The sequence below is a fragment of the Lampetra planeri genome, chromosome 44 (assembly GCF_965212315.1).
Source record: "Lampetra planeri chromosome 44, kcLamPlan1.2.h2, whole genome shotgun sequence".
Lineage (NCBI taxonomy): Eukaryota > Metazoa > Chordata > Hyperoartia > Petromyzontiformes > Petromyzontidae > Lampetra > Lampetra planeri.
The window spans coordinates 3,930,719-4,001,356 of record NC_136150.1 but is presented as its reverse complement, the minus strand read 5'-3'; the positions used below and the strand labels follow the sequence as shown (position 1 = coordinate 4,001,356).

General features: G+C 52.3%; 3 protein-coding genes across 5 annotated transcripts; 2 read left to right on the top strand and 1 right to left on the bottom strand.

Moving 5' to 3' along the window:
• Positions 1–15,668: 15,668 nt before the first annotated feature.
• On the top strand, positions 15,669–21,873 carry PDE12 (phosphodiesterase 12). The gene is made up of 5 exons (XM_078614446.1): positions 15,669–16,530; positions 17,505–17,848; positions 19,278–19,477; positions 19,712–19,790; positions 20,094–21,873. Exons 1-5 carry the CDS (start codon positions 15,743–15,745, stop codon positions 20,651–20,653), a joined length of 1,971 nt encoding a protein of 656 aa, XP_078470572.1. The 5' UTR covers positions 15,669–15,742; the 3' UTR covers positions 20,654–21,873.
• A 1,705-nt stretch (positions 21,874–23,578) lies between these two features.
• On the bottom strand, positions 23,579–41,399 carry ARF4 (ARF GTPase 4). Its single transcript, XM_078614454.1, has 6 exons — positions 41,153–41,399; positions 32,768–32,848; positions 29,105–29,214; positions 28,003–28,074; positions 25,551–25,676; positions 23,579–25,226 (listed from the first exon to the last, which is right to left on the bottom strand). The coding sequence occupies exons 1-6, from the start codon at positions 41,217–41,219 to the stop codon at positions 25,140–25,142; spliced, it is 543 nt and encodes a 180-aa protein (XP_078470580.1). The 5' UTR covers positions 41,220–41,399; the 3' UTR covers positions 23,579–25,139.
• Positions 39,163–58,873, top strand: TMEM116 (transmembrane protein 116). 3 transcript variants are annotated; one of them, XM_078614451.1, is made up of 14 exons: positions 39,163–39,780; positions 46,047–46,090; positions 47,502–47,622; positions 48,249–48,292; positions 50,019–50,082; positions 50,658–50,798; positions 51,705–51,803; positions 52,290–52,345; positions 53,423–53,548; positions 54,461–54,500; positions 54,675–54,755; positions 55,438–55,600; positions 56,660–56,733; positions 56,870–58,873. In XM_078614451.1, exons 3-14 carry the CDS (start codon positions 47,584–47,586, stop codon positions 57,017–57,019), a joined length of 1,077 nt encoding a protein of 358 aa, XP_078470577.1. In that variant the 5' UTR covers positions 39,163–39,780; positions 46,047–46,090; positions 47,502–47,583; the 3' UTR covers positions 57,020–58,873. The 3 variants fall into 3 exon arrangements, with proteins under 3 accessions (XP_078470577.1, XP_078470578.1, XP_078470576.1); XM_078614450.1 differs by lacking the exon at positions 47,502–47,622 and having other exon boundaries at positions 39,168–39,780; XM_078614452.1 differs by lacking the exons at positions 46,047–46,090; positions 47,502–47,622 and having other exon boundaries at positions 39,165–39,780.
• Positions 58,874–70,638: the final 11,765 nt, after the last annotated feature.

Here is a 70,638-nt window from a genome sequence, read left to right as displayed (position 1 = left end):
GCGCCGGTGATGTCGGGACGGCCCCGGAGATGGACGGCAGGGAGGCGGTGCCGCGCCCCGCGGGGCTGTGGCGGCCCACGGTCGCGCAGTCGCGCACCGCCCGCTCGGCCGACTGGCGATTGCCCGGCATGGATTACCACAGCTCCTGGCTGCCTCAGTCACCGGACACCACCACGACCACCACCACGACCACCACGACCACCACGGCCTCGACAACAACAACCACCACCGCCGCCGCCACGACCGCGACGCTCAAATATTGGGGCTCCACGCAACCGCCGCGGCGGTGGGCCGACGGCTCCAAGGTCGACGGGGGTCGCGGCCGGGTCACCGCCTTCAGAGCAGAGGTCAACCGGAGCGCAGGGCCCGGACGCCGGAAATGTCACCGCCGCTGTAGCCGAGGGGTCGGCTGCTCCGGGACGAGGTGAGGGTGCGTGCGTGCGGACATACGCAGTGATCGCCGGTGATCGTCGGTGATTGCCGGCGGCGGGGGCTAGGCAGAGCGCGAGGCATGCTGAGTGTTTAATTTATTGGACGCCGTCTATTTGAGTCCAGGTGGAGTTTTAATTTATTGGTGCCAACCGAGGGCTCGAGAAACCCCCCCCCCCCTCTCCCGGGAGGCAAAATCGCCTTCGCCGTCCGCGCGGGTCGCCGCAATGCAGCCACCCTGCCGATGGTGGCGGCTCGCGGTCGCAGGGCGAATGACAGAGGTGGTGGTGATGGTTCTGGAGGTGGTGGAGGTGATTGTCGTGGAGGTGGTGGAGGTGGTGGAGGTGATCGTGGTGGTGGTTCTGGAGGTGGTGGAGGTGGTGGTGGAGGTGATCGTGGTGGAGGTGGTGGAGGTGGAGGTGGTGGAGGTGGTGGAGGTGGTGGTCGTGGAGGTGGTCGTGGTGGTGGTGGTGGTGGAGGTGGTGGAGGTGGTGGAGGTGGTCGTGGTGGAGGTGGTGGAGGTGATCGTGGTGGAGGTGGTGGAGGTGATCGTGGTGGAGGTGGTGGAGGTGATCGTGGTGGAGGTGGTGGAGGTGGTCGTGGTGGTGGAGGTGGTGGAGGTGATCGTGGTGGAGGTGGTGGAGGTGGTGGAGGTGGTGGAGGTGGTCGTGGTGGAGGTGGTGGAGGTGGTCGTGGTGGAGGTGGTGGAGGTGATCGTGGTGGAGGTGGTGGAGGTGGTCGTGGTGGTGGAGGTGGTGGAGGTGATCGTGGTGGAGGTGGTGGAGGTGGTGGAGGTGATCGTGGTGGAGGTGGTGGAGGTGGTGGTGGAGGTGGTCGTGGAGGCCGTTGGTCGGCACAGCTGTGGCCCTGTTCATGGCGAGCAGCGTAGTGACCTCGCGGGAGTCATGACACCCGGTCTCATCCGCCGCTGACAAACGTTCTGGGGCCTCCCGTAGGTCGACTCGGCCTTAAGTGAGTACCGAACGTGGTGGACAGCGGCACTGGGCGTGGTGCTGGCCACCCATCACCCACCTCGTGTGCCGTGCCGCCCTTCACAGGTGCTGCTCGATAACGGCACTTGCCCCAACAAGCTGTGGAGGCTACGTGGGGGATCTGAATGTGTACTTGATCTCATGATGACGATGGCACGAACGGAATTAACACAATTTGGCAACAACACGAAAATGTCCAAAAAAAATGGTCAATCGCTTGCGCTTTTTTCTCCGAACGACAAGGCAAATTAAATCACCATCGGACGTCTCGCTGCACGGCTGGCGAGAGTCGGTGCTGACGAAGCAGGGAGGGCGTGGGGGGGTGCAGGAGGGGTGGGGTGGAGGCGGTCACAGCAAGGTCAGCGAGGTTCATTATCACATCGATTGGGCAGGGGAGATGGCCGAGCGAGGAGACGGCGCTGTTCAGCGAGCACCTATGAAGACCGGCATGGCACACGAGGGGGTGGGTGGCCAGCACCACGCCCGGCCGCCTTTGTCTCCCCAGTCGCGACGATTTTACAAACTGCACCAGCTACTCATTTGAGGCTGAGTCGACCTAGGGGAGGCCTAGGACCGGTTCAGATATAATCGTCACCGGTGTTTGCCCTGAGCAGGAATCGAACTCGGGTCGCCGGGTTTGCAGCGCAGTGCGCTAACCGCCACACGACACACATAACCGCATATATATACACACACACACACGCACGTACGTATATAAAAGTGACCGTGTACACGTGGCCAAGATGCACCGGGGGTCCACATGTGAGTAGATTGGAGGTTGGAGCCGGGGTGGAGGCTTGGGATCGTGATCTGCGGTTGTTTGACAACAACGACGACGACGCCAAACTGTCAGAGGGCATTGAATGCTCGCACGCACAATCACACCGCCCCAGGGCTGTTTGTCTGACAATGCGCGAGCGTCGCCCATCACTCGTGCCACAACGCATCGCCCGAACTGGCTTGCAATCCGATTATTTACGCTGGGCAGTGTTGGTCTGTGGCTATGCTGCTGCTGCTGCACGTGGCAAGGGTTGGTGGATCACCGCGGTTACAGCAAAGGGGACTAATCGCCATCTGTTTACATCTGTACGGGGATGGAGTGTTGCCCCCTCGTGCAAGGCGTGGGTTTTCTCCGGGTGCTCCGGTTTCTTCCCACGTATATAAATACCCGCATTTTAAAATAATTATCTTGCACGGTATACATACCCTCCACCCCCCCCCCCGCCCCCCTCTTGTCCCAACGTGGTCAAGGATCAACTCAAGCTTCCTCCCGATGTCTCTCTCTCCCCGTCTCTCCCGATTCTTGCTGGTGCCACAGGCAGAGCAGCAGGCACCGGTCGCCCCTCCACCGAACCCCACCTCCACCACGAGGAGTCCCCGAGCACGGCGCTCGGCCGTCGGGGGCCGCTCATCCCGGACGAGCGCCCCTCCGACGACACCGACGACGACGACGCGGTGGCGCAACCTCCCGCCAGCGCCGACCCGGGTTCCCGGCGCCGGGCGCACCGCCGGCACGGCTTGCTGGGCGCCGCCTGGGCCGTGCACGTGTACGGCTGCGGCGCTCTTTTCCTCCTGCTGGCGCTGGCCTCCGCCGCCGTGGCCGTGGTGGCCGGCATGGGCCGGCCCGCCGAAACCGCCGCCGCCGCCGCTGTCGCCGCCACCGGCGGCCGAGAGGAGCCGCCGCCGGACTGCGCTTCGCCGCTCTTTGCATCCAAGTCGGCGGCGCCGACCTCGGCGCTCGCCGGAGGGTGGCTGCTGTGCGCCGCGGGGACGGCGCGGGCCCTGCTGCTGCTGCTCGCCGGCGCCTACAACGCGGACGGGGGGCTGGGCGCCGGCGCCGCCCGCCTGCTCTACGACGTGCCCTTCCCGTGCCTCACCGCCGCCCACGCCGCCGCCCTGGCCTCGCTGGCCAAGGCGGCCGAGCCGCGGCTGCCGGCCGCCCGCGAGCGCCGGCTGCTGGCGGCGCTGGCGGCCGCGGTGGCGCTGCATTTCCTGCTGGCGCTTGGCGGGAGCCTGGCGGCGGGGTTGGCGGGCCCTGGCTCGCCCGCCTCCCTGGCCGCCCCCTCGGTGGCACTCGTCTACTTCTGCGCGTTCGGGGCGGCGCTGCTGGCGCTCGCCGTCGTCGGCACGTGCGGCGGCACCGACCCCGCCGTCTTGGCCGAGAAGGGCCACCTCGTCTTCTCGCCTGCGTCCACGCCGGCCGCCACCCCCTCGCCGTCGTCGTCGTCCGCAAGGTCACGGGCGGCCGTGGCCGCCGGCGCTCTGGTGGCGGCGTGCGGCGTGGCGCAGGCGAGCGGAGTGGCTCTGGGTTTTGTCAGCGACTTCGAGGTCGAGTCTCCCGCGGGCCGTGCGCCAGCGTGGTGGTCATTCCACTTCTGCGCCCGCGTCCTGGAGCTCGCCGCTTGCCTCGCGCTCTGCCTCACCGCCGCCGCCGCCGTGCCCTTTCGCCGGCGCAAGCCTCACGCTGGTGCTGATGATGTCGAGGAGCTGCGGCGGCGGCAGCCGGTGCCGGCGGGGCTGGTGGTGCCGCTGGCTCGATGCGATGAGGCCCTGGAGTCCGGCAAAGGTGACGGCGGTTGCTGGGGGAAACTATCGCGGCTCCTGTGTGGTCTCGGCGCCGGCGACAGCATCGACGTTGCCACCGTCATCGCCGGCGCCAGTGGCGGCAGCGGCGACGGGCGACACGAGCCACAGACCGGAACCGGCGCCGGACGGACGGACGTGGGCCGGCCCCGCGGGACCCCAGATGGCCTCGAGTCGGGCGTCACGGCGCCGTTCGCGTCGTCTTGCACCGCCACCGACGCTGGTGACGACGACAATGGCGCCGATGGCGGGAAAAGATCGAAGAGGAGGGGCGACAGCGACCCAGGAGTGGACGACAGCGACGATAGCAGCTACGACGAAGACGACGAGGTGTGCGACGGCAGCGGGCGCGGGAAGGCCGCTGGCGGGCGCCGGCGCCGGAACCGCAAGCGCTCCGGCAGCGGCCACTCGCTGGGCTCTTCGCTGCTGCTGCTCCACCCGTTCACGATGTCCGACCTGGACCTGCGGCCGCCGTCGCCCATCGAGCTGTGGCGCAGCATCGATGACGCACTGCTGGAGCGCGCCGTCATCACCGAGAGCCTCTTTCGCCGCTCGCACAGCGCCGGCAACCTGTCGACGATGGGCGACGCGGAGGGGACGGCCGCCGGAGCCTCCGTCGGCGGCCCCGAGAGGCCCGGCCGCCTGCAGCGGCTGTTCCGCGGGTCGGCGCTCAGCCTGCGCAAGAGCTCCAGCCGCCTGGCGATGGCGTCGTCCAGCTTCGGCAGCAGCGTGAGCCGGGCCCCGAGTCTGGTGATGCAGTCGCCACTCGGTAGCACCGGCGTCGGCGGGTGGTCCAGGAGGGACGCGTCCTTCGCGTCGCTCATGAGCCTCGGTTTGGGGTGGTCGAAGTGCAGGCCCAGGGATTTGGCGCCGGTCCCGGTGGCGGGGGAGAGGGCTCTCGACCTCGGCTCAAAGCATGCGGTCCGCGACGGCGACGCCGATGACGCCGCGAGCGTCGGGCGCAGGGCACCGTCGGTGAACATCAACCAGGAGTTCAACCACATCTGCAAGCAGATCAACCACCTGAGTATGAGCAGCGACGCCATCGACGTGTAGACGCCGCCGCGCCGTGGCCTGCCCATGCTCCGTCCGCTGCTGGTTTTGACGGCCACGTGCTCGGCCCGTGAAAAGCGTCGGAATTTGCTACGAATTAAATTGAGGGCGTTCACGTCATCTTCGTCGTCATCGACGCCATCATCGGCCACGATTCATCCTCCGCTGGACTGGATGAAGTTGGCCTCCCCCAAGGCGACCGCCATCTCCGGCGACCTGGCGAGGGATCACTCCGCGTGGTTCCTTGCGCTCGGGCCGATCACCTCCGATCGTTCCGATTTCGCCACTCCCATCGTTGCTCCGTCTCCGCGGTGGGCCCAAATCCCCTCGAGTGCATCCCCCCTCCTCTGACTGCTTCTGCGTCTCCAGCCTCTCTCGCCGGAGGTCGACAAGAGATCTCACAAAAGTGACGACGCATCCACGTCTAATAATCCCTCCTCCTCCTCCTTGCAGCGTGTCCTGACAGTATTTATTCGTATGTACGGTGCAGCCAGTTGGCCTCTCTCCTGTCAGTCACGGGGGTTGTTTGACCATACTTCACCGCTTATGACCGGTGTCGAGGAGGGGAGGAGGAGGCCCAGAAGACGGAGCAGCGCGCTAACCGCTGCGCCGCCGTTCTAGAGCTCCCTCTCCTGGAGGCCCCTTCCGACAGCAAGGGGCATGGGTGGGACATTGCGGGGCTGTGCCTGTACCTTGTTATAATGTGTAATTTAAACATGAACTTATAAAGTTTAACTGTCAAATGATTTCATCCACCCCTCTCCCAAGTCAGTAGTGACCTCCTGACACAACGTTGTTAATTTAAGACTTGAAGTCATCCTACTGTATATTGCAATAAACAGCGATATCATTTCAACTGTACAGTGTACAAGTATTTTAAAGGAAAAATAGTAACGAGAATAACAATGTAAGCAGCATGTGAAGCAATGAGCACTGAATTTACGGCCTCTCCTAGATGAGGCCCTGAGCCATAGGCCCCAAATCATGTTTCACGGGTGCCGAGGGTGGCGATTGCTCCCAGTTATTTCCTTGAAGCGTTTTACCTCTCGACCACGGACGTGTGCGCGACAGCAAGGTCTCCGTGGTGGCTTTGCGCGCGGGAAGGACTACCACGGAGACCTCGTCGTTACATGCATTCCACGGGACGCTTTGATGTGGAATATTGAGACACAGTGACGATTTTCTTTCTCCCGCACCTCCGATTGGCACGGTGGGCATAACGAGGACGTGGGTCCATACAGCCCCTTTGTGGGGAAGTCAATGGATAGAATCATCACCCCAGTTTTTTTGCTGGAAGATACGGGGTGGGACTAGTAATCCGGAGGGTGCGCGGCGATGACTGCGAGCGTTGGGCTCGACGCGTGACGGCTCGAGTCAACACTCGGCCGAGAGACCGACTCTGATGAAGTCCGCAGACTCGGACTCTGCAGATGAACGTCGCCGGGTCGGGCCGGACGGGGCTGGGCTTGGACTTGGCCAGGGTCTCGAATTTTAACTCGTGCTCGGGGATGAATCTGATGCCGACAAGTTTGGCGGTCATGGCTTTGTCACCCACGACCCCCCCCCCCTGGCCCCCCGCCGTCCTATCCACCGCACGACCCGTGCACCCCTACATGGTTCCGACACCCGTGCTAACACGTCCGGCCACAACAGCCGCTCCCCACCGCCCCCTCCCTCCAACCCCGTCCAGTCGGAGGGGGGACCATGTCAGAAATTATTGGGCCACAGGTCGGAAGTGGAGGTTGCCAAAATGCCCCAGGCTCCGGTTTCCGACGGTTTCCAACGGACGACGCGGCTTCTGAGCGCCAGCGCGTTGGACGCTCGTTGCGGAGGTTCGCGGTTCGAGCCGAGCGGCCGCCCTGGTTAACGCTGCGGCGTACGAATTAACGACAGGTACCGTCGTGCGGCTGTCCGCTACACTAGTCAGCGGAGAGGCTAAAGAGCCCTTGGAATCGAGTCGGGGCTCTCCACACCAAAGCCGCGTCGTCCTTCCTCCGGTGAAAACCGCTGGCAGGCTGATCGTGCCCGTCCGTGAAACACAAGCAGCGCCCCTTCCTTTGTGACAGCCTCGTGCTGGGGGGAATGGCGAGAATCACCGCGTGGTGCTCGTGGTTTTTATGTGAAGAGTGGGGGAGGTCAAAGTTCACGGGTGTGCACCTTCTGCAACGTGACGCGGGAGAAGAATAAGTACAAAAAAGAATTGTAAAATTACACTTTAGCAATGTTTTGTTTGTTATTGCTTAAGTCAACGCTCTATTACCGCGTCTGGTAAAGTCTGCCGGCTCGTGTGAGTGGTCATGCAATGTCAATGTTTGTGAACAAAATAACAAAAATACAAAAAATATCTTTCAATAAAAATTACATTGTAAATCATCTCATCATCATGATCAGCAGCAGCCATGTTCAGTGCACTGCTGGCTGACGGCCTCCCCAAGAGGCAGTGATCGCAGGGCTGCGCCTGCACCGATACTACAGGTGCTCCCTCCGAATATCTCCGCCCGGGATGTCAGTGCCCCACGTGCTTGCCTGCCCTCCCCTCGCCTCCCTCCTGTTGACCGTGTAAATAATGTTTGACGCAAATTCATTAAATGCGCTATTGTAAAAAAATCGGTTGTAAAGTAGAATTGTGTTCCATCCAGATAGCTGTGTGCGTGCGTGTACGCGTGTTGCTATCTTTGTGCAAATAACGTTCTCGTTTACAGCGGAGGTCATCTTGTCCGACAAGGTGGCGAAGGAACAAATGCTCCGATGTTGGCGCACGGTCAAGTTCAACGGCCACCGCGCGAGCTTCCGATGGCCGAGACGGGCGTCAATCGGAGCGCGTCTGGCATTAGAGAAGACCTAGGGCCAGATGGGGGTGGTGCAGGATCCTGGCGGAGTGTACAACGGATTGGCGGCGATGAGCTGGTGGTGTTGGAAATGGTGGCATCAAACTAAACTTAACAATATTTTTTATTTTACCAGGTAAGGCCCACTGAGCCACATAGCTCTGTTTCAGAAGCGACCTGGCCACAAGGTATGAGTCCAATTAAGTGGCTCATGTGGAAATCTATAGCAGCCAAATACTCTAAACGCGTGTTTCTAAATGTGGAGGAAAGCCCGGAGGATCCGGAGAAAAATCCATGCGACCAGGGGGAGAAAGAGAGACAGGCAAACTCCAAATATACAGCAGGTGGCAGAGTCGGGATCGAAACCACGACCTCCTGCAGACCAGGCGAGGTAGTTAACATCTCGTCACCATCTGCGTGATGTTAATGGTGTTGACCACGATGGCGGATTGATCTTGAAGATTTGGGAGAGAGAAAAAAACGACTTCGAAGAAAGGTCACGCTCGGCATTGTTGAAAAGGAAATGTTGGACGTTTCTAATCTCGTCCGTTTCAACAGCCACTTCCACGGCGTCACCGTGGACTTCGATCAAATCCACGATCGCCGTGACCTCCGTCACCTCCAGGGTCAAAATCGTCGCCTTGGTGATGAAGTTATTCTGGATCGTCCCTCGAGTGCGAAGTTTATCGTCTCGAGGGAGCTGCCACTTCGTCCGTCATGTCCACCATCGTCATCATCATAAGGCATCAATCCACTGCTGGATGATGGCCTCCCACGCCGTGTCGGTAATGAGGGTTGTTTGACCATACTTCACCACGCTGGTCAGTGTGGGTTGGGTGAAGGTGGGATGGATGCCCAAGACAATTTTACAATGTCTTAGATGAATTTGCTTCCTTATAAAATGTTAGAAGTCATCCAGGCTACAAAGACCCCCCGTATAGCCTTTAACAGACGTGTTATTATGGCCAGCATGGCACACGAGGGGGTTGGTGGCTAACACCACGCCCAACCGTCTTTGTCTCCCCAGTGGTGACGTTTACACTGGGCACAAAGTACTCATTCAAGGCTGAGTCACCCCAGCGGAGGACTGGTTCTAATATTTCGCCACTGGTGTTGGTCGTCAGCAGGAATCGAACTCGGGTCCATGGGGTTCATGGGATAGTGCAGCGCCACCGCTCCCCACTGACATTTTAGACCACAAAGACAAAAATCCCCTGAGTAGCCTCACAGAGGCTGTTGGGGCAAGTGCTGTTAGCGAGCAGCACCTATGAAGGCCGGCACGGTACACGAGGGGGTGGGGTGGCCAACACCACGCCCGACCGCCTTTGTCTCCCCAGTAGCGATGTTTACGCACCGCACCAGGTGCTCGTTTTGAGGCCGAGTCGACCGAGGGAAAGGCCCAGGACCGGTTCAGATAATCGTCACTGGGTGTTGGTGGCCGTGAGCGGGAATCGAACTCGGGTCCCCACGGGGTTCCTAGCGCAGCTCAACACGCTAACCACCCTGCGCCCCACCGGTCCCCACCGAGAATGCCAGACCACAAGCACACAAACACACGTGCACGCGCGCATTGAACCTGACACCATCAGAGGGCCTTTGGTGGGGTGGTCAGTCCCCCCCATGCACCGCAGGGCCCCAGATCTGGCAGCACCGCCTCGCATTCCCGTGCGTGCGGCCCCCTCCGAGGCACGAAACGTGCGCGCTTCCGTGCGGTGCGACGACGCGAAATTGACACCGCCGCTCTTCGCAAAATGTTTGTGCCGGATGCCGCCGATAAATCATTTTTGCCGCATGGATTTCAGGTTGCACGTTGGCAAGCGGCGCGCGGGCAAGCAACGAGACACCGTTGTGAGCCAGCCAAACGCTCGTGGCGAACGACGAATAAGTCAATAGCCGCTGCGTTCTTCTAAATCTACATTCCTCCGACTAACCATCACCATCACCACCACTCCTCCACAGCGTGTCTACTGTTGGATGAGGGCCTCCCCTACACCGCTGGGGATTTGTTGGGCCACGTTGCACCACGCTGGTCTGGGTGGGTAGGTGAAGGGATATGGGTAGAAGGTAAGGGCTTGTGGAGAGAGCAGCCCAGTGATGGATCCGGGAGGGTGGGAGCGGTTCCCCCCCCCAGGCCCTCCCCCCAGGCCCTCCCTCACCGATGTTGACCTCGTCTTGGAAGCAAACTAGTGTAGTCGAGCTCATACGGCAGTGTGTCAATCGCTGCGCCACCGCTCCATGTGTATTCATCACGTTCGTAAAGTGAGATATGTAAAATGCTGGCGAGATGTTAACTACCTCGCCTGGTATACAGGAGGTCGTGGGTCTCTCTCTCCCCGGGTTTTTCCTTCCACATTTAGAATCAACGTGCGTTTAGATTAGGTATTTGATTGCTATACATTTCAACGAAGCCGCTTTGTTGAGCGATCATTTGTGGCCAGCTCGCTTCTGAAAAAGAGCTACTTAGCTCGGTGGGCCTCACCTGGTAAAATAAAAATATATACTTTTATAATAGGTTTCTCCCCTTTTTTCTGGCAACAAGGGGAAAACCCTATTATCACGCCTTTTGGCGTCCTCTGATCTAATACCGTTTTGAGACTAGGCTCAAAAGAAAGCTGTCTCTGGTGTGGACCAATCAGTTTCAAAGACAATGCATATATTATCAGAGTGTTTTTAGTTTGCATTCTGACCAACTGGTTTTGTGGTTAATGCAGACATGATTCCTTGTAAAAGGTTTCAGTTTGTTGTTTTAACATCTTAACACAACTGTTTTGTTGCCAGAAAAAAGGAGAAAACCTATTCTCAACCGATTATCATATTTTAGTCCTGGCAAAGGAGGTCCCATGATGAAATACAACTTTAGTTTAAAATGTGTGGTGGCACGGCTTCATGAGTTTCGGTGGCATCCCTCTCACCCGGCATCCGCGTCCCATTGCCAGACCCGGCCAGGGCTGCTGTCTGTGTGTGTGTGTGCAGTGTCGTAGAGGCGAGGTTCGGGGTTTTTTTTCTTTCTCCAGCTGAGCTCTGGCCAGCCCTGCCCCGGACATTAAACGGCCGTGTTATAGTTGCCAATGGCCTCTCCGTTACACGCGGCCTGGGATTAAGATGCCACGCGTTGTGTGAATCTGCTGGACCCTCCCACACCACCCCACCCCTCCCCCACCGCTTCCACGTGAGCCAGAAAGGTCCCTTGGAAGGAATTCAAAATCATATTTATTTATATTGCAGGAGGAATCCGATGAGCTATCAAGCTCCTGTTCACAGATGTCCAGTCGGGGCGGGTAAGAACGTTTACAACAACAAACAACACAAACACACGAGAGGAGTGCAAAGCAGAGGTGTGGACTCGAGTCATGTGACTTGGACTCGAGTCAGACTCGAGTCATGAATTTGATGACTTGCGACTCGACTTGGACTTGCATAACAATGACTTTGTCCCACCTCTGGTGCAAAGTATAGGAAGGGTAAACACATCACTTCAATGATAAACAAATAAAACTAAATCGTTTGTTGATCCTAACAAGTAAAGCCCAGAGGTATAAACTTATTTTTCAGAAGAGACCTTGGTCACGGCTTATAATGTGGGCATTTATAGCAGCAAAAGTAATACAAATAATCTCAATGCATGTTTCTACATGTTCTTCAGTTTCATTTATTAGGTATAACCCTGTGAGCCATGCGGCTCTTGACTCGGGTGCAACCGCAACAAAACAAAAACATGAACAAGAAACGTCTTAAAGTGACTACGCGCAACAGAAAAATCCTGGAAAAAACAGCAAAGTCTTCCAGAAAAAAGCACCGTATTTCAACGCTGTGTGAAAAAAATCCCAGTGGGATGCAAGTCAAACAATAACAACCATAAGACAATGTTGATTAAAGTTATCCGGCAAACTCTGTACTGCAAAAAACAAACATGAATAAACCAAAACGTTTTCAAAATCACCAAAATAAAGCTCGAAAAACAATGTAACAGTGATCATAGGAACTGTGATTCAAATTTAACAATACACGATATACAGAACATGTACGACCAAACTTTGCAGCCATAGCTGGCTACATGAGTCACTCCATAACGGCTGGAGTATCAGTAGCACAATCACATATTTTCAATACACCTTTCACCGGTAGATCCCCATAACACGAATCTTGCGAATCTCCCTTCCCGCTAGGGTAGAGGAGGCACCGTACCCTGTCTCGCCAGGAGAAGCCGCTACAGCAATTGGGGACTAATCTCCAATCTGTTAAACACGTAGTATGCTTTCGCGACCGATATCATTCATAATCGAGGTTTTTTGGGTTAAATCGCGTAAATATGTGTCTTATTCTTTGGTTCTTTCGTAGATAGAAAAATAATCATTAAAATAAAGTGAATTAAAAAAACCCCACTAATGTAGACTGTAGCCTGGTTCTTAATCGGAGTGAGTGTACTGGCAGTCTATAATGTAGACTGTAGCAATGGTTATTAAGCTGGGTGAGTGTACTGGCAGTCTATAATGTAGACTGTAGCCTGATTCTTAACCTCGATGAGTGTACTGACAGTCTATAATGTAGACTGTAGCAATGGTTATTAAGCTTGGTGAGTATACTGGCAGTCTATAATGTAGACTGTAGCCTGATTCTTAACCTCGGTGAATGTACTGGCAGTCTATAATGTAGACTGTAGCCTGGTTATTAAGTTGGGTGAGTGTACTGGCAGTCTATAATGGAGACTTTACCGAAAGAACCAAGAAGATGAATCCCTGCAGTCACGAAAGCTTTAAATCGAAATGTAGCCTGGTTATTAAGCTGAGTGAGTGTACTGGCAGTCTATAATATAGACTGTAGCCTGATTCTTAACCTCGGTGAATGTACTGGCAGTCTATAATGTAGACTGTAGCCTGGTTATTAAGTTGGGTGAGTGTACTGGCAGTCTATAATGGAGACTGTAGCCTGGTTATTAAGCTGGTGAGCGTATTGGCAGTCTATGATGTAAACTTCAGAAATGGTTATTAAACTGAGTGAGCGTACTGGCAGTCTATAATGTAGACTGTAGCCTGGTTCGAAACCTGAATAAAATAAAATAAAAATCTAACCCAATTAAACCTCAATTATGAATCTCCAATCTGCTCACTCTGCATCAGTGGCAGCTCGTGACATATCGACGAGGTGCGGCTGTTGTGAGTGACCTCTGTAAATCTGGTGTTCAAATTAAGAACAAACACTCGTCATCGTATTGGCCTTCCCGTGAAAGTGATATAACTATCTTAGCTACCAACGGGAGACATTTGTAAACAATACGAAACGAAACAACAAAGCACTCAAATGCTTCTTGGTTCTTTCGGTAAAGTCACGTAGAAGGGAAATAATAAAATAATAAAAATAAAACATAATAAAATAATTCTCACGACGTTTCGGCCACAACGCAAGCAGCCGTCCTCAGGTGAAGAATGAAACACCACCAAGCTTGGAGCGTATATTTAAGCTGCGTAGGAGATGGGCGGGGGGTTTCAAAGTCATATTATGCTCAAATGCTGTCCCCATGACCCCTCAAGTCCACACTACACAACCCCTTGAACACTGCCAAAAGCGAAGAGGCGTGTAGAGTGTAGACCGTGACTTGCTGTATTTTTTGGTTCTTTCGGTAAAGCCACGTAACTTTACTGAAAGAACCAAAGAGTATGGATCCTTGCAGTCACGAAAACTTCAAATCTAGAATTGCTGTATTTTCAGTGTCACCTCGCGTCGTGTCGTCATTGCAGCCGCGGGCGCCCTTTTCACCGCCCTGAATGGGTCTCAAACGGCGTGGCTACAACGCTTGAAGCTGCTCATCGCAATGAACGAAGAAGAGGAAATCTGACCCTTTTATCTGGCAACAAAACTGACACCTTTTTTACAAGGAGTCATGTTTGCATAGACCACAATACCTGCAGTCGTAATGCAAACAAAAAACATAACTCTGATAATGTATGCACTGTCCTTGAAGTTGATTGGTCCACACCCGAGACAGCTTTCCTTAGAGCCTAGTCTCACATGGGTTGGACCAGATGACGCCAAAAGGCGCACTGCAGGTATTGTGGTCTATGCAAACATGACTCCTTGTAAAAAAAGGTGTCAGTTTTGTTGCCAGATAAAAGGGCAAAAAAACAATTATCATATTTTCTACTGGCAAATGAGGTTCCAATGGTGTAAGAGGAAATCTCTCACTCGGACGCCTTCACAGCCGCCCCGAGACCTCCCCGAGGCACAAATCAGACTGCGGCGTCGCGGCGGTTTCTAATACGAACAACTTAAAATCACTGGCGGAGCCAGTGGGGGTGGGGGGTGGCACGTGCCTCCCCAATGATCCGATCGAAATCCCTCATTTCGATCGGATCATTTGGGTATATTAGTAATAAATTCGGCATTTTGTGACCCACCACTGCCACTGTGTAGCATATTATTACGTGCTTGGGACTCTATGAGATGATAGGACAATAGTCTGAGTCTATAATTGGCAATAAGTAACGGCAAAGCAGTTATAAGTGACTCACACAATTGTGCGCAGTTGCGTATACAACAGTACACGATCACGCAACGCAGTTCCAATTCGACCCTCGATCGATGGCTGCGCCATCGCCGCACACGCGTCCATTAAAAAGCAAAGGACAAGTCGTTACTTACTAACAACTCCTTAATTACTAACAACTCCTTACTCACTAACAATAACCTTACTTACTAACAACTCCTCTATCATTTTTCATTGCAGGAGGGGTTGCCCCCCCACTGCCTGAAAATCCTGGCTCCGCCATTGCTTAAAATGGTATCTTCATTAGGCAATTCGCGTTGAAAGAAAAATAATAATTATATATTAAAACAAAACGTAAACACAACAAAACTATTTACAGAAACGTTTTTTTTTATTAGAAACACATTCCTGCGGAGGGAGCTGGAAGGAACGTTGGGTTGCTCGGTCAATGGCCAGGGTCAACGGCGGCGTGGTGTATTCCGCAAATATGCCCGACTGTGAGGGCGGGCACAAGCCGGCGTGAGTAGGTTAAACGTTGAGTTTTATAAGGGCACCACGGGGTGACCAGCCCCACCCCCCAGCCAGCCCCACCCCTCCTACCCCCCACCCAGCCCCTCCCCACCCTCCCCTCCCCACCCAGTCCCTCCCCAGCCAGCCAGCCCCACCCCCCACCCCCCACCCAGCCCCACCCTCCCCACCCAGCCCCTCACCACCCAGCCCCACCATCCCCACCCACACTATAACATTATACTATAGAACTACTATACACTACACTAAATATACTACACTACACACTACACTATGCACTACTATACATGACACTACTATACACTACACTATAACATTACACTATACAACTACTATACACTACACTATAATGCATTACACTATACAACTACTATACACTACACTACTATACACTACACTATACACTACACTACTATACACTACGTCACTAAAATACCGCTGACAGATCTTTGCAATTACGTCGTCGGAAAAACCGATTCAGGAATCGACGGCGTCGGTGATAATAAAATAGGAACCGATCCGATTCCCCGATACAATACGGTATTCCGATGGATGAATCGAATCATTGCAATTCTCTTCTCGATTTCATCACCTCCGTCGTTGGAATCGATTCTAATAAAAACAAGAAAAACGGAATCGTTCCAACCTCTGATTCATGTAAATTATTTAAATAACAAACGCCTCAGAGGCATCTCTAATATTGATCCTCCACACGCGTCACCACACCAATCCATCCGCTAAGCGCCCTCGGGGCGTTTGTGATTCTCACTGCATTTCGTGTATACCGGTACGTGGCACACATCGTCGGAAAACCCGATTCAGGAATCAGCACTCGGGGTAAGGCCTCAATGCTGCCCCGGCTCCGCGTTCTGAGCTCTCCGCTCCGTCTCCTCTCTGGCGGGCCCCCGCTCCCGCCTCGCTCCATCAGCGGCGGCAGAGCAGCAGCAGCAGCAGCGACGGCGACGTCATCGGCCACCATGGACCGCGTGCGCGTGCGACGCGTGGACGGCGAGGACACCATGACCGTCGCCTTTCCCTGGGGGGACGAGGGAGACAAAGGCGGCCGGCGCCAGCGCCAGTTGCAGCGGTCGCAAGCGGAGGCGCTGAGCGGGGCGCTGGCTCGGATAGCCGGCGGGGACAAGAAGGACAAGAAGGCGGCGCAGGCCTTGGCCAAGAAGCGGAAGGGCAAGAAGATCGATGAGACGACGGGAGAAGAGGGGCAACAGCAGGGGCAGCAGCAGCAGCTCGAGGCGAGGCTCCTCTACCAAGGCAACCCCGTGGACCCGGCCACCCCGAACGTGGCAGCGTGGAGAGACGGCGCCGTGCTGGAGATCGGCGGTCGCCGCTTCGCCGTGGACGTGAACGTGCCCGCCGTCACCTCGCTCTCGCTGTCCGCCGCCATCATGGCGGGATTCCCCGTCTTCCCCAGGATCGAGGTGGAGTTCGGGAACGCCCGCGCCGCCGAGCTGCGATGGTCGTTGGAGGACGCCGGCGAGGGGGAGAAGGATGGAGGCGAGGCGGCGGTGGCGGAGGAGGGAGGGCTGGAGGTGGTGTGCCGGGACGCGGTGTTCACGCCTCACGCGGGGCACGTGGGCAAGAGACTGCGGCTGCGATGCGTCCCCAAGGATGGAGAGAGGTGAGGAGGTTGAGTGTTGGCGAGAGGGGGGGGGGGGTTGAGTGTGGTGTGTAGGCTTGAAGTTCGCTTTAGAGCGGTGTGTTCTTCATTGCAAAGCCCGCGGCCTCTGGTGGCCTTTAGTGTGGCCCCTGGTGGCCTTAAGTGCGGCCCCTGGTGGCCTTCAGTGTGGCCCCTGGTGGCCTTCAGTGTGGCCCCTGGTGGCCTTTAGTGTGGCCCCTGGTGGCCTTCAGTGTGGCCCCTGGTGGCCTTCAGTGTGGCCCCTGGTGGCCTTAAGTGCGGCCACTGGTGGCCTTCAGTGCGGCCCATGGTGGCCTTCAGTGCGGCCCCCGGTGGCCTTCAGTGCGGCCCCTGGTGGCCTTCAATGCGGCCCCTGGTGGCCTTCAGTGTGGCCCCCGGTGGCCTTCAGTGCGGCCCCTGGTGGCCTTCAGTGCGGCCCCTGGTGGCCTTCAGTGCGGCCCCCGGTGGCCTTAAGTGCGGCCCCTGACAATACACAAGTGAAAACACCCCCCATCATCATCATCGCGATGTCAAACCCCAAATGGTTTCAAATGGTGTGGCGGCCCTCACACTGATGATGTCTCATCGGCGAAAGTGGCCCCCCTCTGGGAATGAGTGTTAAGGTTTCGGTGGGGGCTGATTTAGCGGTCAGGGTTGGGGTTATGGTTGGATGTTAATAAATAACTTGGGGTGAGCGGTGTGGGTTGAGGATTAGGATGTGGGCTCGTGGTTCGAGATTAGGGGTCAGGGGTTACGGTATGGGATAGAGTAGGAGTTGGTGCGCACCGCTCTCCCATCATTCACTGCCTCCCTCCCACCCTCTCAATGACTGCCGTGACAAACAAGTATTGGGGAGGCCTTGCAGTGGATCGATCGTGGCCGACGTTTGGCCATTTCTGATGACGATAGCTGACCAGCCGCGGCTCTTCACAAGATCCCAATCGATACCCCCCTCCCCCTCCTGGTCATCTGCTCAGGTGCGGGGACCCCGTGGAGGTGACCTCGCCGAACCTCGTCGGGGCCGGGCCGGGCCCGTGCCTCTGCGACGCGCGTCACGCCTACACGAGGCTCCGCGCAGGCCGCGGCCGCCTGCGCGCCGTCTCCTACAACGTGCTCGCCGACGTGTACGCGCAGACGGAGGTGGCGCGCACGGCGCTCTTCCCCTACTGCCCCGCGTACGCGCTCGGCCTCGACTACCGCCAGAACCTCCTGCGCAAGGAGCTGGCCGCCTACAACGCCGACGTCGTCTGCCTCCAGGAGGTGGACAAGAACGTGTTCGCGGAAGGGCTTAGGCCCGTCATGGAGGCGCTCGGCATGGAGGGTGGGTTGGCCGCGTGGACGTCGCAGTGGCGCTGCGGATGGCCCCCGACACCGGGACGCGGGGGGGTGGTGACGCGTTCGCCGGTTGTCGCTGAGGTTCGCGGTTCGAATCTGGCGTGCCACCCCCCCGGGTTAATGCCGCGGTGCGGTGGTGGTGGTCGTAACTTCCCACACGCCGCCCGTTTCGCCGTGGACGTTAAAAGATCCCGTTGGCCTCATCCATCAGAATTGTAGAAAAATACCCGCGATTTCCCGGACTCCGTCGGGATCGCGCACGCAGGAGCAGACATCGCTCGCTATTGGCAGCAGACTAATTCCCACTCGCAGGCCTCGGTGCCGAAATCACGTTGTGCCATACGGGGACAGCTGCCACTGAGGGGTGTGAGGCGCTTTGTGTTCGTGAGGCATTTAAGCACCAAATAAATAATATTTATTATTTATTATTATAATTCACAATTTAGGGGGGGGGGAGCTGGAGATGTCAGGTAATGCAGTTGGTGTAGTTACCTGATTATAATTCTGTGACCCCTGACCCTTGACTCATCTGCACCTCCGATTAACGCGGCTGTTTCGTGCGGCGCGGAAGAAGTTCAACATACACACGTACATCTTAATCTATGATGATCCCGACTCTGACGTCCACCCTAATCCTAGTCCCTAACCCCTGACGTCCGGCCGGTTGGCTCAGCCGGCGAGTGAGGGGCTCGCAGTTGGACGGTCACGAGTTCAAATCCTGGTTGTGGAGTTGACTCGTCCCATCATGCCTCCGGGGTGAATAAAATAAGAATCACTTTGTGGGAGAGTCAACGGTGGTTGTCCTATGAAGAGACCCACCCTCTCGTCATAAAAATGTGGAATTTCCACCACTGACCCGGGGCTGTAAATAGGAGATAAGCACCACCTCAATGCTCATTTGAGAAAAAAATCACTTTGTTTTTTATCCTAAATAACAATAGTATTCTATAGCCTTTTGTCAATCCACTGCTGGATGAATGTCTCATCAAGTCAATAGCTGCTGCATTTAATACAAATCTACATGACTCCTACCATCACTACTAATACTACTACACAGCCATAGCTTTATCTACTGTTGGATGAGGGCCTCCGTACACTTCTGAAAAATAAGTGAATACCTCAGCGGGCTTTGCCTGGTAGGATCGGGATGGTTTGTTTACCTTGTACTGTGGACGACTGTCATATTTTTTATAGTTTGTTGTCGTAACGTTCTTACCTGCCCCTCCTGGAAATCTGTGAAAAAGAGTTTTATAGCTCATCGGATTCCCCCAGTGTCAATATTCTGTTTTTGATACTGGACCACACTGGTCAGTGCAGGTCGGTGGAGGGAGAGGCACCCTCACCTGGTTAAAGAAAATACTCTTCGAACTGGAAATCAGACGATGACGGGTGCTACTACTTTGACTGACCGCTAGGAATGTACCGCATGAAGGAGCGTCAGAAGGAGGGGCTTGCCACCTTCTTCCGAAGCGACCGCTTCCGCCTTGTGTCGCGGCACGACGTGACGCTGGCCGTCGCGCTGCAGGGCGACCCTGCGCACGGGGAGCTGCGTCAAGCCCTCCAGAAGAACCCGCGGCTCTTCCGCGTGCTCACGCGACTCGCCACCGAGCTACAGGTACCAGCACCACGGGCCCGTGGGGTGGCGGGGAGTGATATGGGTTTGGTGAGAGGATTTGGTTATGTGGGGGTTGAGGGTCTGGTCACCTGATTTTTTTTGTGGGTGTTGGATATGTTGTGTTGTTGTGGTGGTGTGGGGACACCGAGGTTTGGTGATACCAGGGTGTGGTGATACCACGGTGTGGAGGCACCGAGGTGTGCGCCTGTGCTGATCTGTGGACGTCCCCCGCAGGTGTCTGTTCTGCAGTCGCTGGAGGACGAGCGCAGGAGGTTGATAGTGGCCAACACTCACCTCTATTGGCACCCCAAAGGTGAGGCCCCTTACGCACACCGCACACGGCGTGCGTGGTGAAGCCTGGGGAGCTTTGGTGAATTGATTCGTCTGGTTATGAATGTTATTGTTAATAACATTGTTATTGCTGACAACGTCCATTGCCCTCCTTCCCTCGTGTAAAATATAAACAATCCCCACTGGAGGACATTTTTTTACAGCGAGAGGCAGCATCTGCAGTGGCTGCAGGGGGTCAGGTGATCCTCGTACGTACCACATGTGCCATCGAAACACCCCAAAGGTGAGGCCCCTTACACTGTGTGTGCGCGCGTGTGCGTTGCAGGCTCCCACGTGCGTCTCATCCAAGGCGCAGTCGCCCTGCGCCACCTGGAGCTGCTGGTGTCCTCGCTGGCGCTGCCCGCCCCCGCCGCACCGCCGCCGCTCCTCTTCTGCGGAGACTTCAACAGCTTCCCATCGTCGGGCCTTGTCCAGCTGCTGACCACCGGCCACGTCGGCGCCAGCCACCCGGACTGGAGCGCCAGCACGGTGCCGGCCGAAGACGACGATGTTGACGGGGCGGAGGAGACGGAAGCCGGTGCTGCTTCTTCAAACGAGAGCGACGGCGGCGACGACGGCGGGATTTGCGGGCGGGCGCCGGTCGCCCTGGATCTCCGGCACGAGCTGGCGCTGTACAGCGCGTCCGGCGAGCCGGAGTTCACCAACTTCGTGGCCGGGTTCCGCGGCTGCATCGACTACGTACTGGCGTCGCGCGCGGCGCTCGCGACGGAGGCGGTGGTGCCGCTGCCGGGCCTGGACGAGGTGCAGACGCACACGGCGCTGCCCAGCGTGGCGCACCCGTCCGACCACCTCGCGCTCGTATGCGACCTGCGCTTCTGCGATTGAGGCTTTGGTGATGCCGGCTCCGATTGATAGCGCTTTTGTGACTGTTAGTGGTGTCTCCAGCCATGGCACTGGTGTTGGCTGCGGTGGTTTCGGCGACGGAAGTGGATGGAGCCGGCGGTGGTGAAGCCAGCGGTGGCAGCAGTTGAAGCCAGCGGTGGCAGCAGTTGCGGTGGCATGGGTGGTGGTGTAGCCGGCAGTCGCAGCGGCGGTGGTGAAGCCGGCGGTGGCAGCGGCAGTGGCAGCGGCGGTGGTGAAGCTGGCGGTGGCAGCGGCGGTGAGGCTGGCGGTGAAGCTGGCGGTGGTGGTGAAGCTGGTGGTGGTGGAGCCGGTGGTGGCGACAAAGGAGCTGGTGGTGGAACTTGTGGTGGCGACAATGGAGGCAGGGATGGAGCTGGTGGTAGTGGCGGTGGAGCCGGTGATGGAACTGGTGGAGCTGGTGTTGAACCTGGTGACAGCGACCATGAAGAGCCGGGGATGGAGCTGGTGGTGGAACTGGTGGCAGTGACAATGGAGCAGACGGCGGCGCTATCATTGGTATCACTGCTGCCATCACTCGCGTCAATGGTGCTCACAATGGCACAGCCGGTGCTATCTCTCCCGCGACTCGTCCTATGACTCAAGATGCTGGCACACTCGCAGTGGCATTCCCACTCGCACTGTGAGTGACCTTCCTGCCATCGTCATCTCCACCACCGGCGTTATTGGTCCCCTTGTTGTCAATAGAACCCGAGTCATTAGCACTATCAGTGAACTTCTTGCCGTCATCACTCGCACCACTGTGACTTTGGTCACGCGATTGCTCACACCAGGTACCCTTTCAGTAACCTTCCTGCCATCATGACTCACACCGGTGGCATTGTCACTGACCTCCATAACGCTATCGCTCGTACTACTGTTGATATTAATGACCTTTTTGCTAGCATCACTCCCATTACTCGCGCTTTCGGTAACCTTGGTGTCACTATCAATGACATCCCCATCAGTCTTCATCGGTGACGCCATCGTTGGTGCCTTCACTTGGGCCATCGCTGACGCTCTTGTTGGCCCCGTCGCTGGCGCCAGGAATGGTGGCGCCAGACAACACTGTAGTGTTTGCACGTCTCTAACAGCTAACCTAGCGGACCGTGCGAAACGCGTTGTTCAGAATCGTGTTGAGCCACCTCGCCAGATCGTGGAGGGCGGCATGTGCAGGACTAATAAATCCCGTCACATGGCCTGGAGACGCGACGTCTGTGCGCGTATGTGTGCACGTGTGTGTTTGCATGGAGCGTAAGTGCAGCGGTTGCCCGCAGCGCTACTTACCCAGCGACCCGAGTTCGATTCCCGCTCAAGGCCAACACCAGTGACGACGATCTGGTCCTCCCCTGGGCCTTAAACGAGTGCCTGGTGCGGTGTGTAAACATCGCCACTGAGGAGGCAAAGGTGGCCCAGGCATGGTGCTGCCCACCCACCCCCTCGTGTGCTGTGCCGGCCTTCATAGGTGTTCGCTAACAGCCCTTGCCCCAACATTCTGGTTCAGGCTATGCGGGTGATCTTGGGCTTTGTTGTGTGCGTGTCCGTCTCTTCATTCGGAGTTTCACTCGCTTAGTTTTCATCCACGCGGAGCGGCGGTGCAGTGGTTAGAGCACTGTTCTGAACCCGGCGACCTGCGATTCGATTTCTGGCTACGATTGACATCAGTGGCGAGTGATATCTCAACCGATGCGAGGGGCTTTCTCCTTATACCAAAGACGGCACTGGCCAGCGTGGTGAAGTATGGTCACACAACCGCTGTACTACTGCGGTAGACTTTTCACGGCTTGTGCTGTACAGCACTCTTCAAGAACTGCAAGAAACTCCCCGGAACTTCGGAGCGGAACGTCTGGCACCGCGCCGAACGACGTTACCCTCCAACACGAGAACTCGTCCGGAGGTGCTGCACAGCCCCTGCGACCAAACCGCACGGAGAGGCTCTCGGTCCAGCAGTGGATCGACAAGAGGGGGGCCAACGCGCTCGACGGCGCGGGCCCACGGCCTGTGCAGGGAGGGCCTGGCGAGGTGCACAGGATCGTTCGAAGTAGTAGTGGCACCATCAATGGCTTGTTGACCACGACTGCTCTATTATTATTATGACTCCCGGAACAAGGGAGTTGCCTACTCGGGAGTGTACGGCAGCACGTTGTGCGAGTTTTTATTTTATAAAATAGACAACCGAACAAATCGACGGCAGGGGGAGGCCACGGGGATATGAAGACGACGACTGCTTCAGTGGCAATGAAATCACAATTCTGCAGATTAAGTGGGGGGGGGGGGTGGGGGGACAGTGTGGGGGGGAGAAATCAGGAAACTGAGAGCGGAGCTGGCGGTCAGCATGGTTGCCAAACCGGCGAAGGTTTCCGTGTCGATTCGGTTGATTTCCTGGAGCCGACGCTCTGGTGGTGGCACTTGGTGGGGCAGGGGGAGATCTTGTTGGACTCAACGACCACGTGGTGATTTCCGTAAAATGAAATGTTCATTTGGTTCCCCTCCCCCCCCCCCCCCGGGGCTTATTTTCAGCCCCGGAGGTTTTTCTGGACCCGGTACACCACATCCAGTATTGCTCTCGCAAAGGCAGCAACCACAATTCGTCACGCGCCACCAACTCCCAGCCAAGCCTTATAACGATTCCTCCCGATATTGAGACGAACCCAAAAGAGATATCGGGTGGCGACAACCCTTTGTTTACTTGGTTCTCCCAGCAAACCAAAACAAATGTTTGTTTTCTTCCTGGTAAAATTACACCGCCCCCCCGTCCTCCCGCCGCTGACCGGGTTAGGGGGGGCCTGGAGTTGCCAAACCGAGGTTCGTCAGTCAGGTCCAAGATTAGGATACCAGGCGGACAAGTGCCAGCCTCAGCCGGCAAGCAAGTAGAGCCCGCAGTTTCACGAGTCGTCGTGGAAAGTCGTCTTGAAATTAATGTTTTATTTGAAACTGCATGGAGGTTAAACTTACATGCAAAGAGAGATTACTTCATCACAAAGAACCGAAAAGGACGTTGAGAAGGGGGGGGGGCGGGGAGGAAGAATACAAATGCTTGTAAGGGGGGGGGGGGGTAACCAATATCGGTGCCTCTACACCAGCTCACACCGACCAGCGCGGTGAAGATTGGTCAAACGACCCCCGTGGAAGAGGCCCTCGTCACCCAGCAGCAGGGGGGTCGGCGGTCCGTGTGGCTACTTCGCTTCCTCCAGGGCAACGAGCTATCTATTCTGCATGTGGGAAGCCGGGGGTGGGGGGTGGTGGCAATGCTACCGTATTCTCTATTACAAGACGCTCTGGGAAGTAACACACAGACCCAGATAATACAACGCAGCAGCACCACCACCCCAGCTCTTGCTTTAAAACAGCGAAAATGAGCGTGCCCTCATAATCCAGCGAATGCCGTAATTCACAGACAACGGAACGAGCAGACCCCACCACGTTCACCTCCGGCTGCGACACGCCACCCACGGCGGGCACAGCGACGGCGCCAAACATTGGTCGCTACCGATCCGAAGGCAGCGGTTTATAGACCACAAATCCGGCACCGCCTTCCCCCCGACGATGTTCAGAACTGCCGCAAAGGACGGGCTGGTGGGCGCGACACATTGTATAAATACGGTAACGGTCCTCTCCGGGCGAAAGCAATGCAAGGTTTTTGTAGTTTTCCTGTGTTTTCTGACAATGGCGAAGTGGCACCTCAGAGGATCGTGCGACAGTTCGTCGGCCGCCCCGCCAAGTCGGGGCTCGAGAAATTTCCGAGGGAGCAGCGCTCGAGGAGTGGCGTCACACGTTCCCCCCCCCGCCCCCCTTCGAGCCGCGACCCGGAGTTTTCCATCGCAGTCCGTTCAATCGGCAGAACCTCGAATGCACCCACCCTGTGCGTAGATTCTGTTGTGAACGTTGGAGGACTGCACGTGTTGGTTATAGCGCACGCGCAGTGCACGTGCTCACGTTGCTGTCCTCTACTGTGGACCACATCTCTCCTGCTGGAGCTCGAGGGTATCCGCTCCGTTCACACGGGGGGGGGGGGGGGGGGGGGTTGCGCTGCTCTTAGATTCTGTGAGCACGTTACACCCACCGATAGCACAATAGGGGAAGTAAAGAACGATATATATAATTAGTTACGAAAGGAAAATGTCCATCGCCGCCTGTACTTACGTCCAGTGCAACAGCGCAGAGAGCACACGCCCTGCGCTCGCACTCGACGCCAACGCAAGCGCCACCCATCGCTCAGCGGGCCGCCCCCCCCCCCCCTGCTCCCACTAACACGCCTGCCCGCCCAACGACCACGACAGGAAAAATCTCGCGCAACTAAATCCGACGGTGACCGCGTCCCGATTGCGGGGCGGTCTCGGGGGGGGGGGGGGGGGAGTACGTACATTTATTTGCCTCTTAAATTAAGATGAGAGAAAGAGAGAGAGCAAGCAAGTCGAGGGGATGCGCCGTAAGACGTGCTGGCTTGTCGTGCCGTGCGGCAGTGGCGGTGCTAATGCTTGGAGAGCTCGTTGGAGAGCCAGTCGAGTCCTTCGTAGAGGCCGCTGCCCTGCGTGGCGCACGTCGCCTGCACGTACCACTGGTAGGAACAAGGTGGGGAGTTGGGGGGGGGGGGGGAGTGGCGCTCGTGAACAGAGCCACATGACGGCAATAACAAGAACGATGGCACTGTTGGTGATGAGCGATGGTGACGACGGCGACGATGAAGGTGGTGATGACGGTGATGGCGACGATGAAGGTGGTGATGACGGTGATGGTGGCTACGGCGGTAATGATGATGGTGGTGACAAAGACGGTGGCAACGGCGGTGGCGATGGTGGTGACGATGAAGATGGTGATGATGGTGATGTTGATGGTGGTGACAAAGGTGGTGACTGTGATGGTGACGACGATGGTTCCTCACAGTGCGGTTGCGCAGTCCCTGCAGGCCCAGCTTCTCGGTGAGGTCGCTGATGGTCATGGCATTGGGGAGATCCTGCTTGTTCGCAAACACCAGCAGCACCGCACTCCTCAGCTCATCCTCTTGCAGCTGTGGGTGCGTGGAGGAGAAATGAGATGGAGAACAAGGGGAGACGCGAGAGGGGTTCTCAAGTGATTTCTGCGGCCAATGCAAGCGCTACCATTCACCACTGTGTTAAAATAACAGAGAATCTCATTCTGCCTAGAACGTCAGGCACATTGACCAGCATTCACTTAAGCAAGCCGGACTCTGCGTCCAAGGCATACCCCACACACCACACCGTATCCCGCACACCACACCGTATACCGCATACCACACCGTATACCGCACACCACACCGTACCCCGCACACCACACCGTACCCCGCACACACCGTATACCGCACACCACACCGTATCCCGCACACCGTATACCGCACCCCGCAACTCTACGCGTATCGTGCAGCGCACACTCGTCGTTATTTAGATTTGCTGGGGTTTTCTCAACGTTGCATCGTCACCCGGACGTCAGTCTGCGTGTGAATGTCTCGACTTGGCGGGGGTGGGGAGGGGGGAATTTTTCCCCCATGGGACTCCATGCGTGTAACCGAGTTTGCGTTGACGCTGTCGAAACACCAGTTCAGCACGGATGTGCGCATCCGCTCTCCCGAGTCAAACACGACATCTCGTCTCTCTTACATTCAACTAACGATCCCTCATCCTTCATCGCTCTGCTCCCGTCAACCGGACTCGATCCACTGTCAAGAACAATCCACTGCTGGATGAAGGCCAGGCCCCAAGCCGTCACCGCCTCTCACGACCCGTGATGTTATCATCCATCCAAAGCACCTGCTCGCCATGCGAGCAGCCGATCTCCTACTTCATAACAATGACATTTATTATTATTCCGGAAGACATGGTGATGGGCTTGGGGTAGAAGCCTTCATCCAGCTGATGATTATGATGAAGATGAGTCCATTCACAAAACGGTGCTCGTGCTAAACGCAGGACAGACTCGGCGCGTTGCGTTGTCACTCTTGTTTTGTGTGACAAGGACAGGGCGCTAGGGTCACTCGTAAGCCAGGAAGACTTCTCGCTCAAATGAGCATCGGGGTATTGGTGCCCATCCACCCGTTTACGGCCCTGCAGAGCCAGTGATGCAAATTCAACATTACAAACGCGCAATTCACTATTCAACTCCCGATAATCTACTCCTGGCAGCTGTGCGGCAACAGCAGCAGCGATTGCTTTATCCTTCCTCTCCCTGACTCGAGGCACCGTGTGAACACAAATCCCGGCTTCTAAGTCTAATAAATAGCGCCACCGGGTGCCAGAGTTGACAGTGAAGAGCGCAGAGCCTCCCATTGTGGGAGCACAAAGCGGATGGCAGCCGATGCGCGGGCGGCGAGTCTGGAAATACGGCGTCAGCTTCTATGCACGCGGGCGACCCCCGCCTATCGTTAACATCTCGCCGCGGTAGCGAGATGTTAACTACCTCTCCTGGTATGCAGGAGGTCGTAGATTCGCCTGTATATTTGGAGTTTGCATGTCGCGGTAGTGAGATGTTAACTACCTCTCCTGGTATGCAGGAGGTCGTGGATTCGCCTGTATATTTAGAGTTTGCATGTTCTCCCCGTGGTGGCATGGATTTTTCCTTCGGAGTATATGGCTGCTAGAAATGTCCACATGATAAGCCACTTAGAGTTATCTTATGTGGCCAGGTCACTTCTGAAAAAGAGCTATATGGCTCGAATAGAAAGTTGAGTTTAGTATCGACCAGCCGCGCCCACCTACAAACGGGCCGCTTGAGCCTCGGAGGCTGACCAGGATTCAGCCTGCGTGGTCCTTGGGATGGGAGGCTGTTTGAGAAGCCGCCCCCCCGCCTCTGGCTGCCTCTCAACATCGATCCGTTGCCGGCCCCGTGCCAACCAGCGCCAACGGCAAGTGCGGTCACAACGTCGGGCTAGCCGTGGCGGCGGTGGCGGTAGCAGAGACGGCACAACAATGGCAGTAAATCAACAGCCGCGTCACCGCGGCCGCCGCCACCACCGCCAGTCGACCGTGCGATTGGATTCGGTTTAGCCTGGGCAGCTTAGAACGCAACGCAAACAAGGTCCCCCGTGCTCCATTGCGCACACGCTTCAATGATAAGTCTCGTCGGCCAAGGCCGTGACGTAACCACGAGATGACGTCATCGCACGCGACGTCACCTGGGGAAGAAAAGCCACGCGTCATGCACAGATTCCACAACGAATTCTGACGTGCGCTTGTTTGATGGGCGACGTTAACGTGTGGCGTTCCAATCGGCTCGACGACACGATGTCATCACGCGCGACAATGGAAGGCGTGCGTGCGGCCGTTCTTCCCTGCCGGATTCCAGGTTTTGTCAGCGGAAGGGAATAACGGGGGCCCCCTCACCATTTTCTGCAGCTCCTCGGCGGCCTCCTGCGTCCTCTCGCGATCGTTGCTGTCAACAACGAATATCAGGCCCTGTGCAGGCGCGCACACGCAACACGCGCAGAGGTTAGCGTGCCGTGTTCGATTCCCGGCAAACGAGCCACACCGCCGGGAAGGCGGCGATATCCGAGCGCAAACTCCCAAATAACTCGGCGCTAAAATGAACCGCGGTCTGTCTCTGCCGCCACCGCTGCTCCCAATTTATAGATTAACCCGAGTACAGCTAATGGATTTTATCTCCATCTGTACTTCATCCATACAGGGATGGAGCATTTCCCCCTCTGGCATGCGTGGATTTTCTCCGGGGTACTACCACGCGTATAGACCACTCGTTACCGAAGGAAAACAACCCAATGTAGGCCCACAGAGTTTGAGTAAATTTTGGCAGCCGGTGCCGACATTTGCGCTGGTCGGTGATTTCCCGCCACCTCTGAATCACCCCTCTCGCTCTCTCTCTTAACAGTGAACGCAATCTTGCGCGTGATACAACCGCCAAATTATTTATTACATTATTATAACACCACACTGTGGTGATAATTGAAGTCAGCCAACTGAGGAATGGATTTTTTTTGCAGCATTTGAATGCGGTTTGGCTAATATCGGTTACATTGTGCGATGCTTGAGCTGTGCGAGGAATCTGGAGAATCTGGAGGAAACCCATGCAGAACAGGGAGAGAACATACAAACTGCACTCTCTCACTGCAGAACAGACGGAGAACATACAAACTCCACTCACTTACACACTCAGACTGCAGAACAGGGGGGAGAGCATACTACCTTCACACACATTTACAAAGATAAAGATCCCCCTTATAGCCTTAACATACTTTTTGGGGCAACTGCTCTTAGCGAGCACCTATGAAGGCGAGCACAGCACTCGAGGGGGTGGGTGGCCAGCACCACGCCTGGCCGCCTTTGTCTCTCCAGTGACGATATTCACACACCGCACCAGGTACTTATTTGAAGCTGAGTCGACCCAGAGGAGGCCCAGAACTGGTTCAGATAATCGTCACTGGTGTTGGCCATGAGCAGGAATCGGACTCGGGTCGCCGTGCCTGCTGACCTGCGTGTTCTGGAAGTAGTGCCTCCACAGGGGCCGGATCTTGTCCTGCCCTCCGACGTCCCACACAGTGAAGCAGATGTTCTTGTACTCCACCGTCTCCACGTTGAAGCCTGCGCCGCCGGGGGACACGGCGTTCGCGTGGTGAGGGCAGGAGGGCAGGGGACCGACTCGGATGATTTTACAGGCGGTGGCGGCGTCTGCTTATAATTATATATTTTTTTGTTTTTCTTTTAACCAGGTAAGGCACACTGAGCTAGAAACTCTTTTTCAGAAGCAGCCTGGCCACAAATGATAGCTCACCGAAGTGGCTTATCACGTGGAAATGTAGTAGCAGCCAAATACGCTAAAACGCACGTGGATTCTAAATGTGGAGAGAAAAACCAGAGGATCCGGAGAAAAATCCACACGACACGCAAACTCCAAATATACAGGCGTCTGGTTCGAGATGAAACCCACGACCTGTATACTAGGCGAGATAGTAAACATCTCACCACTCCACCTGGTACGGAGGTTCCATTAATCTTGCCACCTGTACTGAACGCGCCGAGATGTTAACCAGATGTTAACAATAATTACGATTTACGTTTGTAAATTGGCTCATTTCATCCATAGATCCCAATGCGCCTACCGTGTATGGAAAGCAGGAAATTAACAGAACCTGCAAGTCAAACGGTCAGAACTAGGGGGGTGTTAAGGCCAGTTTAAAGAAGTGAGCTTTCAAGACGGACTGAAATAGTTCTAACGACTCTGATTTTCTTGTTACCAAGAGCTGGCAGTTCAAATCCTGGTTGGCTCAGCCCATCCCATCATCCCTCCCTCCGGGGTCGATGAATTGAGTAGCCACTTTGCGGGGGGAAGTCAACAGCAGTTCTTCAATGGATATACCTGGCCCCGCCATAGGAATGGGGAATTTCCACCACTGGCTCTGCAGGACTGTACAACACAGGAGATGAGCGCCGACGCCTTGGTGCTAATTGGAACAGGAAGTCGTTTTGACTTGTTGATGAGAGAGACCAGACCAGGTGAGATTTCCCTCACCGCAGCTCACGCAGATGCCCCAAGAGAAGTGCGCGGAGGAAAAAGGTCGACGTAAGAAATGCTCCTCGTACCTAATAGTCCACGGACCAGGGCAGAAATCGGTCCCAACTAATGTAGCAAATCTCTCGCCCAGTGGTTCTTAACCTTGACTGCAGCCTGCACCCCATTTGGTTCTGAGAAAGGGCATCTCGCACCCCAGGTTAAGAACCACTGCTCTAGCCGTCCCGATTTAGTTACACCGCCAGTTCAGCGTGAATTGTTTCATAACCCCACTCATTCAAGTGGGTTAGCGCATCGGAACCGCAAAGGTGAAATTGCCACCTCAGGTGGTACCGACGAGTGTGAGATCGGGGCTCTGGTTACGCAGGAAACTCTAGGAATCCTGTGCACGACTCCCCTACTCCCAACACTTTCATCGCCTCAACCGCTCTTCGCAGCTGAGCGTGGTGGAGCAGTTCTTTATTATAATTTCATTATTCGTGTTTAAAAACTTTGCAGGAGGGTCCTGCCAAATTTTCACAGTCGTTGGGGGGGCGATGTTCCTGCTGCTGCATGTGATCCCAAATGAGTAATTGGCACGTGACTTTTCAGCATTGGGATGTTCAGCCAATCAATACCAGCTATGGGAAGAGACTAGAGAACCTGGATGAAACCTCTGTAGTAGAGGGGGTAGAACGCACAAACGCCTTGAGTAGGAAATCGAACCCAGGCCCCTCTTGCTGTGAGACGCGAGCGTCACCACTGCATCGCCACCGCCGTGCCGCCCTACGCCTACGCGTCAAGATGCAAGAAACTCGACCGTTCAGGAAGTACCGCCGCCTTCTGGCTCTCAGTTAAGAATCTTCACGGTGCAGCCGATACGCGGTGGCGATGGCGGTGACGTGCGTTCACGCGCCGGGTGAGGAATTGTGTTTTTTACGTGCTTGACTAAACGTCGATCACGCGGCGGTCGGGGACGCCTACGCGGATATCTCCCCACGACGAGGGGGCCAGCACAAGGCAGCACAGCAAGCAGGTAGCCGACTCACAACCTGTTCCACCCGTTCTCGCACTCACACGAATGTACATTCTTCCCAGCAGTGCTCCAGTTGCCATTAAGGAATTTGCCAAAACGTCCCAATGTACCGAGGACCCTCCTAAATGAGAATTAAGATTCAGTAAGGTTATTTATTTTAATTCTGTAAAAATATATATATCCTTAGGTTTTTTCGATAAAGTCACGTAGGTAAAATTTTTTTAATTGAAATTAATAAAAGTAAAATAAAAATACAAATCACGACGTTTCGATTTTAAATGTTTTACCTACGTGACTTTACCGAAAAAAACCTAAGAATATGAATCCTTGCAGTCACGAAAGCTTCAAATCTAGAATATATATATCATTGTCGTTTGTGAGCTGCTACGAGGTCCACAACTGATCACGTGACCCTGAACCACTTTGCGGTTGGGAGGCAGGTTGCCGTCGGGCCAAGTAAACCACAACATGTGGGCCGCACATGGGACCCTTCGCTCGTCGCTATTCCAAGTCGAACGGTTCCCAGGCGCCACACGCGGCAAGAAGGACCACGTAGATGGGAGGTTCTCACGGCTCTGCTGCACCGTCGCCGCATGGGAGACGCCGCTCGCTCTCGCAGAGAGAGGGCGAATCGAGAGGTGTGAGGAGGAACCGCAGACCAGCGGGAGACGCCGATGCCACGCGGTGAGCTGGCGCCGACAATTGCCCAAATTCTGCGGTCCTCTATATATTAAGGTGTTATCGGCCGATTAATGAGCGTTCACATGTGAGAGGAAAACTGGAGCACCCCGAGAAAGCCCACGTGTATGAGCGAGCGGGAAACACTCTATCCCATACACACAACACGACGCTCACGAGGAAGGCAGCACCGCAACATCTGTGCAATCCACCAACCCTTGCCGCCTCCACAGTGCTGGATTACAGGCCACATGCGTAGCCACCACCGCCGGGCTGGGAGCCTAATTCAGTTCCGGATAAAATCAGCACCATGCAGCTGTAAATGCAGTGAGGTGGCACCTCCCAGGTTTGAGCACTGGCGATGAGTGTCTCTGAGATGAAGTGGCTGATGGACAGGGTTTGTCACTGAGATGGCATCGCTGGGAATCTGGGTTTGATTACCAAACCCCGATTACGGAAGTAATCGGCACCTGGATTCCGGTGCTGAAGCTCCCAGCACTTGGGAGCGAAACGTCAGACGCCGTGCCTCACGACACGCGCTCCAACCCGACATCACGCCGGAGCGCGCTGCGCTGAAAGGAACTGGACAAACATCTCAACGCAGGACCCTCCTGTAACAAGTCTTGAGGACTCGGTAGCGCTTTGTTGTTCGTGGTGCTGCCTTGTCAACAGATGGCGATGCTGCAAAAATCCCGCGTCTATGCTACCTGCCTTCACAAAGCCATCTTGCCCAACGCGGTGAAGTATGGTCAAATACCCTCCTTGGAAAGGCAGAGCAGTGGCCGTACTTCTATGCCACTGGCATGTCCACACACTCTGCCTGCCGTCACCAAGCCGCACTGGCTTGCCAGCGTGGTGAAGTATGGTCAAACCTAGGAGAAGCGAAGAGGCTGCGGAGTGGGGGGTGGGGGAGCGGGGTGTTGCGTGCGTACCGATGGTGGGGATGGTGGTCACGATCTCTCCCAGCTTCAGCTTGTACAGGATCGTCGTCTTTCCGGCAGCGTCAAGGCCAACTGTGAGAAACGACACACGGGACACGCACGGACTTCACAACGGCCCTCCCAACGTGCCGACGCGCAACGCGATGATGACGTATGAATGCACGGGAAAGGGGAGACGAGGTCACGAGCGAGATAATGTCGTGGGACGATGTCACGCATAACACCCTTTTCAGACCGGTCCTTTTCGCGCGAGTTCAATCGCAAAGTTTTGGGCAACCCTCCGATCAGTTTGGCCATTTTCCTATTGAGCAAAAAATAATAGCAACGCATCGTTTATACTAAAATGTAGTTTATATTGGATCATATTTATGAGAATGTTTGCACTCTCGCCTGATTTGGCTGCAACGCAGAGTTTACCGTCTGTCTGTCTGTAACTCATTAACTCTGTGAACCTTCTTTGGATCCGCACAAAGCATGGCAGATGCGGACACCTAATGTGCAAGTGGAGAATAAAAGACTCTCTCCTCTGGTGGACGACCGTGGCTACAATCACCAAACCGGGGACGGGACAGGTCAGCAATTCAAAATCATAAGTTTATTTTCCGAGGAAAGCCCACTGAGCTAAGAAGCTCTTTTTCAAGGGCAACTCGGCCGGCAAGACAACATCAAAGCACTCCACAATTTATTCCCGAATCTCAGACAAAAGCGACCGAGTGGCGATATCACTTCCAACTGAATCTCGAACAGTTGCTTCTTTATTTGGCAGTACGGAAGAGGGCAATAGTTGTAAAAGCGTTAAAAACAGTGGCAGAAAAGCCACACCGCCATCTGAACAACAACCACGGCCGCAGTGGCAGCGGCGGTGGTGGCTGTAAAGATCCCCGGGGCGATCTCGCATCAAACAGCACCCGTCACCCGCGCGCCCGTCACCCACGCATCCTCCATGGAATTGAGTAAATCTTTTATCTTCATGTTTTTTATATTTTATTATAAAGACCACCACGACCGCAGCGGTGCCTCGCGCCAGTGACGTGTCTCGCGGTGGCCCGTTGGTTTAGCCGCGCCGGTCGGCAATTCCCTGCGTATCACCGGAGCGACCTTTACGGGTGGGGACGCCGGTGTCAAATCGCCACCGCCGCTGCCATCGCCGCGTTTGAACAATAGCACCGCAGCGAAATCGGTGGTAGCCCTGACGATTACCCCCAACCTTAACCCTGTCTGTAGCCTTTGCTGCCAGGGTATGTCGTGCTCATGAACTACAAGTGGCGAAAAGGATTTATGTTCATTAAGTTGTGAACTGCTGTAGCATCTCCAATCATCACCACAATGCTTCAATCCCTCCGCTGGCTCACAATCCAGTATTGGAACAACTTCAAGATCACACACTCACCGCCTTCTAGATCCTCCATTGACTCGCCCCTGCCTAGCTCTCCCGTCTCACCTCACTCTACTCCCCTCCACACACACTCTTCTCACTTTCTCCTCTCATCTCACTCTAGTCTTCTCCATGCACTCTCCTACCTTTCTCCTCTCATCTCACTATACTCCTCTTCATGCACTCTGCTGATGGATAGCAAATACACAACTGGGTAAAGAGCTCAAGTGAGAACCAATCAACAAAAGGGAACTGCACCTTCCTACTGAGGATAGCCTCCTGATTTTTAGATTCGTTAAAAATTTTTTTTGAAAATCTCATGCCGAGAATTTATTTTGGAGTATCTGCAGTTTTTTTTGGTTTCAGATTTATCTCCAAAACCGTGGAGCATACAACACTACCACACGTTTAGTGCATAAATAAACTTATGTGAAAATCCAATAAGGTCCGACATTGTCCTTGAAAATCCAAAACTCATCCATGCTTTGTACATAGTCAGAGGATCCTGCCAGAGAGCCCCAAGACGTTGCAACAACAACAAAAAGTAAAAAAAGACCAAGATGTTGATTTAAATCGACTAATTGTTTCGCGCTTACGGAGGAGCCTGGTGGAACCGCGGGCGCCGCCGCGACCTCGTTAGAGCGATGCGCACGGAGCAACGCGGAGGAGCCGGGCTCGGCCACGCAGAAGGAGAATTGCATTTGACGGCGGCTTCATCCGTCACCTCGTGTCGCGCGTTTCCTGACATCGCTCGAGGGGCGGGCAATCGGACAAAGTTTGCGATATTGCCCTGTTCGCTGGCGAATCATCAGATGTGACATATTGGTCGGTAACTTGCCTCAGATTAGCGGCAGAGTTCACGCCCAATCGGGCAACGACCCTCAAGAGAGAATGAGGCGATTAAATACAGTATCGCAAATAACACCGGGGCCTACAACACTCCGGTCACATGCATAAACACTCATTCATCGGTTGATAACAACTTAATATATAAAGCACCGCAGAGCTTGGAGAGTGGGGAGATTGGCACCGGCTCACACTGCCTGGCTGTTGCTGCTTTTCCGCTTGTTTAGCGGTTCCTCCTCGCACCTCTGAGTCGTTCTCTCTCTGTGCGAGCGAGCTTGTACTGTGCGGCGCTCTGTTACATGTTGATAATATTATTATGTGACCCTGGGTAAGCCTCTGGCCCCACGTACCCAGTATAAGCCAGTTACCCTGTGTTACCTGGCTACCCTGCCAAGCCACGGCTAAACTGAGCCCTGGAGCAATGGACACTGTTTGAAATCTGCCAGCTGACGTTTTCCAATTGGGATGAATATCACGTGTTCACACTCGCTGCGTGTGTTTGTGTATACACGGATTTTGGGTTTAAAACAATCATCAGCCGCGGTCAATCCACTGCTCGGTGAAGACTTCCCCAATCCACCGCCATCTCCCATGATCCTGCGATGCCACAATCCACCTAGCACCCGTGTACAAATCGATTCAATCGCTCCATCTCCCTGGTGGACGAGCTATAATCAGCGTGTTTTTGTTGTGAATAAATTGCCATTATACACACTTATTGGACCATGGTCTGACTCTTCAAAAGATACAAATTTTTAATCACAGGTAAACGAGTCCATGCCACGTGTATCCTGCTCTGTGGTATGAAATATTAAACCGCAGTGACAGTTGTGGTGCCCATTAAGCCGAAGGCAGCTGTAATTGCGTCTGAACAAAGTGCAGTGCTGTAAAGTAATTTGCTACGGTTATTGACATAACCCCGGGGAGACTCTGACAGGCAGAAGTGTGACAGATTCCACACCGCGACCCGAGCTCCAACCTCTAACCCTGACAGGCTGTGATACACTTCTATGAGTCTATGGTAAGGTAATTAGTTTCCTGCAAGATGCCGAGAGGTTATGAAAGTCTGCTATACAAAGCTACAAGTGCTATGTAAGACGGTCTGTTATGAGGGGATGCTACGCTATGAGGTTGCTATATAATTCTAAGAGAGGTTATGAGTCCGCTGTGAGAAGCTATAAGTCTAAGCAACGGTCTGCTGCAAGACTCCGACATGCTATGTGTAACACATTGAGTGATGCGAGATTTTATGTTTTGTGTGTTATGCGAGGCTATGAGTGTTGTGTAAGGTTACGAGGCTTCTATGGAATTATGTGAAACTCTGCTGCAATTCTGTGAGTCTGCTCTGTGAGACTGTTAGTCTGTTATGAGAGTCTGCTATCTAAGCCCGTGCTTACATAGATAGCAGAGACTGAATTTCCTCTGAGCACGACGCATGGGTGCGAATGCTGGGCACTGCGAAGGAGAGAGGAGGAAGAGAGATGTTGCACGGAGCCGGAATGAGAATTTGGATGTGGTCCTTGGGGAAAAAAACAGACGCAGAGAGAATTATAAACGCGAAGATTGGGGAAAATTATGAAGTTGGCAGCGATCGGACGACGAGATGAGAAGAGGTGTGAGCGAGGTGGTGGGGGGCACATCCTGATGAGGATGACAGGATTCTGAGGATGTGCGACGGAAAGTTCTGCAGACGGGACGTGCAGGGCAAGAGACCGAGGGATGAACCCAAGATGAGACGGAGAGACAAGGCCAAGAAGGATATGGACGAGCATCTTGGTGGCGAGATGTTAACTACCTCGCCTGGTATACAGGAGGTCATGGGTTCGATCCGGACCCTGATGCCTGCTGCTGTATATTTGTAGTTAGCATATTCTCCCTGTGGTCGCGTAGCTTTTTATCCAGATCCTTCGTTTTTTCCCTCCACATTTAGAAACGTGCGTTTTAAAGTATTTAGCTGCTAGAAATGTCCACATTTCCACGTGATGGGCCACTTCGTTGAGCTATCATTTGTGGCCAGGTCGCTTCTGAAAAAGAGCTGTATAGCTCTGGTGGGCCCTACCTGGTAAAAAAAAAATTGTTTAGTTAAGGCAAGAAGACGCCGTCAACGGGACAGTCGAAGAATTTACTCTAAGTAGAGTTTCACACTTCCTGTCGGCAGGGGGATGGTGTAGGATGGGGGGGGGGGTTAAAAGAAGGTGGTGGTGGTGGGGGTCTCCACTCCCTGCATCGCGTGGGGGTCCAAGAGGGCACCACACACACAAAGACGCGACCACACCCCTCGTGAGTGGCTCGGTAGTTGTCGACCCTGAACGGAAGGGCTTTCAGATACAACTGGGAAGGGTGCAAAGCCATTAACTACTGCTGCCCACTGCTGTGTTTTACTGCTGTCGACAACTGCCTACTGCTGCCGCCTCCTGCTGCTGCCCTCCCGAGGTGGGACTGCCTGGTAATTTCATCACGTGGGTGGGATTTTCAGTGTGGGGTAAATAATAATATTTACTGTTGCGCAAGTTTAGAAAAGGTTTCTAATCAACAAAATCATTTACGGTCCACCGCTGGATGAAGGCATTCCCCTCCCCACCGCTGTAGGAGATTGGTGAGGCAGGGGGGGGGTGTTTAAACAGAATTAACTATCACGCTGGGGCAGTGTAGGTTGAAGAGCGTGCGTAATTTTATTGGGGGGAGGGGGAAATCTGCGCAGCTGATTGATGACTGCGTTTGCTATTTTGCTGTTGATTTTGGGTTTGTTTCTTTTTATTAAACCACGATTTCTGAGTACGGTCCGTATAGAGCCCCGAAAACGCCAAGCGGCCAGCAAAAAACAGCAGCAATGAAAGTGTGATAGATAAGCGTTATATGCGTTTCTTAAATTGAGCATGGTTGTGTGAGAATGGGGAGAAAAGAGACGATTACAATGATGATGATGGGAGGAAAGAATTCCAGATCGGAGCGGTGCGATGGAAGAAGCAGAGCGAAGTGAAGTGACCTGCAGTATGGCAAGTGGGTGGGTGATTGTGTAGTGAGTGGGTCGGTGGGTAGGCAGGTGAGTGTTGTTGTGACCTGCAGTGTGGTGAGTGGGTGAGTGATTGTGTGGGCAGGTGAGTGTTGTTGTGACCTGCAGTGTGGTGAGTGGGTAGGTGATTGTGTGGTGAGTGGGTGGGTGATGGTGTGGGCAGGTGAGTGTTGTTGTGACCTGCAGTGTGGTGAGTGGGTAGGTGACTGTGTAGTGAGTGGGTAGGTGGGTAGGCAGGTGAGTGTTGTTGTGACCTGCAGTGTGGTGAGTGGGTAGGTGATTGTGTGGCTGAGTGAGTAGGCGAGTGAGTGGTGAGTAGGTGAGTGAGTGGTGAGTGGGTGAGTGAGTGGTGAGTGGGTGGGTGAGTGAATGGTGAGTGGGTGATTGTGTGGCTGAGTGAGTAGGTGAGTGAGTGTTGTTGTGACCTGCAGTGTGGTGAGTGGGTAGGCGATTGTGTGGTGAGTGGGTGGGTGATTGTGTGGCTGAGTGAGTAGGTGAGTGAGTGTTGTTGTGGGTGGGTAAACACGGGAGATCAGGTCTTGTTTAATCGAGTGAATGTTTATACAGTCGATTGGACCAAACAAGAAGAATATCTTTAGTGTAGCATTCTATCTCACCTATGCAAAGACAAGGGCACATTGCTATGTGTTCATTACGAATGTACTGTACAGTATTTTTGTTCTATTCTCCGAATAAACTCTGTTTAATCGAGTCACAATTGTTCACGATAGAGAGAAATTACTAAAGAGTTCTCAGCATATTGTTAAAGTATCTCAACTAATAACAGGGCAGCAAGTAGGTGTGTTCGGTTTAATTATATATGTTGCTTAAGTAAACGTTGAGTTAAACAAATCTGTAATAAGCAAACGCACATCTGCAATTCGGATTATGTTTTAAATGCCAGTACCGTAGCTTCAAACGTCATTCCACTTGCTCGCCAGATGATAATTACAACATCCTGTTTTAGCATTTCGTACAATTGGTCCGAATGAGAGATCTCATTTACGTGTGGGGGTTGTAATTTAATATATCTCCTAATTGGAAAGGCAAGTGGCCCACCAATCAAGCCAGGTCGGGTTCAATCGAACCAATTGATCACAAACTCTCCCTTTTCCCAACCACATGGTTAGGGAGCGGTGGTGTAGTGGTTAGCGCTACGCTGCGCTACGAACCCGGCGAACCGAGTTCGATTCCCGCTTACGGCCAACGCCGGTGACGATTTGAACCGGACCTGGGCCTCCCCTAGGTCGACTCAGCCTGAAATGAGTACCTGGTGCGGTGTGTAAACACCGCCACTGGGGAGACAAAGGCGGCCGGGCGTGGTGATGACGTGCTTCCGTTCCGGCCTTAATAGGTGCTCGCTAACATCGCTTGCCCCTACAGTCTGTTAGGAATCTCCTTCCAACGCGATTAATCAATAGTTCATATGGAACATTCGTCGTGAATTGTAGCGGCCTCGAGCGGCTGCATACCAATTAAATACGACGCGCACAGATCGATACCAATAGATTGCTTGACGAATAACGATGAAGACGCACGTGGTCGTTTACGTTCGAAATCGATTAGGGCGGGGAAACGTGGTGGCTGCCACCGCTTGCTGCTGCTGCTGTCAATTAGCATCTGCTTAATTAAGTAACGGCATCGTGTTAACTGTGGGGACCGGCATCTCGTTCGGGTGCCGGGACTCCAGAGGAGGGGGTCCACCAGGACTTTTGGAGGCGGTGGTAATTCAAGTTCCACTCGAGACCTCGCCCGCCTCTTGGAGTCACGGTGAGAGGCTGTGGATCTGCTGGAAGATGCTATGGGAGGTTGTGTGTATGAAGAGTGTGTTATGAGGCTGTGGATCTCCTGTAAGATGCTATGGGAGGTTGTGTGTTGTGAGGCTGTGGATCTGCTGGAAGATGCTATGGGAGGTTGTGTGTATGAAGAGTGTGTTATGAGGCTGTGGGTCTGTTGGAAGATGCTATGGGAGGTTGTGTGTATCAAGAGTGTGTTATGAGGCTGTGGATCTGCTGGAAGATGCTATGGGGGGCTGTTATGAGAGGATGTGAATGCTGGAAGATACTGTGGGAGGTTGTGTGTATGAAGAGTTTGTTATAGGAGGCTGTGGGTCTGCTGGAAGATGCTATGAGAGGTTGTGTGTATCAAGAGTGTGTTATGAGGCTGTGGATCTGCTGGAAGATGCTATGGGAGGTTGTGTGTATGAAGAGTTTGCTATGAGAGGCTGTGGGTCTGCTGTAAGATACTATGGGAGGTTGTGATTATGAAAAGTATTATGAGAGGCTGTAAGATGCTATGGGAGGCTGTGTGTAAAGAATGGTATGAGAGGCTGTAAGTAGGTTGTGTACATCAAGAGTGTGGTATGAGATGCTGTAAGCTGCTATGGGAGGTTGTGTATATCAAGAGTGTGTTATGCGAGACTGTGTACCACGCGTCTGCTACGATTCTGCGTGGAGATTGAAAAGTTCAGTGCTATCTCCCCGACTATGAATGCAAAGTCCGGCATGCGAGTGCTATGGATATGTCGAGGTGAGGTCTACCATTAGATGCCATGTGTCTGCTTTGAGAGGATACGAGTCGAGGAGGCTGAGGTTGCTTTGATGTAGTTTGGTAGAATGAGGCTTCTACGGGACCGTCAGCTATGAGACGACTGACAGGATGAGGGGCTGCTGTGAGAGGTCTCGCCGAGGCGAGGTGTACGGGGAACTTTGAGCGTGCGAGGATGCTCTGTTCATGATAGGCTGAGGTCTATGAAAGGCCCATGAGTACAATTACAGCCTGGGAGTTCGAGTATGTCGGTGAGGTGTGTGGGTGAGCTAGGTGAGGTGTGTGGTGTGGGTGGGGTGTGTGAGGTGTGGTGTGGGTGAGGTGTGTGCGAGCTGTATGTGAGTGAGCTATAGGCGAGCTGTGGGTGAGGTGTGTGAGGTGTGCGAGCTATAGGCGAGGTGTGTGTGTGTGTGAGCTACGGGTGAGCTGTGTGTGAGTGAGCTACAGGCGAGCTTGTATGCGAGCTGTGTGTGAGTGAGGTGTGTGTGTGTGCGTGTGAGCTGTGTGTAGGAGCTGTGTGTGAGTGCGCTATGGTTGAGGTGTTGTGAGCTGTGTGCGAGTGAGGCCCCCGGGGCTCGCCGCCGCCGCCACTCACCCATCAGGATCCGCATCTGCTTCTTGCCGAGCAGCCTCGTGAAGAGCGAGGAGATCGTCAGCCCCATGGCGTCACCTGTCAGCGTGCGCCTTCTTATTAACGGGGTGGTCGCGAGTTGTGTTTTTAGTTTGGGGTTTTGTCTTAATCGTAAAAAAAAACAAATTTTTATATCAAAAAGTGTCGCGATTTGACGCAAATCTTCACTCGAGTGGCGGCGAGGGGCGGGGGGACGGGGGCGCTGGGATGGAGGGGTGGCGGGTGGGGGTGTGGGGAACGGATTCGCCATCGCGATTGGCTACGGCGCCGTCACGTGCCTCCCGCGTGAACCAATGGGAGGAGGGCGGACGCGGGAACGTGCGACGTGGAGCTTCGGGGGTCTATGCGGGATGGGGGGGGGCGTCGGGGAAGGGGTGGGGGGGAGGAGTGGGGGGTGGTGGGGGAGGAGTGGGGGGTGGGGGGAGGGGTCGTAGGAGGGGCGTGACGTCATCAGGGAGGCATGCGAATTGGCGGCCATGTTACATAGGGGGACTGGCAAGAGTCATTGCCCAAAACGTCGTTTTCATAGTTATTTTAAGGCCACAAGGTTATTGACGAATGGTAAGTTGTTGTTTTAGGTGGGGAAGGCCTCTCCGTATGTTATGGGAGAGCATCGGTCACATACCTGCCAACCCCTTATCAGTGTGGCCTACCTTGGTACAGACGAATTCAGACCTTATTGGTCACCCCAGGTGCCCCTTTTCAATTAAATTTCAACGTTCATCCTACAAGTTCAAGTTTCATTTATTGGGTATAGCCCTGTGAGCCATGCGGCTTTTGAGTCTGGTGCAACCGCAACAAACAAAATATGAACACAGAACATCTTAAAGCGGCGACGCGCAACAGAAACATCCTGGATAAACCAGCAAAGTCCCATCCCAAGGGAGAAACACAAACAAATAGACAAAAACATGTTTTTGCCCGTACTGAAACGGCTGTACGTGGCATGGACCTGGAAACTCTTATTTTCCTGGTACAAGAATACGGTTTAAACCGTATGGCTTGACGCGGTCTCAGTTTGGGTTGCTTGGCCACAATCCGTTAATCTTCCACTCGTGGTGTATGAGATGTCGAGCATTGGTCTCGTGAGGTTCTAGCGATGCGGTTTGGTTTTGGTAGTGGCGGTGTGAGGTCGGTGAGCGGATGGACGTAATAAAGTGGATGCAACTGAGCTATTAGCTTCTTTTTCAGAATATTCCTGGCACTTTTAGTAAAAACTACTTTTAAGAATCTCCAAGTGGCTTACGTGGAAATTTCTAACAGCCAAATAATCTAAACGCAGCTCGTCCACTGTGGAGACGGATCGGTGAAACACGCTCGTGTGTAAAGAGACGCTAGGCAGATCTATTGTAATCCCATGGGCCATGAGAGTTTGACGACCGTTTGGGAATTTGACCTTCATCAGTGGTAGATTGATCATGGCCGATTGATGATGTTTGTGATTTTGTTTAATGTTGGAATTTCAATATTAGCTCCATCCCAACGTAGGGCTGAATACAACACTGTTCACTGAATAAATTTTGAGGGGGGAGACCAAAGGTGGGATGGATGGAATTGCGTGACCAGCGGAGGTCAAGTATGGTCAAACGGCCCCCAGTGACGCTTGCGAAGGAGGCCCTCTTCTGGCAGTGGATTGATAATGGGGCAAAAAGTTATGACATTTTTTTCTTGGGTTAATATTTAACACTTGTACCTCACCTCGAAGTGAATGAACACACAGGGATGCTAGTTTTTGTAATTCGTCATGTTTATCACAGTGGTTGAGCAGCAATACTGTAAACACAACAACAGTAACACACGCCAATGATTTGCTGAGATGGTGACATTGCGTTTTCGAGTGAAAGCCAGTTGGTAAGGGTTTACTGGAATTGGACGAGTCTTCTATTCGTGCCTATGGTGGCAGCAATGTTCCCGGAGCTAGATGACAATGTCTAGGGTCTGCTGGCCACATTTGAGGGGCTCCTCCAGGAGAGAGAGCGTTTGTGGAGTTTTTCTGTTCGTCCTCTTCCGTTTTAAAGGCGCGTTATGTAATACAATGGTTTACAATGCGGTCCATAGTTCGTATTGCACGGCCACAATCGTCCCAGCAGACGCCATAGGAATGACAACACACGTTGGCTTTCGCGATCAATATCATCCATAATAGAGGTTTGTTGCGTTGGATCGTGTAAATAAAAAAGCACACCTGTTAGTGCTGTACTAGTGACGAATTGCCATGTTCTGTTTACGTGACAACCCTTACTAGTTGGCTGTGTCGGGTGGTGGCGGCTTTTAACCACACCTATATTTACGCGATCTAACCCAAAAAACCTCTACTATGGAGTAATTATGAAGGTGCTCGGAGGGATGGATGATGGACGAAGACGCAGCAGCCAAGGAATGGAACACGTCCGAGGCAGACGTCCGCTGAGGCGATGAAGCGATTGATGAGATCTGTTTAGCATGGGGTGGACTGACATTGTAGGATCGTGAGAGGCAGTGGCGACAAGGGGAGGAAGGTTTCTTACAGCAGTGAATTGACTATAGCTGATGATGATGATGGTGGTGTCGAGCAATGAGTCCAGTTGATGATTACACTGGTCAACACTTTTCTGGCATAAGGTATTCCAACGGTTTTAAGGTAATTTTGGGGTGCTGATTTCAAATCTGGCATCGGTTTTTGTCTATCACATCAGGTTTTTGAGATATCAAATATTGCATTTTCAATAAAAACTGCAGAAGAAACATATTAAATAAATGTGGATATCTACATAAAATGACATTATAAACACACTATCCTAAAAATACAGCACCATATTTTAACACTAAAGCAGTCACTGACTCGCAACAACTTGCAATCATAAGTGACAGAGTTAATTTCTGGTAAACAATGGAAATGGGGTATGCCGATAGCATAAAAATGAGATGTGATAGAGCAAATCTGAGATCAGATTTCGAATCGGCGCCCTGAAATTAGTCTAAAACAGCTGCAAAATCCAGGCCAGAAAAAAATGGTTTTTTTGTTGACCAGTGTTATACAAAACTGACTGAAGTCATTTCGTGAACAAAAATTGTAATCAACTTCTGTTGTCATTTCCTGTCCCCGAAAGCTGGAAACCCCCTTGTTGACATGCTCGGCGTGCCGTCGCCGTAGTCGATTCCCCCCTCCCCCACCTATCACCTCCCGTCCAGCGGCACATGCGGTGGAAGTGACTGCGGCATAATGGTCAGCAACACACGGGACCTGCAATCTCAGAGGGCGTAGGTTCGCGTCTATCTCCCGGCGTGGCGGTTATCCCCATCGGTCGAGAGAAACGGAACTGACGACCGGAAGAGTTGTTGATGACTGAGATGCGCTGATGGCAAGGCCGTAGCCATGTAGTCAACATTGGGGGGGGGGGGGGGCAAATCGTCCAGGGTGTTTGGGGGTCCCAACCCAGAAAAATATCTAAATTTGAAAACTCATTTCCTGCCTAAAATATTTAAAAAAATGTACTAACACATGGGATGGACTTTTTTTTACAATGTCGAACAGTATTGTATTCATTGCTCTCTTTTTACTTTTTTACCATTTCTTGTTTCATTGTATGTAATGGCAGAGATTAGGGATGAATAAAGTACAACCATAACCACAATCGTATAAACAGAAATCTATGCATCGATTTATATGAAGACAAGTCCAGATATTGTGGCCAAGGTTTATCAAATTTTTTTTTACATAGCATAGCAATTTTTTTTTTATAGCAATATATGGGTGGGTAATTTTGACCATATTTGAATATGGGGGGGGGGGGGGACACATATTATAACTAGCTTTACTACCCGGCTTCGCCCGGGCGTTGGATTCACCACGCCCGGCCGCCTTTGTCCCCCCCAATGGCGATGTTCACACACCACACCAGTTCCTAGTTTGAGGCTGAGTCGACCTAGGGGAGGCCCAGGACCGGTTGAAATAATCGTCACCGGTGGTGGCCGTGAGCGGGAATCAAACTCGGGTCGCCGGGTTCCGAGCGCAGCGCGCTAACCACTACACAACGCGTTACGCTTCCACGTGCGCGGGTCGCGTGACAGATTTGACGTCACAGCTCGCTTGCTGTGCAAAAAATCTCTGCATTATTGAGCTCCCCCACCCCCCCTCCCCCCCCAAAAAAACCCCAAAGTGTATTTTCATAATTTTTGCATGGTGTACAGTCTGGAAAGTACCCACATGGAAAATTTAAAGTTTTTTGGCATGTCGGGAAGTACGCTAAACATTTTGAACAGACACACATATTCACAACTTTGCCTTTTTATATATATGGAGATTATAATAAAAATAATTACGGCCTTGGCTGATGGTGATCTATTTGCCCAAGGTGTCTCTGCTCAGATGATCTGAGCAGGGATGAGGTCACCTATCCCCCCCTTCCCCCTTGTAAAAGGGGTGAACATTAACAGACGGATCTGGTCATGTGAAGGGACCCCCCCTCCCCCAGCACAGGCGTGTGAGGTGTCACCTGCCCACCACAACGCACCTGCATCACCTCTTATCTTGGAACCTCCGCACGGCTAACCGTGCCGCGGTCGTTTGTGCACGTTGTTTCGAGTGCGTGTCGATTACAATTACTTCGTTACGTACCTTTTTTTGCCTTGTGCTGTAGTGGTTGGAATTCTGCCGCAAGTTGTTGAGCTTGCGGATGGGGGTTTAGGACCAATTTAGGCGGCGGTGTTACGGTACCGTCCGCGAAAACGTTTTGGCGAAGACTTGCGGTTTTACCGGATCGAGTTGTTGGGGTCTCCACAACGACAAAGGGACGGCCGCTGAAATCAACCTGTGCTGTGTACTAATTGGGGTTTTTTTGTTTCTTTCTTTTTTTTCTCCTGCGTGTCGCGTGGCCAGCCATGTCGGTCGTTGGTGATGCCACTCCGCTGGAAACCTTCGAGGTGAGTGAGGGCCGTCCATAGTGGGGCGAGGGCCTCGGCAAAATCTCAACATGTGGGGCCCCCCCTGCCCCCTGACCCCTTATAAGCGCGGGGCCTGGGGCAATCGCCCCGATTCGCCGTATCCCAATGATGGCTCTTGCCACTGCTTCTCGAAGCTGTTTACCAATCTAAAACAGATTTAATTCCCTGTGTCAATTTAAAAAGAATACACGCGTTTCATGGATAATGCTACAATTGCGATTTCCCCGCAAAACTTTTTTTAAAAAGCTTTTATGTTAATCCTCCACGTTCCCCGTTAAAATAGAGACAAATATTTTATTGATTTGTCGGACAAAAATAACCTCCGAGTGGCAACCAAGGGAGTATACCTACTGAGGAGATGGAGCGATTTATAAATCTCCTTGCGTGCCAATCGTTGCATCACGCGGGATTGTACGAGATGGCTATGGCTTGGGTGGGGGGGGGGGAGAGACTTTTATCCATCAGTGGATTGGCCATGGCCTAACCGTGTCTTATGACACTTTGTAAAAGAGGGTCCTGCTAAGTTTTCCCAGGTAGAGGGGTGTCTGGGTGGGGGGGGGGGGTTGCTGCTGCGTGTATAATCCTAATTGAGTAACTTGCGGTGTAATTTGGAAAATTATTAACAGTGATGCTAGTACACAACGGGCCTACTCTTGCGAAATGATGTCACGGGATCTTTAACGTCCACCGATTTGAAGCAGACCGCGTGGTAATGGTGTTACTTGTTAATACACACACCGCAGTGCTAACCAGGGTGGCCGCTGGGATTCAAACCGCGAACCTCTGCTACCAGCATCGATCACGTTATCGGTTACATAAATGCTCGGCTTTGAACATTTGTGAAAAAAAATCTGTTTTTTAAAGTAAATATAAAACATCTGTTTGACAAGTGTGCGTGCATCTTAGCCCATGGGTCACCAGTTCAACAAACCCCTGGCTAGCAGTGGATAGACCATGGCTGATAGTGGTGATGGTGATGTTAAATTTGTTTATTGTGCAGTTAGACCTCGCTAAGCAAGGGGGGTTTCCAGCTGCCATCTCCACCACGGGTGTGGTGCTAAACACAGTTAATCATTTAGAGATCTTTTAGTTTACTCAACTTCTGTTTTTAGTTTTGGTGAATTCCCACGGAATTTAGGAACAATCCCCACAGCCACACCATCACCGTAAATGTTTTCACTCTTGTTTAAACCTCCTCCAGTCATTCTCCACTACCGGTACAATTTGAGAGATTTTAGTTCGGTGGGCTACTGCTGAAGTCGTGTCCACGGGACTCGCTCGCCCGGACTTGCACGACGGCCACACCGTGTACGCACAAACAATACTTATCAACCACCTCGCACATTCTTTCTCACCCACCACCACCAATCGCCACCCGATCGAAAAAAAGAAGTCGTGAGGTGTAAGCCAGACTCCTTTGTGGAGCCATCCATCACGTGACGAGCGGCACAGACATCGTGACCTTACCCAGCATGCGACATTGCACTTCGTCCGAGTACACGTGTTTCAAGGTACGTAGAATGTGAACATGTAATGGGGCCAATTTTGTTTTTCTCTCGATCCGCTGCTGGATGACGGCCTTCCCCACGCCAGGCCGGACGTCGTGCCGGGTGGGGTTATCTGACCATACTTCACTGCGATGGTTGCTACGGGTTGACGGGGAAGTTCTTGGGGGGGAGGGGGGTGGAGGCTCTAGACCAGTTCCGATTCTTGTATGTCACTTGACGTGACCCGTGACTGGGAATCTAATTCCCAAGGGCTTCTTTCCCCACGTCATATTGGCGGGAAGGTATAGACGTGGGAGCGTACAAGTACTGTCGAGTCCAACAATGGATTTTACTGCACTGCCCTTTGCTGTGCCCAAACATAGACCCACTGGACTACGGGACATGGTCTCAAAGGCTTTATCAGGGATATTTGTTTTTGATGCTGATTATTACAACTAAGATGGTAACGATGCAGGCGAGTGATGGTGTAACAATACTGGTGATTGTAAAAATGCCGTTGGTGATCATGATCATGGTGGTGGTAATGATAATGCTGATGAGCACTACTTCACAAAACCCCGGCAGGCCCACAGTGACCCCATCCTCGCTGTCGAGTTGACCGTCCCCACGTTTGTTGTTTTATTCCCCAGATGCTCTTCCTCTTCGTCCTCTACATCCTGGGCAGCTCGCTCAGGTGAGCCACGGGCACACGCACGCGTGCACACGGCATGGCACTCTGGCCTGGATTTTGGGGAAGAAATTCCATCCACCATGCAGATGAGGCCACGAAAACAAACCCACACGCTTCTAGGTGCTATCGGTGGAATATTACCGTCACCGGATCATGAGAGGCGGCGGTTTGGGGGGGAAAGCCTTCATCCAACAGTGGATTGAGCACTGCTGATAACGATGATGATGATGACCATGAGCGTTTTTAATTTCTGAATAGAGGATGGTGCTCTTATCCGATCTGGTGTCCAAAACACGTGGGTTGCTAATTATTTCTGTTGCGGTGAGCGGTGTAACCACAAGAGATGAAATACAATTACAATTCCTTATAAGGGAAACAAATACCAATGAATAACAATTGAATGATTACCAATCTATACAATTACAATACCCCCCCCCCCCTTTGCCTCGAATCACTGCACCAGATTGAATTAAATGATGACGTCACCCTGCTGCTGCTCTATTTAAGACCGGAAGCAACAGGAGAGCTTCACCATTCTTGCCCGATGAGGATGATTGTAATTACCAGCGAAACGTCATACTACTCAAATTTTAAAATGCTGTTGATTCTCTCTTCAACACACCGGTGGGCTAAAGAAGTGAATTATTTTGTCCTTTGAAAAACATTACACATTTTTTACTGTTTGGCTGTGTTGGGTGGTGTAGGGTTACGACACATTTATAAATAACGCGATTTGACCCAAAAACCTATATTATTAAGAGAATACCGGTATGCCGCACCATATCAACAAGTGCAGAGCAATAGAGGCGACACGTTCACCTTGAAAAAGCTGAGAATAACGAAGGGATTTGTCGCGGTGGTCAATTGGTCAGCAGCAGTAACACGTGACTGGAGTTGTCGCCAGTTTGATTCCATCTCCCGGCGTGGCGGTCGGAACAACAATGGGGTTAGTTTCAATCGGTGCATTCATTCCTAAAGTGCCACTGGAATTTGTTCCTGGTTCCTGACTTTCAGAACCGTTAACCGGTTCCCAGTGAATTTTTCGATTTAAAGCTTTCGTGACTGCAGGGATTCATCTTCAGCGTCAGACGCTGTCTTTCCGACAGCCCTGTTCTTCACCTGAGGACGGCTGCTTGCGTTGTGGCCGAAACGTCGTGAGAATTGTATTTTATTATGTTTAATTTTTATTATTTTATTATTTCCCTTCTACGTGACTTTACCGAAAGAACCAAGAAGATGGTTACCAGTGGTTACCAGTTTAACAATCCTCCAAATTAAATCCCTAAATCTGACGAGTAAGCCAGCATCATAACAAAATAGTAGTGCAGGCCAGAAAACCGTGCGTTTTTAACGGCAACGCACGGACGTGTCGACAGCACTCGGCCCATGCGCATAATGCACAAGCCATCGGCAGTTCCTGAATAACTGAAATGTGGTCCTCTTGTCCATGCTCAACGTCAAAATACATCTTAAGTAAACGTGAACAAGAGCAGCAGCAGAGACCGAGACGAACAACTGTAGACTGGTTTGCCCTTGTTAGGGCTCATCAGTGAAGTCTAGCCACCAGTACTCACTGCTGCAGTCTGCCTCTGCCGTAGCAACCTGAACTCAAGGTTCCAAGGTGTCGGATCACAGGGCTACATTGCCACCATGGTTGTTACGATGGCCACGACTTTGTGGTGACGCGCTTCTTGTCTCTTGTGTCTCCGCTCTCCCCCGCGCTCGTCAGTGTGATTGGCTGCCTGTCCGTCATCATCTTCTCCGTCTACCGCGGCATCGTCGCGGACAAAGAGGTGAGCTCCTCTGACCCCACCCTCCCTTCATTCCTCTGAGATCCTCACTTGGTGCGTTCATCCACCCAACGTCATTAACCCATTCCCGTTCCGATGACGTACGTGTACGTCAATTTTTTTATTTCCTATTCCATTCCGATGACGTGCATGTACGTCATCGGAACGGCATGTGCCACAGTTTGGTGCCAGATATCATAGTGCGGTCGTGTCGCTACAGTTCCCTGCGGTGAATTCGTACAATTTTTTTTTTTTTTTACAATGAAGCTATGCTTCTTAATAAAATGCTGAACCGCTTGTGCGTTCCAAAATTCAGCGGTGAACGAGAGGCCCACCCTGCAACTTGCAGTCGTCTCGGAACAGAAAAGGGTTAATAAGCAGTCCCCATATCCCTCCACCTTTTGTTCGGCATTCCCACCTGCATCCTTAATTCGGTTATCCCACCCACGTCCCTATCCACCCTTCCGACCCACGCATCCGAATTTGCTTTGTTCATCATCCACCCCATGTGTTCGTCAACCCCCACACTGGTCCACATTCCCCCCCCCCGCCCGCCTCTGTGTGCTGGCCGACCCCAGGTGCGGGTGCTGCTACAGCTGATGTTTGCCGACCTGGTGGCGTCGGCGCTGCTGCTCTACTCGGCGACCGTGCCGCTGCTGCCCGAGGAGCTCTACGTGTGGGTCTACGAGTACTGCAAGTACTCCGTAGTCGGCGCCCTCGTGAGTCCGTGACTATCGCCCCCAGCCCCCCCCCCCCCCCGCCCACCACGTTATGGGCACTTGTTAAAAAAAAAAGCGCTAAATGGATTGTTGTTTACGTCATCGCGCGGCTTGTAAAGCGTTGTTGTGAACGTGAAACACTTCCAAGGTTGGTGGCAAGTACCCGTAAATAATGATGCACAATACACACGACATTTTTAAGCGTCAAGTTGTTGCCGTTAGGAATGCGCCCCGAGCAGAAACCTGGCCGCATCCATCGAAAAGTTTCCCATAACGAGCGGTGCCGGGAGGGTGGCCGTTGGCGGTCACGGCGATGAAGCCGCGTGGCCTGGAAGCCGCTCGTCACCATTCTCGCCCAACCGCTGCCTGTGCCTTAACCCGTTTTTGGAAAGTGTCGCAGAATCCATGGATATGCATGGATTCTTTTTTTTTTCTTCTTCCACCCTAGTTTTACCCTGATTTTTTTTTCGCTATCCGTACGTCGTACGTAGCACGGCGAGCTACGAAAGCCGGCGACCAAATTTAATTCCCGGCCACGGCTATAACATCGATGGCGAAATGACACCTGAGCCGAACCCGGTCCCAGACCACCAACCCACACCAACCAGCGGGGGTGAGAAGCATGGTCAAACAATCCCCACTACCGACACGGTGTGGGGGGAGGCATTCATCCAGCAGTGGATTGAACCCGTGTTTCCTCTGCGTAATGTTCCGGTGAATTATCTTGACTATAAAACCATAAAAAATCTCACGAGCCTGCGATGTACTCATTCGCCGAGTGCCTGCACAACGAACTGAATTAGGATATTACAATTGTTTTAATGTATTTTTACTTTGAGCGAAAAGGGGTGTGAATTTTTTCCCGTGTGTCTCCTGTCGCCGCCCACCCCCCCACCCGCCCCCCAGTGTTTCTACAGCTGCTCCCTTGCGCTGGTGCTGGTGTACGCGCTCGAGGTTTATGGCAGCATGCTGACCTTCAGCGGCGTCAGTTGCAGAAGGTGGCCGGTACGTGACCGTTGCTTTGTGCGCCAATTTCTATTCGCGTCATAATTGCTGGATATATTTATTTTATTTTGCATATTTTTGTGACCTCCCCCTAGGTAAGTCGCTCGCTATTGCAAATGCGACTCCTAGTCTTGTCTGTCGACTTGAGCTCTCTCACCGGGTTAAGCACGATCAATGTGCACGAGCGAGGTCCGCTGTGACATTGTTGGTCTGGGACACGAACGGAAGAAATGTAACGAGAATTCAAAGAGAAGCGTGGAAGGGGAGCGCCTGCGGCAGTGGCGGCGCTGATCTGGGAGCCGTGCAGGAGACGGGGGAAACACGCGGGTGGAGCGTCATCTGACCCGCGTCGTGACATTTTACACGCCAGGCTTGCGACAGGCCATTTGGTTGGTTCGTAACCCAGTGACATCACGAGCCCTGTGACCTTGCCGATTTTAACGGTCGTGCGCGCCCTCTCCTCCTCCTCTCTCGATGTATGCGCAGGCGATGTGCCGAGGCTTGGCTCTCTGCGGCACGTGGCCCCTGTACATCTTCTGCTGGTGAGCCCCAGCACCACCGCACGGCACGGCACGCGAAGCTGTCGCTGCACAGGCGCGATCGCCGTAGAAATACCACGCGCACCGCCCACTTCACAGTGCACGTCAAACATCCCCCGCGCGTCATTCGAAACGAGCAGTCCACGATTTGAGTGTGCCAGTGTCACAGTCAAAATTTGCCTGAAATTGATCATCGCGCACAGCAGCCGCCCCTCCCCACGGCCTATTGGCAGACTACCGCCTGCTCGAAGACCATGTGCTGAGTCACCTTCTGCTACACGCGGACGGGGGGACAATTGTCTTTTCGAGGTGCCCTCCGGGAAACTGAGACGTGACCAAGTTTAGATTTGAAGCTTTCGTGACTGCAAGGATTCATACTCTTTGGTTTTTTCGGTAAAGTCACGTAGGTTAAAAAATAAAACAAATGAATTGAATCACGACAAGCTTCCGTCTTCAGGTGAAACCGTCACAGCAAAGTTGCTTTATCAAGATACAAATTGCTGTATGAAGATACAGCAATTTTTTTGCTGTATCAAGATACAGCAATTTTGCTGCGACGGTTTCACCTGAAGACGGAAGCTTGTGTTGCCTCCGAAACGTCGTGATTTAATTTATTTGTCAAAAATTTTTTAACCTACGTGACTTTACCGAAAAACCCAAAGTTTGACCAAGTTTCTTGTCGTGTGTAAAGCTTGTCTCCGAGACGACGCCACTGGCGTCAAGGAGGCCGGCGTCTCTCAAAACGCGAAATCGTAATGGTTCTATAACATTCACATGGTAGATCATTGGAATGGGATGGTTAGCGCGCTGCCCTGCAAACCCAACAACTTAAGTTTCCTTCCCGCTCGCCGACTATTTGAACCGTTCTTGGACCTCCTTTAGGTCGACTCGGCCTCATGAGTACCCGGCGCGATGTGTCAACGGCGCCACTACGACGACCAAAGGCGGCGTGGTGCTGGCCACATCCCCCGTCGTGTGCCGTGCCGGCCCTCGTAGATGATGCGCTCTAATGGCACTTGCCCCAATAAGCCTGTTGAGGCTACACGGGGGATCTTTGTCTTTCTCCGTTGCCCCCTCCAGGCTGCTGCCACCATCCCTCTTCTCCATCTACGTGGGCGTCGTAGAGCGGCACCAGAACCAGACCCTCATCGCGCCCGTGTGGGAGAACGACCGTCACAGCAATGACTCGTCGCAGTACTGCACGAGGTGGATTGCGGCATTGTCATCGTCGTCGCATTCATCATCATAAAAAAAAAATCTGTTTTTCAACGTTCCTCCTCCTCTTCCTCTGGGTTTTGCTGAAGAAAAGTCCAGTTTTCCACATTCGCCCGTCACGTGACAACTGGATTTGGTTGGCTCTGTCGGGTGGTGGAGGGTTATCGTAAAACATTTGCATTGCACCTATTTGACGCTCTAATCCCCCCCCCCCCCCAAATTTTTTTTTGTTGTAAATCTTCGTTGTCTCCGTCAACTTTTGTCATCACCACCATATCTATCATCATCATCCTCCATCGTAGTCCTTTGACTATCTCCTCGCAGCGCTTGGCGTTCAGTAGCAGATATTTGTAGTAGTGATTGGGACAAAGCCACAAAGTGACACGGCCCACAACTGCTAACCTGTGGCTGTCTACACGTGTCTGCCAAGCCTGGCGCATTAGACAACAGCTCCCTCTGTGTCCAGGGCCGTGTTAACCCTTAGGCTTAATAAGGCTTTAGACCCTCTTATTTTGTAGGCCCTCCGTTCCACTTTGAAGTAACAGCTGAGTGACGGTCGCACGGCCATTGGAACATTTTTGGCTTTAAATTACGACGACACCATTCATGACTTTACCACAGCAGCTAAAAGCTAGGAAAAACATGTTTATATTTTTTAGAAATGAGCCAAGCGAGTTTTTTTTAAAATGTCTGAATTCCCCTCGAGTCGAATAGAATGTAAGTAAATGTTTGACCACCTAATAAAAAATATTTGTCAAATGTAAATGCATAATTAGGCCTTTCTCTCCGATTTAGCCTTAAGCCCCTCGTAACCTTAATCCGGCCGTTCCGTGACTGGCACAAATATCCAGGTGTACTCACGTTTCGATTTGTGTCTCTTCCCGACCCCCTGCCCCCCTCCAGGTGTCTCCCGCTCATCCACCAACCGGGCGAGTGCCAGGGGGTGAGTACGTGGGTGATTCGAAAGCTCTGTACATTCCGTCAGCAACGAGCTCGGCTCCACGGTTTGGACGAATTCTGTCTCCCCCACCCACCCCAGGTGGCACGTGGCTCGCGGCTTTCCACGACGCTCCGCTGACGGTGTTGCTGCGCCTGTTATTTCGTTTATTTGCTCTAGCCTCTGGAGACGAGCGACCTGGCGAACAGGGAGAAGTTGATCTTCCTGGCTTACCTGTCTGTGGTCGTAATGACGTGTGGGGTAAGTGACAAGGGACCCGTTGATCGATCGTAAATGACGGTGTTGCACCGCCGCGCAGTATCCGCTCGCTCTCGTAGAGGGAAAGGGTGAGGACAAATCGGAGGAACCACGGACGAGTGTTAAGGTAGCCGAGTCGGCGCTACCAACAATTGCCCAAGCTCTATGCGGTCCTCCCATTATATTAAAATGTCATCGACCAATTCATGAGTGGTGGGAGGAAATTGAAGCACCCGCAGAAAACCCACGCGTGGCGAGGGCGGAAACGCTCCATCCCACACAAGGGAATGGCGGAGTCCACACACTGGCTACGGCTACTCCTCGAGTTTTGCCACATTCGTGAGGCCTTCCAGCAACTCCCGTGGCCTCCACAACGCTGGGTCAAAGTGAATGTCCCTTTATCAATTACAAGCCTACCCAACAGTGCCACATCGGGGGAGGGGCTGCTAAGCCCCGCCCCCCTTCTACCCTTCTAAATTCTCATTAGCAGTAGACACCCTTGGTCAATCCACTGCTGGATGAACACTTCCCCAAGCTATCGTCTCGTGCGATCCTTCAATTTAACAGTTCACCCAGCATCAGCTCACGAGCCGATTATTAAAAATAAAAAATGTCACTTAAAATTTATTTTTATTTTTTTAGTCGCGTGAAAATCTGATGGTCGGACCTTTCCTCCCCCTCCCAGATGCTGTACTACCTGGTGCGGCGAGGCTACCGCGACGTGTTCGAACCCCAGAGCAGCACCGCGGCCGCCGCTATGGGCGCGTGTCCCACGGGACGCTACTACCGCACGGTGGTCAAGAGCACCACGCTCTTCCAGGCGTCCCTCTTCCTGTGCTGGGTGCCAGGTTGGTCTCGACCCACACTTTTACCCATCGACAGCAATGCTCAATCCACTAATGGCATGCAGGGGTCTACGAGTGGGGCCCGCCGTTGCTCGCACTGCTCTAGCGATGCGTATCGTCCACGCGGCGCCTGCACGCGCGAGCGCCGATCCCGGCTGCTCCGTCTCCTCGGCGGCTGTGCTTTCGCACGCGTTCCGTTCCGTGGCTGCCACTCGACCGCTATTTGTGGCCGTCATTCCCTTCAAGCCAATGGCGGGGCCCTGCCTGAGCCCCACTTATTTCACTGGTCAACAAAAAAAAAAATTCTGGCCTGGACTTTTGCAGCCGTTTTAGACTAATTTCAGGGTGCTGATTCCAAATCTGATCTCAGATTTGCTCTATCACATCTCATTTTTATGCTATCGGCATACCCCATCTTCATTGATTTTACCCGAAATTAACTCTGTCACTTATGATTGCAAGTTGTTGCGAGTCAGTGACTGCTTTAGTGTTAAAATATGGTGCTGTATTTTAGGATAGTGTTTATAATATAATTTTATGTAGATATCCACATTTATTTGATATTTTTCTTCTGCAGTTTTTATTGAAAATGCAATATTTGATATCTCAAAAACCTGATGTGATAGACAAAACTGATGCCAGATTTAGAATCAGCACCACAAATTACATTAAAACCGTTGGAATACCTTATGCCAGAAAGTGTGACCAGTGTTATCCTAACGTTTTTGATTGCCGCGAACCTTGCACGCGTTCTCGGAGCGGTGTTCCTCTTGCTGCCTCTCGGTGTAACTCCACGCGTGCATCTCCCCATGATCTTTGGTGCACTTTTGCATTTTTTTGTTCAATTGTAACCTCCTGCTCGACTCGCATGATGTGGGCAGTGGGTGGGGCTACGTGGGTGGTGGGGACAACAATGGGAGGGGCTAGCCACTGGGTGGGCGTGGTCATGCACAAGTGGGCGTATCTGAGCGCGCAAGGTGCTTGCCCCCCTCTCGTCATGCGTCCCAATTGTTGACGCTTATTTTTGTTCTGACCCCTAAAAATCACCATCGTCTGTTCCAGCGCTGGTGATCTGCATGGTTTCGTTCAACTCCGATGTGCCCCACAAATCCATGATCTACCTGCAGGTGGTGCAGGTAGGTCCCCGCACAACCCGTCCATGTCATGACACTTGAAATTGTGCCAATTATTATTTTGTATCTTCGCCAAACCCTCGTAACCGTTCGCAAATCCCCGCCATCGATTTTGCCGGCGGACGTGCTGTGCGTGCAGGCCTGTACGCTGCCGCTCCAGGGCCTACTGAACAGCGTGCTTTACGGCTGGCAGCGGCGCAGCTTCCGCAGCGCGGGCCCGGCGCAGGGAACGACGGCACTCCTGCAGCGTGAACCCGTGCGCTACCTCGCCCTGGCCAGCGCCACCTGATCACCGCCACTCCTGAAGAAAGATCGAGAGAGGGCCCGGGTGTAACGGGGGAGACTTGGGAACTTTGGCAGTGCTGTGTTGAGGTCGGGGCAAGCCCTCGCCACCAAATTTTTGGTTCTTGCGTTGCTGGGAATTTTTTGCGGAGTTGGCCTGTTCCGTTGTGGCCAGGTGAACTGGTGTCTGGGGGTTTTGTCGAGCCACCGTTAGTCATCGTCGTCCTTGTCATCGTCAAATGCGACCGCAAGCCTGGACTGTGGTGGACAACGAGCACTCGGGACTCGAACTCTGATGTTTTGTAAGGGGGCAACCTGAAGGAACACTTCGGGGGGGGTGGAAGGTGACGGGGGGTGGAAGTGAATTTGACAAATATCTCGAGTCTCAAAGATTGAGGAGAAACCTAAGTCTAAGGAACGATGCGTCTCTGCCGCATCGCCGAGCTGGGCAGGTCCACAACATCGGATGCACGCTCTCTGGACACTTGAAATAGATGTTTTGTAACCATTGGTACAATCGTGATGTGGCTTTTTTTTCGTCCGTTGTGGTTTTTGGTACATCGACCGGTCACGACTGTAATTCGGACGGGAAATAATGGGTACATCTCGATCGATTTTTTTGTCAAGTAGAAATGCTCAAATTGCGGCGTGTCAGATGTACGTGGACAACGCAAGATATTTGACATCCATGCTGTGACGATGAAAAGGAAGGGATTTATTTATTTTTTCCACATAAAGCTTTCGTGACTGCAGGAATTCGTATTCTTGGGACTTTCGGTAAAGTCACGGAGATAGGTTCAAATGAAATAACAAAAAACTACGTTTCGATCGCAACACAAGCGTTCTTCCTGATGACGAACGCTTGTGTTGCAATCGAAACGTCGTATTTTTTTGTTATTTTCTTTGAACCTATCTACGTGACTTTACCGAAATACCCAAGAATAAGAGAAATATGACGTCAACAAAAACATCACATTTGCTTCATCGGCCATAGTTGGAATAAGCCAATTAGCACGAGTGAATTCTACGCAGTAATATAATTGGTGTTTTAAATGGTGGTGATGATGATGGTGGTTAATGTTGATACTCCTGCTGACTCGGCGCCTAGTGACCAAAGAAACCCTGGATGCACCATCTAGTCCCATCTCGGAAGCTAAGCGGGAGTTGAGCCTCGTTACTCCGAGTATGGGCGACTACGACCAGCCACCACCACCGAGGCTTGCCAGGTGCTGTAGGTGTGTGTGGGGCTATCGGGTGTGGTCAGGAGACTGCATTGCTGAGTCTTCCCCCTCGTGTGCAGGGGCGATTTGGTTTTTTTACTTCTTCTGTGCTTCTTCTTGGTTCTTTCGGTAAAGTCACGTTGAAGGGAATTTATTAAATAATTAATAATAAAAAACATAATACAAATTTTGTTTTCATTATTTTATTATTTCCCTTCTACGTGACTTTACCGAAAGAACCAAGAAGATGATTCCCTGCAGTCACGAAAGCTTTAAATCGAAATGCTTCTGTGCTCTCCGGGTTCCTGCTTCTGTGCAGCAAAGCCAGACTCCTGATTACTCATGGGATTGGCCAAATATTCCAATGCAAGACCCTCTTGAAATACATTCTTGAGACTCGGTGATGAGGCTTTCCTAGGTAAATAGACTTGCATTGTGACTGTAATAAAGTTTAATGTCTGTGAACTGATGAATATCAGACTGTTGCTGTGTGCCTGTACTAATGGGAAAATATATCGGGAACGTCGGGCTGTGTTCGTGTTTGTCTTGTCTGCCGTTCGCTTGCAGCACTTGCCTCAAACAGCCTGTGAGCTATATTGGGGATCTTTGGCTTTGACCGATTAAAACCGGAGGCGATTGTATTTGTTCTTGTTTGCTTTTGCATGTGTGGTTGATGAGGTGTCATTTACGGTGCTGCGCTGCAAACCAAGATAGCCGAGTTCGATTCCCAATCGCAGCCTATGCCAGTGATGATCTGAACCGTTCCTGGCCCTCCCCTAGGTCGAATGGGCCTCAAGTACCTGGTGTGCATTGTGTGAATATCAAAACTCGGGAGACAAAGCGGTCAGGCGTGGTGCTGGCCTACCCACCCTCGCGTGTGCCGTGCTGGCCTTCATAGGTGCTCGCTTAACAGCATTTGCCCCGACAGTCTGTTAAGGCTGTACACGGGTCTGAGGGGTTCAGGTGCTGGACTACCAAGAGGTTGGGACATTGGACAATTCCATACACCAGAAGCCTACGCCAACAACACTCGCCACCCAGACAAACAACAATCGTCTTTGAATTCATATGGCTTCGCTTAAATGCCTCGGCAACTGTATATCGCTATATAAGAATATGGTTTTACCCCTTTCTGACAATAAAACAGGTGTTAAGATGTTAAAACCCCAAACTGAAACCATTTGCAAGGAATCATGTCACTGCATTAACCACAGATACTTGTGGTGAACATGCAAACAAAAAAACATGCTCTGGTCGTAGATGATGCATTGTCTTTGAAACGGATTTGGTCCACACTGGAGACGGCTTTCTTTTAGAGCCTAGTCTCAAACAGCGTTAGACCTGATTATTGTTTTTTTTTACCCTTCTATCTGGCAACAAAACCGACACCTTTTTTTACAAGGAGTCCTGTTTGCATAGACCACATTACCTGCAGCCATAATGCAAACAAAAAACATAACTGATAATATATGCACTGTCCTTGAAGTTGATTGGTCCACACCCGAGACGGCTTTCCTTAGAGCCTAGTCTCACATGGGTCGGACCAGATGACGCCAAAAGGCGCACAACTCAAAGACAATTTTTACTGGCAAATGAGGTTCCATTAGCGTTAGACCTATTATTATATTCGTTTGATCAAATCGCATATCAAACATTTGCAGAGGGTCTCCACCAGGTGGCAGATGTCCCTGTGCGGCAGCAACAAGTCGCCTCGGGCGGGGCATTCGTCTCCCGCCAGTAGGGGGCGCTCACTTCTGCTGTGTGTCATCCGATCTTCTAAGCTCTGACTTGGACTCTTTGTACTGTAGTTGAATATTTAAATGAGCCGGTTTTACTTTTGAAAGTTTTTTTTTATTCGGCATTTTGAACGCTAAAAAAATTGGATATAGATTTCCCGTGGTTTTAATTCGTATTTATCGTGGAATGAAGATTGAAAAATGTCCCCCCCCCTCAGGCACGTGGGAGAGGGGGGGTTACTTTTCATAACGGGGGGTTCTTAATGAAGCAGAATGGAGTGCTGGGGGGGGCATGAATAGAACATTTACACAGTCAGAAAGAGGAACGCGTGGATTGGAGGATAACTTACGGAAATTGCTATTAGCTTGGAAGAGACATCGAGTGCGACCCTTTTCCCAATCCCGGGCTCCAGACCTGGGATAGCATTCCGGACATGGGGGGGGGGGGTCTCCACTATCCGCCAAAATAATCCGGATTACTCGGGGGGTCGGAGGTGGGGGGGTATTCCGCACGCTCGGGACGTGACCCGGCCCTTGGGTTTTGTTCTCGTGTTCTGGAGATCATTGCGGAATTCTCGCGCCCACCTCTCCCCTCCAACGGGCACCTCCCCCCCCTCCTCCCTACTCCACCACGGAGCTGCCGCTCGTCCTCATCACGAGTTGACGGCGACGCCGCACGTGGCTGCTGGAGTCATATTCTTAGGTTTTTTCGGTAAAGTCACGTAGGTAAAAAATTAAAATTAATAAAAGTAAAATAAAAATAAAATAAAAATCACGACGTTTCGGAGGCAATAATAATAAAAGTAAAGTAAAAATAAAATAAAAATCACGACGTTTCGGAGGCAACACAAGCTTTCGTCTTCAGTCAGGCGCTGTGGAGCAGAGGTCGCAAAAGGGTTTTGATTCCTTACCCGTACTCGGCCGCACCAGGGTCGCAAACGGGTACCCGTAGGGTAGGGTACGGGTATCGGGTACCTGATTGCGACCTCTGGGATGAAGCCATGTTGCAGGCGCGGGTGGGTTGATTCTAGGAACTTGAATTGTGAGAAGAGACAAGACGTTGGGAAATGAGTGACAAACAGTTACTCACCAGTGACTCACGGTCTACCCACCAGGGACTCACGGTCTACCCGTACCCGTACCCGGCCGCACTAGGCTCGCAAACGGATACCCGTACCCGGCCGGGTACGGGTAGCCGGGTATCGGGTAGGGTACGGGTATCGGGTACCCGGTTGCGGCCTCTGCTGTGGAGGCAGCAGCAGCGATGGTTGGTGGATCGCACGCGCGTTTGTGAAACTGTCGTCCAATGAGCGTCGAGGGTGGAGCTGTCTACCCCGACTTGCCAGGAGAAGGTGATGCAGCACAAATGTGGACTCCGCCTGTTCCTTCTGTACGGTTGGGCGTTTTCCCCTCGTACGTTTTTGTTTTGTGCGCTGCGATTTCTTCCCACATTAATGAATTGGTCGATGACATTTTATTATATATAGAGAGAGGATTGCAGAGCTTGGACGAGCGGGTCGGGCAGCTGCTACTGCTGCTGCCCCGACCGCTCGTCTGTGGTTCCTCCACGCGGCTTTGCGTCGTCCCATCTTCGACAGCGAGCGGCGCTTTGCGGGGCATTTCAAGTTGACGCGATCATTATTACCTCGCCCGATGCCAGCCACCACCAATAACAACAACTCGAAACACTCAGCGCTACAACATCCAGCCGTGCAGATCAACAAAGCAAATTACACTGGTAAAAAAAACACATTTCTGGCCTGGACTTTTTCAGCTGTTTTAGACTAATTTCAGGGTGCTGATTCCAAATATGATCTCATATTTGCTCTATCACATCTCATTTTTATGCTATCGGCATACCCCATTTTCATTGATTTTACCCGAAATTTACTCTGTCACTTATGATTGCAAGTTGTTGCGAGTCAGTGACTACTTTAGTGTTAAAATATGGTGCTGTATTTTTAGGATAGTGTGCTTTATAATATCATTTTATGTAGATATCCACATTTATTTAATATTTTTATTCTGCAGTTTTTATTGAAATGCAATATTTGATATCTCCAGATTTGGAATCAGCACCCCAAAATTACCTTAAAACCGTTGGAATACCTTGTGTCAGAAAAGTGTGTTGACAAGTGTTATTCACCCGCCAATCCAAAGCTCTCAGCAGGACCGCTCCCTGCTCGTGGCCACAAGGTGGCGCTCGAGGCTAAGACATCCCCCACCCAATGGAGAGACCCCCCGCCCCGATCCACCATCGCAAGCCCGTTCCACCTGTGGCTGCCTCACCTCCTATCTATCTGTCTGTCGCCTCGACAGAGAGAGAGAGCTCTGGGCCATGCCCTTTCTCAAGGACGTCTGCGATCGTGGGCTTCCTTCCGTTTCACTCTGTCGGTGATATTTACTCGATAACTTATCACCCAACACTGCATTGGATCCATAATAGAGGGTTGTTGTTTTTTAATTAAGACTCAAAACAGGAACATTGCTCCACAATTATGTCTGTTGCCTGTTGAGGCTGGTTCTAATTACCAGCGCAGCGTCGTTCTCGAATTGTAATAGTCGTGGGTTGGTTTACTCTCCAACACACCGGCGTGCTGAACTAGTAACTAATTGGCGTGTTTTGTTTACGCGACAACCTTACGAATTGGCTGTGTCGGGTGGTGGCGGGTTTAACGACACATTTGCGCGATTTAACACAAAAACAACCCTTCGTGCACTGTTCCATCTTAAAGTGAATATGTGACTGAGTGTACTTACTGTGTGCGTGCGTGCATACGTGTGGGAAGCGGGCTTGTTCCTATCCCGGCGTCCCGAGTTCGATTCCCATTCATGGCCAACACCAGTACACCGTTTATCTGAACCGGTCCTGGGCTTCCCCAAGGTCGAATCAGTCTTAAAGGAGTATCTGGTGCGGGTGTGGAAACATCGCCACTAGGGAGACAAAGGCGGCCGGGATTCGCGATGGCCACACCACCCACACACTCGTGCGCCGTGTTGACCTTTAAGAGGTGCTCGTTGGCCTTTCAGAGGCTTTCCCAGATACACGGAGGATCTTTTTGCATTGTGTGTGCATTGTATGTAGTTCATATGAATGCATGCGAGTGTAGGTCAACCCAGGTCACTCTCCCGGTCTCTCTAAGAGTCCTCAACGCGGTTTAAATAAATACATAAACACTACCTCCATTACGCGGGATTTTTGAAATCGTAAAATTAAATTATGAATCATTGTTTTCAGATGGTAATCATAGCAGCAGCAGCAACGACAACACGGACCGTTTGACCAGCCAGCACATGGCTCTGCAACCAAGATAACAAGACGAGACATTTTTTTTCGAATTCAGTACAAAACACCAACATTTCAAGGACCCCCCCCCTCCCCACGCATGTGAATACGTAACCACATATACATAACGCCACGAAGCAGCCTGTAAACATGCGGCTTTGGAGCCGCCGATTGTCGACCACTGATCTTGCGGAAGCCACGTGCCCGGCACAATATATCACCAACAATAGTCCTGAACGACGTAGCAACAATCATCCTAACTGTTGTTATTTTGTTCTGCCTGTGAGATGAGTGAGTGGGGAGCGGTGGCGCAGTGGTCACCCACCACCTCGTGTTCCGTGCTGGCCTTCATAGGTGCTCCTCGCTAACAGCACTTGCCCCAACAGCCTGTCAAGCCTCTATGGGGGATCTTTGTCTTTGTTCGGGGGTTGCGGTAGTGCAGCGGTAAACGCGCACCGCTTAGAGCCCGGCGACCTGAGTTCGATTATCGCTCACGGCCAACACCAGCGACGAGTATCTGAACCGGTCCTGTGCCTCCCCTAGGTCGACTCAGCCTCAAATGAGTACTGTACGTACCTGTTGTAAGGTATAAACATCCCCTCTAAGGCGTGGTGCTGGCCACACACCCCACGTGCGCCACTGTGCCGGCCTTCATAGGTGCTCGCTAACAGCTCTTGCCCCAACAGTCTGGTAAGGCTACACGAGGGAGCTTTGTCTTTGGAGCAGGTGAGCGGATTTTCGAATACCGAATTCTGAACCGCACCTCTGGCCTCCCATAGGCCGACTCAGTCCTCAAATGAGTAACCTGATGCGATGCGTAGACCGTCAGCACTGAGGAGAGACAAAGGCGACTGGGCGAAAGCGTGTTGGTCAACCCACGGCCTTTTCGTGTGCCGTGCAGGCCTTTCACCGATGCTTCTCGCCAATAACAGCGCTTATCCGTTGAAAGGTTGCATTAATTTAAAAACAAAAACGATGTTTTTTTTAAATATATATATTTTAATAAAAGATTATGATCAACAACAACAATAAAAAAACGTTGAACCAATTCGAGGAAGTCAGCAGTCAAATCGCACCGTGCGTTCGTACGGCAAGGAGGGGGGGGGTAGGCAACTTCCACGGATTTTTTGCAGACAGCGTTTCCTAGAAAACCCCCCCAATCTCCTTCCCTCCCCACCACCACCACGAAAACCCCACCCCTTCCTCTCCCGTCGAGTTCCAGGGAGAGAAAATAGATTCGTGTTTATTTTATATAAATAATATATACTTGAATCGTATAAATATATTCATGCTCTAATGGCCACGAGGCACAACGGCGTGACGTCACGTGGATGCGCATTGACCTCTACTCGCGTGGCACCCAGTGTTGGTGGGCGATTTTAACGCCGCAGTTTGCTCAGCCAGAAACAATCAGCACTATATCGATTGCGATCGATGAGAGTTGCTGACACGCGTCGTGAATTGAACGACGCTATTGTTTCGATTTAAAGCTTTCGTGACTGCAGGGATTCATCTTCGTGGTTCTTTCGGTAAAGTCACGTAGAATGGAAATAATAAAGTAATAAAAATAAAACATAATAAAATAATTCTCACGACGTTTCGGCCACAACGCAAGCAGCCGTCCTCAGGGGGAGAGCAGGTCTGTCGAGTAGACAGAGTCTGTTGTTGTGGTTGTGGCCGAAACGTCGTGAGAATTATTTTATGTTTAATTTTTATTATTTTATTATTTCCATTCTACGTGACTTTACCGAAAGAACCAAGAAGACGCTATTGTTGTGATAACTTGCGCGGGGGTGGGGGGTGGAATCGATGCTCGCTAACAGCTCTTGCCCCGAAAGTCTGTTAAGGCTAGACGGGGGATTTTTACCTTTGCCTTGATGGTGTTGTAACCTGCAGTGTGGTTGAGTAGATGTGAGAGTAAATGAGTTGGTCAATGAGTGTGTGACTGAGTGTGTGTGTGAGTGTGGTGTTGTGGTGGTGGTAGGGGAGCGGTAGCGTAGCGGTTAACGCGCTGCGCTACGAACCTGGCCAAACAGAATTCGATTCCCGCTCACGGTCAACACCAGTGACGAATATCTGAACCGGTCTTGGGCTTCCCCTAGGTCGACTCAGCCTCAAATGAGTACCTGGTGCGATGTGTAAACATCGGCTCGAGGGAGACAAAGGCGGCCGGGCGTGGTGATGACCAACCAAACCCTTCTGTGTTGTGCCGACCTTCATAGGTGCTCGCTAACAGCACTTGCCCCAACAGTCTGTTACAGGCTATACGGGGCATCTTTGTCTTTGTTGTTGTGGTGATGGTGGTGATGATGATGGTGGTTGTGATGGTGGTGATGGTGATGGTGGTGATGGTGATGATGGTGGTGATGGTGGTGATGGTGGTGGTGATAGTGGTTATGGTGGTGGTGATGGTGGTGGTGGTGGTTGAGACGACGCAGCGTGTCTGTGAGCCCGAGTCCTCAACACGGGTGGAGGAATTAGCCGATGAGAAGTTCGCGTGAACACGAACCACGGCAGTAGCGATAGAAGAGTTGCCAGGGAGGCGAATGGAGTCCGTAAGTGCAGGATCATCAGTCACCTGGACTACTGCTGCTTCACTCTGAATGCTGTGAGGTGCAGCGAGGGAGGTAGAAACCGGATGCTCCGCCAAAGATGTGACAAGCAGGTGTCCATCCTCGACCCTCATTGCCGACAAATCCACTGCTGGATAAGGGCGGTTGGTGCAGTTATTTGACCGTCACAATCATCGTCATGGTTAGCAGGAGCAACATACACGATTATACTCACAATGAGCAACATTCGATAAATCGCTACCATCACGACCATAATATCACAACCATCACCATCATGCCCACCATCACCACCTTCATGCACTACCATCATCACCACCAGCACCACAATAATCCCACCATCGTCATCACCATCATCCGCACCATCACCACCTTCATGCCTATCATCACCATAATCACAATCATCACCACCACCATCACCACCACCATCATCATCACCAACACCATCATCACCACCACCATCACCACCATCACCACCACCACCATCACCACCACCATCATCATCACCACCATCACCACCACCATCACCACCACCATCATAACCACCACTCAATAAGGCCAATCTGATGCCGTCATATGGAGTCGTTAATTAGTCATTAGCACAGGGGGGGAGGCGAGAAGGGGCTGGGGGGGGGCTCGAATTGTTTGGCTCTCGCGCGCTAATTGCCCCGTCATTATGCACGCCACGCGTGGGAAAGGCTGTCTGCTGCTGCTGTTGATGATGATGATGCTTCGTCTGATGCTGCTGATGCTTCTGACGCCGCTACTGCTGCTGATGACGACGATGCGACGGTGGGATGAGGGTCCACGCCAAACCAGCCATCTCCTCCTCGTCTTAATTCTCAAATTGGCTTCTGCCTCGATAATTAACGCAACGCGGCTTCCGATTGATACCCCCCCCACGTCCCCCCACCCACCCCTCCTCCCTACCAATACCCCCCCCCAACACACATCCCTCACCCCCAATCCACCCCTCACCCCCTTGCCCTCCCGACTCCCCGTCTCATTACGGCAGCTGCTAATCGTGACACTAATAACACACACACATCATCGTCGACATCTTCATTATAATCACCATTATCTTCATCACCATCACCAACATTATTATCTTCATCATAACCATCCTCAATATCACCAACATCATCATTATCATTAACCGCTGCGAAATCCTTGATTATTCACTTAACAATCGAGTCCAGAGGGGAGGAGGAGAGGGGGGAGAGGAGGCGGTGGGGGTCATGGGGGTCCAACACCCCCGCCCCCCCCCCGTGTCCTTCTACAAAAGGAGACACGGGGAGGGAGGGAGAGAGGAAGGGAAGAATGGGCGGGCTGCGTGCAGAACGAGGGACAGCGAGAGAGTGAGCGAGAGGTGGGGGTTTACATAAAGCAAAGTAAAAAAAATACGAAATGATGAACGAAGCAAAGTGCCGAATACACCGAGCATCTTCTTGTTTCCACTGATCGTAAAAAAAAGAGAATGGATGGGAGGGAGAGATGAGGATGGGAGGTAGAGAGGATGGGAGGTAGAGAGGAGGGTGGGAGGGAGAGAAGATGATGGGAGGGAGAGAGGAGGATGATGGGAGGGAGAGAGGAGGAGGATGGGAGGGATGGAGTAAAGTAGGGAGCGGGAGAGGCTTTCGAAGCTGCGGGAGATTGAAGCAGCCCCCCTCTCTCTTCCCACCCCCCTCCCCTTGACTCCTTTCCAGGAATCCCTCGCGCGCCGCCCCTCACGGCAGCTGTCAAATCAGCAGAGAGGACCCCCCCCCCCCACTCCTGAATTAAAATCAAGGCTGAGATGGGGATTCGTGCGATTTTGTAAGAAAAGAGCGACGTGGGAGACGATGGGAGACAGGCGTGGGGTTGTGGGGCGGAGAGTTGATTACCATCACCAGAAAACATCCTCCCATCGCAGTCCCCCATAGCTTTACCCTTCCTGTCACCCGTCACCATATATTATCGCAACATCCATCACAGCCAGCCACGTCAGACATTTATTTGCATAATCTTGCGTTCTTCCATCACGAGTTGTTAACATCGCCGCACCTGTCATGGCCACGAATTAGCATCCATCACCACCCCCATCACCAATCTCATCACCCCCCTCCACCATCACCCCCCCCCCCCATCACACTTCCCACAGCACCACACGCACCCCCATCACTTTCCCACACCACCACCCCATCACTTCCCCACATCAGATAGTGCGGTGATGCGGCCCAGTAAATCACAATATTTATTTATATTGGAGGAATCCTATGAGCTATGAAGCTCCTTTTGACACATGTCCAGTGATATTGCGTTCCCCGCTTGTTGCAGAAGTTCACGCGGTTTTAATCCGACAGGACGCCCTAACAAATTCCGTAGGCTGTACTAATCATAAAAAATATGCTTCACGCAACCAACTTTAAGGATATTGCGACGGACATTCGCAACAGTAGGCCATTGTGTGCCGGTGTCATGGTGCAAATTTTCTCAAACAAATCCCTGCAAATAATTATTCATCTGGGATCACACACAGCGGTAACATAGCCCCCTACTGCAAACACTCGACATGACTCTCTTGACAATTAGTCATGAGGCTCAGTGAGGCTTTTCCTGGGTAAACACACGGAATAATATATAATTACCACTACACCCCCATCAGTATGCAGCACCCTGGTTGATGTTGCAATTTGTTTAAGTTTGTGTCAGTTGATTATTAAATCCATTATTGTGAGACACAACTTGTGATGTTTTATTCAAATTAAAAGACTTTAGATTCCACAGATATCTTTTTTACCTCGTTAAAATGTTACCTCCGCATTCAATTTACTGTGAATTTGTATAGATCTGGCAACATCTTAAGTACTGTAGTTTATTTAAAAAAAGTAATGTCTATTTTAATAAATGACCTAACTCAGTGCCGCAAAATGCTCTATGTGTTTATACAATTAACGTGTCCATGACGCAGATAATAAGTCATATTATTGTATAGGGTATTCGTATAAGTTGACTAATGCGGTAATGTCTGTGAATTTTAATCTACATAAAGCCAGTGAAAAATAATTAGGGATAATAAAATTATAATTATGTTTGGTCTATGACTCCTGAGCCTATGCGACAATGAGTAATAATGTGGTGGCGAACACATTCCTACGGAGGGAGCTGGTAGGAACGTTGGGTTGCTCGGTCAATGGCCAGGGTCAACGGCGGCGTGGTGTATTCTGCAAATATGCCCGACTGTGAGGGTGGGCACAAGCCGGCGTGAGTAGGTTAAACGTTGAGTTTTATAAGGGCACCACGGGGTGACCAGCCCCTCCCCACCCAGCCCCACCCCTCCCACCCAGCCCCACCCTCCTCACCCAGCCCCACCCTCCCCACCCAGCCCCTCTCCACTCTCCCCACCTTCCCCACCCAGCCCCTCCCCACCCTCCCCTCTCCACCCAGCCTCACCCTCCCCACCCAGCCCCTCCCCACCCTCCCCTCCCCACCCAGCCTCACCCTCCCCACCCAGCCCCACCCTCCCCACCCAGCACCTCCCTGCACGACGGACGGACACAATAATCCCCTGTGGGCTGGTGGAACCAGTGGTTTCCTACCAGTATAATGATAATTATGGTAATGGAGATGATAAGAATTATCACGGTGATGGTAACGTTCAATGGTTACGATAGTGATGATTCCTATTGATATCGATGGTGATAATTCGAGGTTTTTGGATTATATCGCGTAAATATAAATGTGTTCATAATATAGTTTTTTTTTTAGCTTAGATCGCGGAAATATAAATGTGTCGTTAAACCCGCCACCACCCGACACAGCCAATTAGTAAGGTTGAGTACGACGTTTCGCCAGTAATTACAACTAGCAAAATCAGGCGACAGCCAGATTTGTAAATGTTTGCGGATTTACTCTCCGAACGCGCCGGTGTGCTGTGCCTATAGGTCAACTCAGCCTTAAATGAGCACTTGGCGTGGTGTGTAACAATATCAGATCAAAACAAGGATGACTTTTTCACAATTCTGGATATCGCCTGATGAAGCTGGTTGGGTTTACTTTCCAACACACCAGTATGCTAAAGTCGTAATTAATTGCCACTTTTGGTTTACGTGACAAACCTTACTAATTGGCTGTCGGGTGGTGACCGCGGCGGCTTTAACGACACATTTATATCTTTATTTGAAGCTTTCGTGACTGCAGGAATCCATATACTAATTAAATATTTTTTTACTTTCTTTTTTATTTTATACCTACGTGACTTTACCGAAAGAACCAAAGAGTATGGACACATTTATATTTACACGATCTAATTCCCCCCCCCCCCCCTCTCCAAAAAAAACTGTATTGTGGATATTGTTCGCGAAAGCTTTACTACTATGGGGCCGTCCATAAATGACGTCACGCGATTTTGGACGATTTCTGACCCCCCCTCGTCACACGGCGTCACAAAAAGTCAGACCCCCCCCCTCAAATATAACGTCACTGCCCCCCCCGCCCCCAAAAATAAAACATGCTTCAAATTTCTTTAAACTATTGTCATTGTAGTGCGTATTTAATGTGGCGCTGCACTCTGATGTTGTAAGAGAAAACCTATATTAAAAAGTCTATTTAATTGAGTAGAACGTGTTTTTAATTGTTTTATTATTATTGGTTTATATTTTGATTATTTTATTATTTCCCTTCTACGTGACTTTACCGAAAGAACCAATAATATGAATCCCTGCAGTCACGAAAGCTTTAAATCGAAAAATATATTAACGTATTAAAGTTGTGCATTTTGATGTGACGTCACATTTCTCACAACCCCACCTCGTCACAATGTCTGACACCCCCCC

Bases quoted from the DNA above. Each gene is read 5' to 3' on its own strand.
- PDE12 (XM_078614446.1), top strand. From the start codon at position 15,743: ATGCTGCCCCGGCTCCGCGTTCTGAGCTCTCCGCTCCGTCTCCTCTCT. The intron at 16,531-17,504 runs GTGAGGAGGTTG...TCATCTGCTCAG, and splicing joins GTCCCCAAGGATGGAGAGAG to GTGCGGGGACCCCGTGGAGG. The intron at 19,478-19,711 runs GTACCAGCACCA...CGTCCCCCGCAG, and splicing joins GACTCGCCACCGAGCTACAG to GTGTCTGTTCTGCAGTCGCT.
- TMEM116 (XM_078614450.1), top strand. From the start codon at position 46,049: ATGTCGGTCGTTGGTGATGCCACTCCGCTGGAAACCTTCGAG. The intron at 46,091-48,248 runs GTGAGTGAGGGC...TTTATTCCCCAG, and splicing joins CTCCGCTGGAAACCTTCGAG to ATGCTCTTCCTCTTCGTCCT. The intron at 48,293-50,018 runs GTGAGCCACGGG...CGCGCTCGTCAG, and splicing joins ATCCTGGGCAGCTCGCTCAG to TGTGATTGGCTGCCTGTCCG.
- ARF4 (XM_078614454.1), bottom strand. From the start codon at position 41,219: ATGGGGCTGACGATCTCCTCGCTCTTCACGAGGCTGCTCGGCAAGAAG. The intron at 29,215-32,767 runs GTACGCACGCAA...CCGGCGGCGCAG, and splicing joins GACCACCATCCCCACCATCG to GCTTCAACGTGGAGACGGTG. The intron at 25,677-28,002 runs GTGAGGGGGCCC...ACGCACCCACAG, and splicing joins CCGAGGAGCTGCAGAAAATG to CTGCAAGAGGATGAGCTGAG.